Raw genomic sequence first — 72,089 nt, 5'->3', positions numbered from 1 at the left:
GGATCTTTACCTCACATCAGCCATTGCTGTCCACGGCATTGCCTCGCTCCTCAACTACACTGTCTACGGTGGTGACCCTGGCCTTGTTCATGGCCTTGCGCCAGCGCTTCCGCCGCCGCCGCCTCCACCAGCAATGTTTCAGCCGCTGGGGGACGCGATGGGTGATAGGCGGAGATCGGATGCTGGTTGCTTGTTTGGGGAGTTTGCATTTGTCTTGCTGCTGATTCCTTGGTTGGTTTGGTGCATCAAGATTTATGGGAATCCTCTTGGCCTCTGATGGGGTTCTTAACTCTTGTAATTGTGCTTTAATCACTGTGCTTTTGATATAACAAACAACAGTATTTTCCCTTTGTATTCTCTTAGATTGGGGTGCTTTATTTTTTTTTCTTTATGGTTTGTTTGTTTTCGTACATTCCTCGTGTAATGTGATTCGAGAGAAAATTGGATTCTGTTCTTTGTGTGATAATGAAATGAAGAATAATTCGAGATTTTGTTTAAAAATAAACGCTCTGCAAATGTTTCTCTGATCAGTCTCCTCCTTCATCAATGAATCATGATATCTTATATGATTGCAGTGCCAAAAAACCAAAACTGATGAGCTAATGATTTAGTGGAAAGAGTGAGCCTGACTGAAGAATCTGGAACTTAACTGTGGGAAAATGCATATGTGGCACACGCACGTTGCCAATGCTTGTGCCTGACTCAAGCATATTGATTATGGGGATTTTGATGAAAATATGATCCTGCCTGTGCCTGTTAATTGAAAATCAAGGCAAAAGAACTCACTTAGAATGAATTTTATCCTTGGCTTTCGAAAGCTGTTTATGCATGAACCATCTTGGAGTTGGATTAATCTACATGATTTTTTCTGGTAGAAAGTTGAGGTGAAAGTAATAAAATTAAGATGATTAATTTTCTTTGGCCATTAGATGATTAAAATTAGACTTGAGTCGTTACAACTTTTAAGTTTGCTTTTATCATGTAACAAGCCATAAACCACGAAATTATACTGGGAATGGTATAAATTAAGTTTTATAAACGCACTTAACAGTTTTACATCAAAATATGTATCTTTAGGTATATACATTCTTTCAGAAGGTATGTTTTCATAACAAAATACATTTTATAGAAATTTATGTTTCTTCATTTAGAATTTTTAGGAAAGTTATGCCAGATACAACTTTTAATAATATAAATTTTATATTTATTTTGAAAATAAAAATAAAAATTATAAAAATATTATTACACCACATTAAGCCTTGGTGTCTATCTTTTGTCTACATATACAAATTACTAATAAGCATCTAACTAAGTTACTTTAGCGATGTGAGATTACTAACATTGCAAATTACTAATATTTTCTCGTAACGTCCCAAAATCAATGAAAATTATTATGAATGTGAGAATGTAACAAAAAGACTAAATTACAAATTATAAAAAGTTGTAAGACTAAAATACAAATTTGACCAAAAGAGAAATATAAATTATTGTCATTTATTATTTTTCATCGAAACAATTTGTGTGATGAAAATCATGTGAGATTTGGTGCCCTAAGTGTAATATTTTTGTATATGTACACTTGTATTTTTTGAACAAATTGGTGTAATAATGTTATCCATAAAATACATTAATACCCTTTGTATATTGTTCTCAATGGTTTTTGCACGCAAAGCAAAATGGAAGTAAATATTGGCTCACTGGTTATCTAATGTTTAACTAATATTAAGCATATGAATATAAAAATGTCCTTAGACTAATTAGAAATGAGCAAACCGATTGAACGACTAGTATGTCGTCCATCAAGTCCAATTGCGGAGATGTTTTGTCTTAAGCATTGGAGTAGATGACTCCCAGAAGATAGAGATATAGATTTGATTAACTAGACTAATAATACATCGAACAAGACCCAAGTAAAATAGATCTTGAATTCATTTATAGATTTATTCACTTATGACATTCATAGTGTGACATACCTTAATCTTGAGTGGATGATGGACTATGTATGCATGACTTGTATACTTTGATGTAAGTAAAAGCCTAAGATCAAATAAATAAGGAACTAAAAGCTGGTATGTTGGACTATGGATGCAATATGTAGCATCATTCACAATAGTGGAATTCATAGCCTAAGAAAAGGGTAAATGATATGGGTAAATGATATCTTCTCATTAGCATTACATGATAGATGAAAAGTAACCGTGGTCATGGGTCATTTGTATTTGTGATAAATGACTTGATTACTATTAGATATATAAAATCAAATGAACATAAATAGATGAAAATGATAAAGTTAGAGACATGTGTTACATTAGGAAATCAATGTAACACCTTAAACTTGATCCAATCATCGGGTCCGAACTACAGTGTGTCACATTCAATACCGAAGCAACTATTATCAAATCACAATTTAAATATACAAGTTAATGATAAAATCAAACAAATATACATTTAACATGAAATACAATCATTTTTGGGCTTTATACGAGCTTACGAAAGCTCTACAGCCAAACTGAGGTCGAATTACGACTAAAATGAAAATTTTCAAAATTTAGGGTTGATGCCGAGACGTGAGGGGGTTCCCCGTCACGACGTGACATACTAACATGGAAAATGGCCTCCTCACTGTGGCAATAAAGTTCCTCATCACACAGTGATCTGGAGCTCAAATCTCGTTGTGACGACATACGTATGACGTCGCAACGTCACATACTTCCATTCAAACAACTTGCAGTTCAATAACACAACTATGCATACCTATTTCTTTCTTATTTTTGACCAAATGAACAAAGGATAGAGGTTTTAAAATATGTTATAACACTTTCAGTTCTTAAGAATATCATACACAAACCATCTACTACCTCTAAATTCTTCATCATTCACACCAACTTACCTATTACTCATGATATACAAGATGTAATCCTAAACATAGTCATTCATCACTTCATATTTATATTGGCCTTTGACAAAACATTCCTTAAACATACCAAAGTAAATCTAAGTTTCAACCATCTATTAGGGTCATATAAACATTTCAATTAAGGCACCATCACATATATCACACATTTATCAAACTATGAAAATTATAATTTGCAAATACTTTTATACATATACATATCAACCATATATATATTACTATTATAATGTAAAATGTAACATTTGATTATAACATCATTCAACTGCCACAAAACCTAACCTATTAGGTACATGCCAAATATAAACAAAAGTTGGAAACAAACAAACTTTGCTGAGTCTGGGAGAATTACTTGGATGCTGAAGTCAATTCACGAGACCTTTACTTGAAACCTAGCCTGCATACAAAAATAAATCATAGGCTAAGTAACATAACTCAATAGTCTATCTATAAAATAAAGTAACATAATAGAGATAATACAAACTAACATTTAAGTTGTAGCCTCATCATTTGGTATTCAATCCTTATCCATAAGCCCAAGTTCATGTTACCTTCTCAACACAATCTCATGCTTACAAGCTCATTCATATTTCGGGTAATGTTTAGCTTGTTATCAATTCAACTTAGGAAATTATGAAATAAAGATATAATGTATCTAGGAATACTTTTCGTGCAAGTAACACCTTTCCTGATTCAAGTAGGGTATCCTAAGAATTCTAGGACACTTAGGTCTATAAATATGACCCTTATTCCATGAGAATTCTCTAATAATATATTTTGTCATCAAGTCTCTGTTCTGAACTCAGTTCGTAGCACCAAGGGTAAGTCTCTATCCTGTTAGGTTTGATTGTCTAGAAAGTTCACTTACATATGTGAATTCTGTAAGTCCTGTCTATTTAAGTAATTTGTGTGTTTATGTATGTTGCGAACCAACCGGACCATCTACCAACAAGGGTTGAAGCAAAGCCAAGCTTGTTTAAGTTTTTTAATTTTTGGTGAGTGATCTGGATCGTCATAAGTGTAACACCACTAACCCATTTTTATCGTCAAATTAGGGTTACGGAGCATTACTGTACAATTGGGAAAATTTGAACATTATATCATTCAATAATTCAATCACATCATAAACCATTCATATACATGCACATTGTTCCTAAATCGAGCCCTTGAGGCCCTAAGAATAGCTTAGAAGCAATTCAGGACCAATTTGAAACAAATCAGAAAATTTAGGAAAAAATTACAAAAATTGGGAAACAAGGGTCACATGCCTATGTGGCCGGGTCGTGTGCCTCACATGGCTGAGACACAAGCCTGTGTCTCAGGCTATGTAACTTTTGAACTAGGGACACACGGGCGTGTCCTAGCCCGTGTAACTCTCCGAGTAGGGTCACACGACCGTGTGACACGCCCGTGTGCAAGGCTGTGTAACTCTCGAAGTTTCCCCACACGCCCGTGTGCCAGGTTGTGTGTTGGGACGTGTAACTTATTGACTTGGAACCTTAAGAAATTCGTAGATGACACACAGTCATGTCACCAAGTCGTGTGCCTTACACGGCTGAGTCACACGTCCGTGTCTCAAGCCGTGTGAACCTGAATTTCACCCAAATCAAGCCATTTCATAACCCAACCATGCATGAACATTTTACTCATTTGTGCACACTTTAAAGGAACCTAAACATCATCCAAACATACATGAAAATGTCATTTCAAGACCCTAGTTCAACTAACCAATATGTCATTCAAAGGCACCATAATTATATTCAAACACCATTTACCAAAACATACCACATTTATCAATTTCAAGCCATTACAAGTATACCATAACATCATACATTTCAACTGCCCTAATGTAGCCAACAAGACTTTACTTAACAAGCTTTGTAAGTTCATCAATTAACATCATCTTCAAATACCTAGGCATGCTAAATCAACCATTTTATATATCAATAAACCAATGACACAAAAGACTAATACATGTTAACATTGCCATTTCCATACATGATAACCTAGCTCAAATATGAACTAAATCATATCACAAGTACTCATTTTCAAGTCATCATCGAAAAGCCAAGAGAACTGTATAAACAAGAACTTTAAAGCTACCAAAATAACCTAACTTGGTAAGGCATCAAAGTGAATCAAATCAACATAGCTTTCCAAAGCTTATGCATGCCAAGACATAATTAACACATACACCATAATTCCATTACAAATCACCCTATACATGCCATTATAAACCTTAGCCAAATTACTTAAAAAACTACCGAATTGTCCATTGGATAGTGTGATAGATCTCTGACCAACTTCCAACCGATTGAGCTTTTGATAATCTATAAAACAAAGGAAAATAACTATGTAAGCAATGAATGCTTAGTAAGCTTATATAAACTTAAAACATAACCTACCATTTCCATGACAAAATTTATAGAATAAATACAAATTGTTATCAATGCCATAAGCTTAGTAGAAGCCTATATATAACACATTGAAACTCACAAGTTAGTATACTTGTTCATGATACATAAGTAATCAACCGTGTATAAACATAACAGTTAATTCAGCATCGTTACCATACAATCCTGATTCATTCCATTTGCTTACTTACTATTTCCAATACTTTGAGTTTAATATAAGCCTATTCAAGCATCATCAAGCTCACATGTTAGTAGATTTATTGACAATCATATAAACTCATTTATAACATAAATAAATTTCATAAGATTCATTACATAAGCATAAACCTTTTCATATAGTTATGAACCTTTCCATTAAGTCACTTACCGTTCCATTCCTTTTTTTACCCGTTGAACCATCTAGAATTACAACGAATACTCAAGAAAACTCACACCAAGTGTACCTTTACATATAACCGTAACCTTTCCTTTACATCAATGCTCGTACAAGCTGTGAAATGAACCTGCTGACATGAGTTGTGGGTCAGAATGTAGCTACACGATACTGCTTATACGAGCTGTGGAGAATTTGCAACAAATGCAGGACCTCAACCATCGGTAGGACATTCAAGACCAGCACCCAAAACATGAAATCCCTAATGACATGTCATTTGTATCCTAAGAATTCCTAAGGTTCAACCAGGACTTAATATTCATTATTTCGTCATAATGTGGATAGATTCACATATATATTGATTCATTTACACTAAAAATAACATGATAAACATTCAATTTAAACAACATTTAGGTGATTTACAGTTCATATGAACTTACCTCACTAAATTGCAGCAATGACTAGGTACAAGGGATATTTGGTAATTTTCTCTTCTCCTCGATTTTTCACTCGTTCTTGATCTAAAATAATAATTCCATTCAATTCACTAATTCAAAAAACAAAACCAATTCATTTTATGCAATTAAGTCCTTTTTGACATTTTTACAAAATTGCCCCTAATATTTTACTTGTATGCAATTTAGTCCCCAATCCCCAATCTTGTAATTTAACCAAATTTAACTAAAATCAAACTCAATCTAATAGTATAGCACTTCACTATAGCCCATATTTGTTGTTATTAACATCAAGTCCTTGTGCTTTTACTATTTCTCACATTTTAGTCCTTAAACATTAAAATTACCAAAATTATCTTACAAAATTGTCCTATTAAACTATCAAGAGTACTTAAGTGGTAATTAAACCAATACATAAAGAATAGTGGATGAAAATTTGATTGTTTTACTTATTTATGTAATAAAATGTTAATAAAATAATAATTAAAAAAATCTCATTAATATTAAAATGGGGTTTTAGTAAGAAAAAGAAGAATATTAAAAAAAAGAGAGTCTTCTTCAACCTGGATTTTTTTCGAAAGAGGGGACATTTAAAAAAAATTCAGCTTGTTTTTCTGGCTACAATTCAATTAGAGAGGGAGAAGAGAATTGTTGCATGTTAAATTTTGTGCTCGTTTAGGAGTTGATTTGTAATAGCCCATTTTCAGTGAAATCAAAACAGTGATTTTGGAACCACAAATCTGACAATTAAATTATTATTTTATTCTTATTTTAATGTCTATGGGATGTTAGTAAGGTCTTATTAAAATTTCGTTAATCAATTTTGACGTTTGCATGCTTAATTATGTAAAAAGGACTAAATCGTAAAAGGTGCAAAAGTAGAGTTTTATTAGTAAAAAGGGGAAAATGGCTATGAAACTTAAGTTTAAGTAGACTTAGATTATAATTATACCATTCATAATGTTAGTGGACAAATATGGGCATGAATTAGATGTTTTATTTAGTTAATTAATAAGGTTATTAAGGTAATTTAATAATTAAATAAAGAAAAATAACATAAAATAAAAGTATCATCTTCTTTAGTTCATGTTTCCACATAAAATAAAGAAGGAAAACCTCCATTTTTCACCCTGAAGGTTCGACTATGTTTAAGTATTGCATGTAAGTGATTTTTGAGCTTGTTTTTAATGATTTCTATGTTTTTGAAGTCGTTGTAGCTTAATTTAGCTTACCCGAGGATCAATTTGTAAAACTGTTAAAGATTTAGGGTTTTGAAATGAATGTTCTTGCATGATTCTTGATGTTTAATGAAAAATTATGAGGCCTTGTTGATAAATAAATAAGTTTTGTAAAGTGATTTTTGATGAAAATTGTATTTAGGGACTTATTTGTAAAAATGATAAAATTTCAAGTTAAATTTATGAAATGATGGTTTTTATGAGTTGATATAGGTCCCTAGAGAAATCGGTTAGCTTGAGAAAAGGATAAAAATGCTTAGATTTAAATTTATGAGCTTAAGGACTAAATTGTGAAAAGTTAAAATATTAGGGATAAATTTGTAATTTTGCAAAAATATATGGGCTGAATTGAATAATAGAAGTATTAAATGGATTGAATTTGTCTATTTAGATCAAGATAGACCTCGTACGAATTTAGATCGGGGAATAGCTAAAGCCTCAGACAAGTCGATCATGTTCCTACGCCCTATTTGTCGAGGTAAGTTCGTACGAATAAATATTGTTTTAATGTTATTATCAATTATATGTTAATATGTTAGTTTTTATGTAATTGAATGATGAATATCCGATAATACCATGACGGTTATCGAGTCTCGGTTGAACCTTAGGAATTCGTAAGATACAAATGACATGTCATTAGGATTTTCATGTTTCGAGTGCTGGTCTTGAATGTCCTATTGATGGCTGAGGTCTTGCACTTGTTGCGGATACTCCACAGCTCATGTGAGCAACAGCGTGTAGCTTACATTCTGACCCACAACTCGTGTGAACAATGATATAAAGGAAAGGTTACAATTATATGTTTAAGCACACTTCGTGTGAGCTTTCTCAAGTATCCGATGATATTCTAAATGGTTCAACGGGCATGAAAAAGAAAGGAATGGTAGGTGTTCAAGTGAATTCTATCATGTATTCATGGAAAGGAAATGATGATTTCAAATGAAGTATGTTCATGTAAAAATGGCTTACCTTATGTATAATTCAAGTGAATTATGTTTGAATGCACTAACATGTGTTGATGATGGTGTTTAGTCTTGTGCCAAGCTCGTGGTTGGATTACATTATGCTTATTCTTAATGTTTTGTATTGAAATGGTAAGTTATGTTCCTTGTTTTACGAACTTACTAAGCATTATGTGCTTACGTAGTTTTCTTTCCCAGGTTTTATAGATAATCAGAAGCTCGATCAGTTTGGAAGCTCATTGGAGATCTATCACACTATCCAACATAAATTTCGATAGTTTTTGATGTTTTGGCTAAGGTTATAATGGCATGTATAGGTGAACTTGTATTGGTATCTAGTTGCTGATTTTGGCATGTATAAGTTGTTTTGGTACCATTTGATGTTGGTTGAATTGTGTCATTTTGGTACTTGTGATGCATGAATGGTATGGCTTAAATGGTAAGTTTATGTTAAAGTACCAATGGTCAAGATATAGTATGTTTTGAGATGGTATTGAACTAGATGTGTATGAATGAAATGTGGTCAAGTATATATATATATGTTTAGGTAAGTTTGTATGTTTGTATTTGAGGTTCCTTGTATGGCATATTTGTTGAATGATCTTGGACTATTGAATTGGTCATTTCATGTAAGTTATGGTCAAGTTTTGATGCCTTGATTAGGTGTATTCAAGACCTTTAGGTGATTGCTTGATGTGGTGATGGAAATGGCTTGTTTTCGGGAAAATTCATGTCCACACGGCCTGAGACACGGGCATGTGACTTGGCGACACGACCGTGTGTCTCTTGTAGGTTTTAATGCATGAAGTCAGGCAGTTACACGGCCTAGCACACAGCCTGGCACACGAGCGTGTGACTTGCCGTGTGACCCTACTTAGAGAGTTACACTGGTGAGGACACGGGCTGAGACACGGGCATGTGTTCCTCTTTTGATTGTTACACAGCCAATAGCACAGACGTGTATCTCAGCCGTGTGAGGCACAGGGTCTGGCCACACAGTCGTGTGACCCTTATAGTTAGACTTTTCTAACTTTTTCTTGAACTTTCCAAATGCTTCCAATATAGCCTTGAATTGTTTCTAATGTATTTTTAAGGCCTCGGGGGCTCGATTTAGGGACGATATATTTGTGAATGAATGGTTTTTGTTATGTTTATATTAATGTATGAAGTGTATGTTGTAATGTTTTGTTTGTACGGTAATGCTCTGTAACCCTAATCCGGGGACAAATAAGGGTTAGAGGTGTTACATGATTTTCCTCAAGAAACTTTCAGAAAAGTGGGAAGGAGAAGGCACAACAATTGGGGAAGAGATCTTACTCAAGGTTATGCTCGACTTCGGGTTTCTGTGAGTGCTCTATACATTTTTCTTTCTTGATTGCTTTGTTACACTTTCATGCCGGTATGAATGTATAAATCCAAGGAAAATTTTGGTGGAATGCATGTTGTCGAGGGAGCTGTTTATGCATGCATTTGTTTAAGCAGGCTATTAAATTTCTTTGCCAGAAGAAGGTGGTTTGTTGGTGCTGATCTATGTTATCCCCAAGTTTTTTTTATGACTGTTGTTTAATTGAACATAAATAAATGAGGTCTGAATAATTGGAATTAAGTGGTTTAAATGTCAATTTATGATGTCCAGAAAGGATGTGAATTTATGATGTCTGGAATTTGCTATTTAAAGTCTCTAAATGCTGAAATTTACAAAGTCTGTAGGCCGTAATTTAGGACGGTTAAATGATGCCAATCATGATGTTGAGAGGTAAAGATTGAAGATGCCCAAAAGCCATAACTTTAGTTTGTCTAAATGAGCTTGAAATTTATTTAATACACAATATTATGAGTGTTTGTTGCTGTCTAGAGCAAGACAAAAATTAATAGTAAAATTGTTGATTAATGCCCTCTTTTGTGGACTCATTATTATTGTCCATGTAAGAGTAATTAAATATGGGTTCCAATTAAAATTAAAATGTAATGTTGCACTTGTGTACAATACTGACCAATTTAAAGAGAAATTAAAAGTGCTTGGCAAGTAAAAAGTTTAATTATGTTAGTTGCATGTTTGTTGCTCGAGCCAGACCTTTTATATGTGAGAATTGAAGTAAATTTAATAAAACTTCCCAAACTAGTGAAGGAGGACCAAATTTGAAGAGGTAGTGGAAATTGTGGAGAATTGAATATGTTTAAATTTGTTGAGTAGTTGAACTGCTACATGCTGAAATATGGAGAAATTATTGGAGGTTAAAGGCCAACTTTGGCCACTGTACCCAAATTCTAGACTTCAGTATTTAATTTCCATGTTTAAAGACTTGTAAACTTGCTGGAAATTTGGAGTGTTAGATGTTGTATTTTATGTTGCCGAGTGCTGAAATTTGAGGCATTTAAATGCTGCAAATTATGAGGTTTGGAAGTTGGAAATTGAGGCAATTAGATGCTGCAACTTACCATGTCTGAAAGCTGAAATTTGATGTGCTAATAATATGCTGTAAATATTAATGCTTTAGGTTGAAATTAAAAAAAATATAATAGCTACAACTATGATGTTCGAATGTTGTAATTAGACTAAATATTAATGTCGTAAGCTAAAATTAAAAGAGGTAGTAGCTATAATTGAGATGTTATGCTGTTTCATCTAAATTAAAATGTAAGTAATTAGGTTGTCTTAAACACTATCTCAAGGGGATTAATTATTTTATATTAAACTGTCTTTACAATGAAATTGTGATATCTTAACGACAAGTTGAAAGGAATTTATACCTATAATTTATTGTGCTTTGGTGTTGGGATTAAAATGTATAACTTTGGGATTGATATTGATTATGTGTCATTATTACGTAAATTGAGTTTAATTGTATGTCCGGTTGAATAATTCTATGTAATTTGGTTGGACTAACATTTATATCAGTTTAAATTTATGTCCCAAGCTAGTAAATTTCATTTTATATGGTTAGAATTAATATATGCTATAATCGAAGTTTAGTTGTGATCCAAAAATTGGACAATTTCATATTATTCGGTTGGACTAAATAAATGATTTGGTTTAAATTTAGTTGTTATTCAAGAGCTGGAGTATTTCATGTTATTCAATGGTGGCGAAGTACATTATAATGACCTGAATTTCTTGAAAAGAAAGGAAAGACAAAACTGTGGACGAATGGCTCGAAATGTTAGGTACTTAGCGATTCGATTATTGATTCAGCATCTAGAAGAAATCGCAAACTCAAGTGTTGAGATGATTTTTTTTGTCTCGACGTGTATTTAGGATGTCAAGTGGTTATGTTACGAATTGTGAGTATTTTGTTAGCATTTTGGAAATTATGAATATAAATATATACGTATGTGTTGGGGATAATCATGTTATTATTATCTTGTTAGGCAGCTTGGGTTATAAGCTTGATGATTTAATAGTTGGGAAAATGGTATGCTATGGAATATATTTTTGTATATGCTCTTATACACTTGAATTCTTAATAGGTTGGTTTGAAATTTTTGCAAGCTTAATAAAATCCCACAAAATTGATGAATTGCATGTTGTATTTGATTATATATGAATAAAGTGATATTTAATTGATATTTGGACTATGAAACGACATCGAATGTTTTGTAATTGCTTGTAGCACTTTATAGCTCGGGTTCGACGATCATACCGGGTATGTGTTACATTTAGTATATTTATGCAATTTAGTCCCTAAGCCCCAATCTTGCAATTTAACTAAATTTAACTAAAATCAAACTCAACCGAATAGTATAACACTTCACTACAGCCCATGTTTACTGTTATTTAACATCAAGTCCTTGTATTTTTACTATTTCTCATATTTTAGTCCTTAAACAATAAAATTACCAAAATTACCTTACAAAATTATCCTATTAAACTATCAAGCTTATAAATTTGTCATAAAACTTCAAAAACATCACCAAATCATTAATAGAAAAATTCAAAACATTTAACAATTTTACAAATTAGTTCATAAGTTAGCTAAATTAAGCTACAAGGATTTCAAAAACATAAAAAAAATACTAAAAATGGGCTAAATTAACATACCCATGCAAAGCTTGGAAGCTTGTCCAAATATCTCATTAGTTCATCCATGGTGAACTCGGTTGGGAAGAAGAAAATGATAAAAGATGATGGATTTTGTTTCATTTTTTTATAATTCTTTCATGTTTTATTTTTCTTTCGTGTTTTATTTATTAAATTCATATTATAATTAACAAACTTTCACTTAAAACCATGCTATCACCGCCTACTATAATTGAACATGGTATAATTGCCATTTAAATTCCTTCAATAATTCTATTTGACTCATTTAGATAATAAAATTCAACTTTTGCAACTTTTACAATTTAGTCCTTTTTAATTAATTAGGGTCTAAGTGCAATTTACCACAATTTAGATAATTCCACATCATTCCTACTATTAGGCCATTTAAGGAATGTTCAACTACACAATTGGTTCTTCAATTATATTAAATTCCAATTAAATAAACTTATTTACAATTTAACCTTAAACTAATTAGGACTTAATGGATAAATATCCCAAAGGTTAGTGGAATGATTGCCATCCACCACCGCTTGGACTTTTTGCAATGGTCTAATTCCAAATTAATCCCTTTGGTATTTTAAAATCTATAATGGGTAACTTCTACCTTTTTTACAATTTAATCCTTCTACCCTAATTAACCATTTAAATATCAAAATTTCTTAAAAAAACTTTAATACAACCTTAATAACACTCCATAAATAATTAATAAAATAATTTCAGCTCAATTTATAGAAACGAGATCCCGATACCTCGTTTTTTTAAAACTACTTAACTTTAGGGTCATAACACTTGAACCTAATTATTTTTTTCAAATAGCATAAATTGCCAAATCAAAATTTATTTTAATACTATATTTGACTCGTAAATATTAAATAGTAAATATTTACGAACTCACACGTCGAATTTGTGACCCCAAAATCACTATTTCCGACACCACTGATAAACGGTTTGTTACAATAAGTATGTTCACTAATATGTTTTTTAGTACAAAAGCTCAAGGTTCGTAACTTGTGTGCAAACTATTATAATTTCCAAGAACTTTGTTTTTAAAAATTAAGTAACAAGAGTAAGTTTTCTGCAAAACTCTGTTTTTAATACTCTATTTTCAAGACACGTTTTGAAGTTATGTTTTTAAGTATCTTTTTATGCAAGCTCCAAAGCGGGCCTATGTTTTAAAGTATGTTTTTAAGAGCTTTTGTGCGAGCTCTATACAAGTGTTTTCAAGTAAGCTCCCTGATCTATTGTAATTTGGTGTAGCAAATTAAACTAGTTTTCGTACTAGAGGAGCTTGAATACAAAGACTTTTATTATATTTTAGTTATGTTTTTATATTTTAGTTTAAATTCAATAAAAAGTATATTTTGAGTCTTTTATTATCTTAGGGGCCGAATGAAGCCTAAAGGCTAGCTAACGTATTTAGTGAGTGTGTTGGAGACCATATAAGGGCATAAGAACTCAATACTAATTGCTATGTTGCAACACGGAGAATTTAAGGTCCCAACATAAGGAGCAGAATACAAGAATTGCTATACTACCTTTGGTGTTGCGACACACCTAAAGCTAGGGGCAAGCAAAACTCGATTCGACTCGAAAAAATTGAAAAAAATTCGAATTTCGAGTTAAACGAATCGAGTTATTCGAGTTAATCGAGTTATTTGAATCAACTCGAATTTTTTTTGAATTTCGAGTTCGAATCGAGTTGAGTTTTCAAATTTGAATAACTCGAATAATTCGAATAATTCGAATATCAAACTATAATATTTTACATTTTTACCCCAAACTTCCAAATCTTTTTACTTTTTCCTCAAAACTTTTACTCCTTCCCACTTTCCCCCCAAAACTTTTACTCCCCTCCCCTCCCAACCCCCAAATCTACCCAAAATTCATTTCCCACCAAAATTTTACTCTCCCATTTATTTTTTCTCAAAATTTTACTCCCAAAAACCCTCAAAACCTTTTATTTTCCCCAAAATTTTACTCCTCCCACTTTTCCCTAAAACTTTTATTCCTTCCCATCCCACCTCCCATCTATCCCAAACCCTCCCTCTCCAATTTTTTTAATATTTTCCTCCAAAATTTTACCCCTATTTACTTTTCCTCAAACTTTTATTCCCCAAAACTTTTATTTTTCCCTAAACTTTTACTTCTCACCCTTTACTCTCAAATAAAAATCAAAATTATCCAAAAAATCACTAAACATAAATAGTAATAATTTTATTTATATCTACTATTTATATTATTAAATTAAATTTCACATTTTATATTATTTATATTATTGAATTGTTTAGTCATATTGAATATTTATATTAAAATTGAATTATTAATTATGCCATAAAATATTCATGTTAAAATTTTATATTGGTATCAATTTCACATTTTACTTTTAAAATAACTTTTATTAAAAAATCATATTTTTACATTTAATATATTTTTAATTCTAAAATACATAGTGACAAGAATCAAGATAATTGAAACAACTAAGCAAGCAAAGAAGCTAACCAAGATATAAAAATTAATAAATAAATTACGAAATGATGAAAGTTAATAAAAAATTTGATTAAGGTGGACAAATTTTATTACGATGGGTGACAATGGTTACAAGGACCCAAAATTATTTTTTAAAATTTAACTCGAACAAATATATCTGATTCGATTCGATTCGATTCGAATTCCATCTCACTCGACTCGATTCGAGAAAACTTCAAATAAAGTTAGGATGATAAAATGAGATTCGAAAACTCGATTAACTCAAAAAATTTTTATTCGATTCGATTCGATTCGATCAAATGCTCACCCCCTACCTAAAGCTACCCTAAACCTGAGCATACTTGACCACCTCCGGACATACTAATGTCCAGAGTGTGAATACTGCTACAAAATATATAGAATTCGGAGCAGTGTCCGCAAGTATATGGGTCAGGTTCTAATATAGTTTGTTTACAATGAAACACTTCGTAAGTATCCAAGGATCGTACCCAAGGGAGGGTAGTACTAAATTAATTCTAACTTATACACCAATAGATCTAATTAGTACTTTAAATAAAATATATTACGAATAAACATAAATAAAGGTTTTTTGGTTTTTATAATTAAAGAACTAAAAATAGCATAAATAAAAGGAGTCTACGAAAAACTAGATTATAAACTGGACTAAATGTAAACAAGGGAGATTAGCTCACTTTGGTAGTCATAATCGACTGTTGTCACGGGCTTTCTTGTGCAGTCAACTAGTTGCTATCCCAGCAGGATCTTCCAATCGTCTGCTCTCAAATAATGAGTTGGCAAGAACTACTTATCTTTCGACCTCACAGTCTAGACCGGTTCGGGGATAAGGTGTTCACGGATAAGCCATACCAATTTTGGATTAATTCCCACCTAAATGACTTCCTAGGGTTGTCAAGCCTAGAATTTAAGTTCTTCCTCTCCCAAACAGCTGATCCACTAAGAAAACCCTACATAACAATTAATTAATCATACCTCCACTCACTAATCCCCTATAAGAAAATCACCTCAATCAGAATCGGAAGAATCGAGAAAATCACCTCGTGACACAGAGGGCAGTTTACCTAGGTTTTCAGAATTTTTAAAGCATATCATGACATCGAGCCATGTTTTCACGACATCAACAACCTGCTAGTGGTGTCACGACACAAAACCCCTCTGTCACAATTTTACTATAAATATTTACAAGATCGACTCTACTCGATTGCGTAACCCAGTTAATTAAACCTTAAATTCACCCAATTTTAAACCCTTAACTTACCCTATTTAAATCCCAAAACACTTTTAATTAAAACCTAAAACCCTCTTAACCTTCAAACTATCCAAATTCTCTCAAACCCTTTCAAAACTACCCAAATCTCATAAACCAAAAATAAATTTTTTTATCAAAACCTTTCTTTTGTAATCTTCTTTTCTAGTTTGTGTAGGAATGAATGAGAAGCATCTGAGGAACTACAACAAAGAGCTTTTCATGGAATCCAAAGAAAGTAATCGTGGTTACGAGTTCTCAACTTATTTCTACTATCCCATTAGATATATTGCTTGAAATTTTGTTAGTTCCTAGATAGAAAATCTTTCGAAAATGCCTCCACAAAAATCTAAGAGAACTAATGATCTAGAATCATCAACGGTTTCAAATCCTTCAAATTTTTCGAATCAAAATATCAAAAAATACTTTTTAGAAATTCAAGGAAAGACGTTTATTCAAGAACAAGGGTTTGAACTGTCGATAACGCGATGTCAAAAAATTTGGCCCTTGGTCTGATACCATATATAAGAATGCTTTTGTGTGATCCTGAAAGACTCTACGGTATGATAACTCTTGAAAAGAGTTATATTTCAGGATTTTAGACCTGGTTAATTACTTGTATTTAGGTAAAGTTAGTGTATTTTAGGATATTATATTATTATATTTTTAAAACATTGAATCATGAAGCTTGGATTTTGCTTAAATGAATGAGTGAAGTTTTTCATGGCAAAAGGTTGGATGGATTGCCAACATTAATGCCATGGGAATTCCAAGAAGACACTGAGTCAACACTCAATTCGTGCCATTTTTAGTCAACTGTAATTGTACTAGAAAGATCTACTTAAAAAATAAGGAGAAAAAATTGTGTGCTTTGAGGGGGATCTACCCTACAAAAAGTGAGGAGAAGAGACAGAAGGGAGAGACTTTTCTTTCAAAGATTTTTTTGGGGGGAAAGATCCTGAGGAAAAGAATGAGGGTATTAGAAGAGGTTGAGCAGTAGAACAGAACTCGAGGGAGAAGAAAAAGGCAGTCAACCTAGTCTTTGCAAGACATTGCGCCACCAGAGTTGAGGGCTGGATCGGCAAAAGCTTCTTAAAGTTCTTCATTTATTTTCTTTAATTTCTTCTTTATGAAATTAATTGTTGAAGATGTTGAATGATATTTTGAATTATGATTAGATTAAACAACCTATGAGTTAAATCTCATCAGGTTGGGATTACTGGATGATACTTGAATTTTCCATTAATGTTGAAATTTAGATTTGACCTATTTTATGGTTTCATTCAATTTGTTCTTTCGAATTAAATGCATGCAATCTCTAGACATAGATGAATGCATAATATTCTTATAAACAGAACTCAATTCTGAAAAGGTTAGGTTAGTTGGATCACAATTGATTGATATGAATAGGTGTTCAATAGAATGCGCATAGCAGTCTCTAAATATAGAGCAACGTTCATACAGAGTGAAGAGTAATCAATACTGGGAATCACATCTAAGGTCTACAAACATATATTTCCTTAGGTAAGGTATCCTAAGGTCTTGCTCTCAAAAGAAGTAAACCATTTTAAATCCATTCTAAGCAGTAAGTTGATTAAGAATTTGTCGAGGCATTATTGGTTTATAAGGGTATATTCCTAGTAATCCCAGCCTTCCATTCAACAGCGTAGACCCTCTTACTTTTGTCTTGGTATCTTTATCATAATATATTTTTAAATATTTTTTTCTTTACATATTGCACACATCATCATTATTTTGATTACCTTTGCATTTCTGTCTTTGTTTTGCCTTTACATAATTCACATACTTCATAATAGCAACATAACCAAGTTAATCCTATCTAATCCTTGTGGAGATGATCTTACTTATCATTATATTACTTGATTTGACGTGTATACTTGCACATTTCACATACTATAATCACACATGACAAGTTTTTGGCATCGTTATCGGGGATCGACAATTTGGTGAAATTTGGTTTTGTTATTGCTTATTTAATTCCATTAGTTTTATCTAACTTAGTTGTCTTTAATATTTCTAAGTTTTCCATCATTGCATGAGAAGAGGCATTCCTGTTAATGAAAAATATCCTTTTGACCCAGAGATCAAAAGAACTTTGCGAAGAAAGAGCAGAGAACTGCAAGATATGGCTAGGATCGAAAATGATTCAGGTGTGGAAGATCTATTATATTTGAATGGTTAGGATGTTGACATTCCTCGTGTAATAGATGACTGAGATAGGCCTATTCGTGAGCATGTAGTACCAATTCTGGATGATTTGAACCCAGGGATAGTCAGACCACACATAAAAGCTTAACAATTTGAACTAAAACTGGTGATGTTTCAGATGTTGCAAATGGTAGGACAATTCAGTGGGTTGCCTACTGAAGATCCATGAATACATTTAAGACTTTTCCTAAAAGTCTGTGACTCGTTCAGGCATGGTTGAATTCTTTGCCGTCAAGGATGGTGGCATCTTGGAATAAACTTTGCCAAAAGTTTTTGCTACGGTATAATCCGCCTAATATGAATGCCAAGCTTAGAAATGATATCACGTATTTTTGACAAACAGAGGATGAGACGTTGTATGAAGCTTGGGAAAGATTCAAGGAATTGCTTTGGAAATGTCCAATGCATGGTTTCCAGTACTAAACACAGATGAAATTTTTTTATAATGGGTTGAATGCACATAGGAGGATGGTAGTTAGCACTTCTATGAATGGTACTTTGTTGGATAATCTTACAATGAAGCATATGAGATCTTGGAATTAATTGCCAATAATAATTATCAGTGTCCTACCACAAGAGTTGGGACTGGTAGAAGAGTTGTTGGTATAATGGAGCTTGATGCAATCACTTCATTGACTGCCCAAGTATCATCTTTAACTAATATGATCAAAACAATGAAGAGACCAACTATAGTTTAGGAGATGAAATCAACCAAACTATCTTGTATCTATTGTGGGGAAGATCATTGTTTGATGAATGTCCATCAAATCCAGCATCTGTGCATTACATGAGCAATTTCAACCGTAATAATAATCCCTACTCTAATACCTACAATCCAGGGTGAAAGCAACACCCAAACTTTAGCTGAAATAATTAAAGAGTGGGAAATTTCAACAATGTAATTAGACAGAATGCCACAAGTGCACTGCTTGGTTATAATCAGCTTATGCCGTGATAAAATGTTTGACAAAATTCAACATCATCTTCTTCATCTATTGAAACTTTACTGAAAGAATACTTGGCCAAAAATGATGTCGTGATCTAGAGTTAAGCTACATCCCTAAGAGCCTTAGAAAATCAAGTGGGACAGGTTACCAATGCTCTAAATTTGAGACCTCGGTGAGCATTGCCAAGTGATACTGAGAATGCAAGATCACAAGGAAAAGAAAATTGCAAGGCCATCACTTTCAGAAATGGTACTCAGTTGAATATAGTTGTTAGAGATTCCGCTACTGAAGAGGAAGATTCAAGTCTCAATCGATGACAGATTTTAAAACCATCTGAAAAGTAACCTACAATTGAAAAAGCCAAAGAAAAGAATGTTGTAGCAGAATTAGATCATATGGTCAAACTAAATGGCACAAAAAAATAATATCAACGGTCTGAAGGAAGGCCACTGCCACCTTTTCCTTAGTGATTCTAGAATTCCAAGTAAGATTTTTAGTTCAAGAGATTTTTGGATGTCCTGAAGCAACTCTATATCAACATACTGTAGATGGAAGCTTTGGAGCAAATACCCAATTACGTAAAATTCATGAAGGATATATTGTCAAAGAAGTGACGATTTTGCTGCAACATTATTGCCAGTAAGGTTGATTCTGAGTAATTCCAACTTTCCACATAAACATCGTAAACACTATACTTGATTCTCTGCCAAAATACCTTCGCCTTAGCATTCTTAGTTGATTATTTGTTCATTTACAATTTATCCTTGCAATAGTTCCCATATTTACATTTCTATTATCACCTTTTCCATAGTACTTCCAGTTATTTACCCATCATGACATATTTACCTTAGTCTTTTGCTATAACATTTCCTTCAATCATTTTTCCATAACATTAACCCAACTTTATTAAAATAACTTGACCAACTTTGTGCCTCAATCCGATCCTCATGGGAATGATACTCACTTACCTCTTTATTACTTGAACTGACATGTATGCTTGCCTAAATCGCATATCATTTTACACGCGACAAGTTTTTGGCGCTGTTGCTGGGGACCGACAATTTGGTGAATTTTGGTTTGGTTATTTTACTTAGTAGTTTTATTTAACTTATTGTTTTTACTTTTTACAGGTTTATCATCAGTGCGTGCGAAGAGATATTCTTGCTAGCACAAAATACCTTTTTGATCGAGAGAATGATAGAACCTTTCTGAGAAAGAGAAAAGAACTAAGAAAAATTGTTGAAAACATGAATGATCTTAACGGTAATCCAAATGATCGCAATGAAATTCCTCCCGTTGGACGTGTGGCGGGTGAACAAGATAGGCCAGTTAGAGAGCATGTGGTCCCAATAGTGGATGATCTAAATCCAAGAATAGTTAGACCAACTATACAAGCTCAGCAATTCAAGTTGAAACCGGTAATATTCCAGATGTAAGAAATAGTAGGATAGTTTGGTGGACTTCCAACTAAAGATTCGAGACTACACTTAAGACTTTTTCTAGATGTCTATGATTCATTCAAATAACTAGGTATTCCTAAAGACGCCTTCAGACTTAAGCTATTCTTATATTTTTAAGAGATCAGGCCAGGGCATGGTTAAATGCTTTACCGTCGGGAAAATCATGGAATGACCTTTGTTAGAGATTTTTTTAAGGTATAATCCTCCCATTATGAATGTCAAGTTGAGAAATGATATTACATCCTTTCGGCAGTTTGAAGATGAAACACTATATGAAGCGTGGGAGCGATTTAAGGAGTTAATTAAGAAATGTCCGATGCATGGATTCCAGCACTGGACTCAAATGGAGATATTTTACAATGGGCTAAATCCGCACACACAAATGGTAGTTGGTGCCTTAGCAAATTGTACTTTCTTGGATAAGACATATAATAAAGCATATGAAATTTTGGAAAAAATTATCGACAATGGTTACCAATATTCCACTACATGATTTGGGGCAGGTAAGAGAACTTCCGATACCATCGAGCTCGATTCAATCACTGTATTGATAACTCTGGTATCTTCTCTAGCTAATATAATGAAAACCATGAAACCTTCAACTACTGTGGAGGAAATAAAAGTAGCTGAATCATCATGTGTTTATTGTGGTGAAAGTCATATGTTTGATGAATGTCCACCCAATCTAGCGTTAGTATACTATATGGGAAATTTTGATCGAAATAGAAACCCATACTCCAACACCTACAATTCAGGGTGGAGACAACATCTGAATTTTAGTTGGAATAGTCAAAGTGTAGGAGATTTCAATACTGTCATAAGGTAGAATGCCAATAATGCAGCGTTAGGATACGTTTAACCAATGCCCCGAAAAAATAATTAGTATGGTCAGGCGTCATCATCTACTTCCATGGAAGCCTTGTTAAAGGATTATATGACCAAGAATGATGCTGTGATCCAGAGTCAGGCTGCATCCCTTTGAGCGCTTGATAATTAAGTGGGGCAAATAGCCAATGTTTTGAACACAAGACCACAAGGAGCATTACCCAGCGACACCAAAAATTCGATGACACAAGGCAAGGAGCAATACAAGGGTATACTCTAAGAAGCGAGACTCAACTAGATGATGTTGTTCAAAATGCAGCGGCAGAAGAGAATGACTCAAGATGTGATCAGGTAAAGATCCAAGAGCCATCTGAAAAATATATTACACTTGAAAAGGGTAAGTAGAAGAATGTCGTGGCAGAATTAGATCAGGCTGCCAATAAAAATGCCACATCAAAAAATTATTAGCAACATGAAGGACGACCATCTCTACCATTTGCTCAGTTTAAAATTTTTTTAGATGTCTTGGAACAACCCCATATCAGCATACTACTAGTTGGAGCATTAGAACAAATACCCAACTACATAAAATTCAAAAAGGACATATTGTCAAAGCGACACAGATTGGGAGAATTTGAGACTGTTGCTCTCACTGAAGGGTGCACAAAAATATTGATGAATAAGTTACCTCTGAAGTTAAAAGACTCAGGGAGTTTCACTATCCCAAGTTAAATTGGAAATCACTATGTAGGTAAGGCATTATTTGATTTAGGTATAAGTATAAATCTAATGCCTATGTCTATTTTCAGGAAGTTAGGAATTGGGAAGGCAATATGTACCACAATGACGTTGCAATTAGCTGACAAATCTTATGCCCATCCGAAAGGTAAAATTGAATATGTATTAGTAAGGGTAGATAAATTTATCTTTCGCTCAGATTTTCTATTTTAGAACATGAAGCTGACCATGATGTTCTAATTATTATTGAAATACCATTTCTTGCTACTAGAAGGACTCTAATTGATGTACAAAAAGGTGAGATAACTATCAGAGTGAATGATCAGTAGGTCACCTTCAATGTGTTTAATATGTTGAAGTGTGTGGATGAGAATGAGGAATGCCACACGGTTGATGTGATAGAAATAATAGTAGAAGAATTTGAAAAATTTTGCTACAACAGTGTTGACAGCGAAGATTACTTGATGGAGTAAGGTGAAGAATTAAGATATGAAGAGCTTAGTGAATTTAGGGAAGCTCAACAAATGGTGGACAGGCCAATAGAGATTTTTGAGACCTTAGATTTATCTAGAAAATCCTTTAAACCTCCTAAACCTTCTGTACAGAAATCACCTGTACTAGAGTTAAAGCCTTTGCCACAACATCTTAAATATACATACTTGGGGAATAACAATACTTTTCCAGTTGTAATTTCTATAAATTTAACACCAGAGCAAGAGAGGAGGTTGTTGGAAGTGTTACGACGATCTAAAAGGGCATTGGGATGGACCTTTGCTGATATAAAATTAATTATCCCAACATTGTGTATGCACAAAATTTTGTTGGAAGATTGCCACAACAATTCCATTGAACAGTAGAGACGACTAAATCCAATTATGAAAGAATTTGTTAAGAGGAAGATTATCAAGTGGCTTGACGCCGACATTATTTATTTGATTTCTAACAGCTTGTGGGTAAGCCCTGTGCAATGTGTACCCAAGAAAGGAGGTGTCATAGTGGTAAGTAACAACAATGATGAGCTCATACCCACTTGTACCATTACAAAATAGAGGGCGTGTATAGACTATCGCAAGTTTAACAAGGCAAAAATGAAGAACCATTTCCCTTTGTCGTTCATTGATCAGATGTTGGATAGATTAGCTGGTAAGGCTTTTTATTGTTTTCTAGATGGTTATTCTGGCTACAACCAAATTGCCATATCCCCGAAGACTAAGAAAAGACCACATTCACTTGTCTATATGGCACTTTTGTGTTTAGACGAATTTCAATTGGGTTATGTAATGCCCCGACAACTTTCTAACGTTGCATGATGGCTATATTTTTAGACATGGTAGAGAATTTCCTTGAAGCTTTTATAGATGACTTTTTCGTGTTTGGGAATGATTTTGAAGACTGTTTAAAGAATTTAGAGATGGTATTATGCCACTGTGAATAAACAGATCTTGTGCTAAATTGGGAAAAATTCCACTTTATGGTCTGTGAAGGCATTATCTTGGGACATAAGGTGCCACAGCGAGGAATTCAGGTGGATCGAGCAAAAATAGAAGTGATTGAAAATTGCCACCTCCTACCAATGTAAAGGGTATTCGAAGTTTCCTAGGACATGTAGGATTTTACAAAAGATTTATCAAGGACTTCTCGAAAATCTATAAACATTATGTACTCTACCTAAAATAAATAAACCTTTTAATTTTAATGATCAATGTTTGCATGCTTTCGAGGTACTCAAGGAGCGACTAGTACAAGTACTAATTGTAGTTGCTCTAGAATAGTTATTGTCCTTTGACCTCATGTGGGACGCCAGTGATTTTGCCATAGGAGTAGTGTTGGGGCAAAAGAAAGGATAAGGTATTACACATAATATACTATGCTAGAAGGACGTTGGTAAAAGCTCAGCTTAATTAGACCACCACAGAGAAAGAATTGCTTGTAGTAGTCATTGTGTTCAAAAAATTTCGATCTTACTTACTGGGAACAAAAGTTACGGTTTACACAGATCACTTGACTATTAAATATTTGATAAGCAAGAAGGATGCCAAGCAGAGATTAATTAGGTGGATACTTTTCCTGCTAGAGTTTGATTTGGAAATTAGAGGTAGGAAGGGAACCAAAAATCAAGTGGCTGACCATTTGTCAAGGATAGGATCTAGAAATGAAGATGGTCACACAAAATGTATTAAGAAGGATTTCCCAGATGAACAGTTACTCATTGTCAAGGCACTACCTTAGTATGCAGACATAGTAAACTTTTTGGCGAGTGGTGTAATGCCACCTGACTTTAATACGCACAAGAAACAAAAATTTCTTCATCATACAAAACAATACTACTGGGATGAACCTTTCTTATTTAAGTATTGTGCAGATCAGATGATTCGAAACTGTGTCCCTAACAAGGAAATGCTTAGCATTTTAATACATTGGTACTCAGATTCTTTTGAAGGACATTTTGGAGGAATGAAGACAATTGTGAAGGTACTCCAGTAAGGATTTTATTGGTCGACCCTATTTAAAGACACTCATGAATTTTATAAGTCATGTGACCATTGTCAGAGAACAGGGAATGTCTCAAGAAGACAGGAAATGCGTTGCATAGTATATTAGAGATTGAGTTATTTGATGTATGGGGAATAGACTTTATGTGTCCATTTCCACCATCCACAGGCAAGCTATACATACTTTTGGAAATAGACTATGTCTCTAAATGGGTAGAAACAATACTCTAGCTTCTAATGATGCTAAGCTGGCATTGAAATTTTTGCATAAGAATATTTTCACACAATTAGGCACGCTAAGAGCAATTGTCAGTGCCATGGGATCCTATTTTGATTACAAACTATTGGCCAATATTTTGTGCAGGTATGGGGTGAAACACAAAATTGCCATGGCATATCACCCTCAGACCAATGGCCAAGCCGAAATCTCTAATAGAGAAATTAAGCAAATTTTGGAAAAAGTAGTAAATCCTTCTCGAAAATACTGGTCCACCAGATTGGATGAAGCTCTATGGGCATACCAAACAACATTTGAAACACCATTAATGATGTCACCTTTCAAGCTTGTTTATGGTAAGCTATGTGATTTGCCTATTGAACTTGAGCATAAGGCATTTTGGGCAATTAAGAGGCTGAATATGGACTGGGTCACTGTTGGCAACAAAAGATTATTAGAGTTGAATGAGATGGAAGAATTTTGGGCTCAAGCATATGAATATTCTCGTTTACATAAGGAAAAGACCAAAAGATGGCATGATAGTAGAATTTTGCCTAGACAATTTGAACCAGGACAATAGGTGTTGTTGTTTAACTCTAGGCTCAAGTTATTCTCCGGTAAATTAAAATCTTGATGGTCAAAACCTTTTGGAGCTGTTACTGTAAAAAATTTGGAAACGGAGCAACATTCAAAGTTAACAGACAATGGCTGAAGCATTATTGGGGTCTTCCTATTGAACGTGACAAGCAAACCATTAATATTCTTAATATTTTATTTAGAAATTTTTCTTTTAATTTTTTATTTTAATTAATAATAAAATTTTTCATTATTTTCTTATTATTAATATTTTATTATTTACAGTTTAAATCAAAGCAGAATAAAAAGATCAAGATTTGCTAGTAAACGTTAAGCAATAATGTCGTAGCATTAGAGAGGATTATGATGCCACAACAAACTAGGTGATGAGGTCTCAGGACATGATTAGTTGGAAAACTCTAAAAGAAAGATTTGTTGGCAAACCCTTTTGGGAATCTCAATAGCTACCCTACATGGAGGGCCCGAATATTTCATTTTCCCCCAAAACTTAGTCTTTTTTATTTTTCTCCCCCACATCATAACCCTTTTCTTCACGTTTTCCATCCCCTAAAAATCGCCATCATTATCCCCTTTTAATTCCTCTTACTTCCAACTGCTCACATCTCTTACCTCCATAAAATTTTCATTTTTACACTAATTCCTTTTTTAATTCCTCTGTTATTCTCTTTACATTCAGGTACTTTTCCCAAATTTCTTTTCAAAATTCCTTTATGGCTCGTGCAAAGAGTACTCTAAAGATGGGAGAATCTTCTCGTGCAAGGGTTCTCAATGGAAGATATTCTTCAGTGCTGTCGCAGCTACGAGGTACACATCTTAGTAATTATTTTCAGTAATTGACTCACTACACCAAAACAGGCTTTTAGCGGCGTTTGGATAAAAAACGTCGCTAAATATCGAGAATTAGCGGCGCTTTTTGGAAAATGCCACTAAAGATCGAGAATTAGCGGCGCTTTCTCAAAAACGCCGCTAAAAATAAGCATTAGCGGCATTTTCCAGAAAGCGCCGCAAAAAACCTAAACCCAACGACGCCGTTCTCTGAGCTTTTGGGGCTTTAGCGGCATTTTTAAGAAAGCGCCGCTAATGCTCAGGGTTTTAGCGGCGTTTTTTAGAAAGCGCCGCTAATGCTCAGTGTTTTAGCGGCGTTTTTTGAGAAAGCGCCGCTAATGCTCTACTTTTAGCGGCGTTTTCTAAAAAGTGCCGCTAATGCTCAGGGATTTAAAATAATTTAAAATATTTGTTAAAAATGGAAAAATTAAAATACTATTATTTAAAATAATTTTAAAGTTTTTTGGATACATTATTGATTTTTTTAATTTATTTATTAAATAATTTCTTATATAATCGTAAAAGAGATAGTATTAATTTTAAAATATTGAATTAATTATCACTATAGTTTAAGGTTTTTGGTTTATGGTATATGGTTTAGAGTTTAAGGTTTAGGTGTTACCATTTTAAGGTTTATGGATTATGGGTTTAGGGGTTATGGTTTATGATTTATGGTTTAAAGGCTGGGGTTTAAGGTTTAGAGGTTATGTGTTAAGGGTTTATGGTTTTAGGGTTTTGGGGCTTAGGTTTATGGTTTAGGGTTTAGATTAACTAGTGTTTTCTAATTTATATATTAATTAATTTCTTATATAATTGTAAAAGAGATAATATTAATATGGTTCTTCAAAATTGTGTGAAGGTTTGGTTTTTCAAAATCGATATAAGCTATATCTAAGGATATTCCCATCTTATCCCATCCCGGTTCAGTTTTTTTATCCAGTTCAATGTTTTGCGTGTTTTGCCTTGTCCCCACCGTGATCAAATAAGAATTGATTGAATAGATTAAACTTTGCAAAGGTTTTAAAATACTGAATTAATTAGTGGGCCAAGCCAGACCAAGCTGTGCCAATGCCCAATTTTAAAAACTTTTCCAACTTCAAGCTCGTTTTACCCAAATCACCCATTTCATTGTTTATAAACAATAAAAAATATAAATCTAAGCCTAACCATATTTTGGACTAGGTGGGTTGTATGGGTAGTGAACATTTCTAATTATCATATAAAGAGTAAATAACATATATTTTCTAAATTTTGAAAGGTTTTATATTTTTCATGATTTAAAATTTTAAAATGAATTTTAAAAGATTTTAAAATTTTTTAAAATTTTAAAAAGATTTTAAACTTTTATTTTTATAATATTTATATACTTTTAAAGAAAAGACCCAACTTTCCCCTAAAACCCTAACCCTTAACCCTAATTTAAATCATAATGATAATTAATCAATATTGAATTAATTCAATATAAATCATAATATTAATTATATAAAGCTTTTAAAATTTTTAAAGATATTGATATGGATAGTTTTTAAAGATTTTTTTCTTCATATTTTAAAATTTTTGTTTTGTTTTTTGTTTTCTTACCTCAAAATTATATAAAATTTTAAAATTTATCTAATTCTTTAAAATATTACTTAAATTTTCAAAAATTATTTATTTAAAATTGATATGAATTATATAATAATTAAATACAAATTAAATTGTAAAAAAAGTCAACCATTAGCGGCGTTTATGAGAAAAACGCCGCAAAAGGTAAGCAATAGCGGCATTTAGACCAAAAACGCCGCAACTATGAGAATTTTTCAAAACGGCGTCGTTTGATACAGGAATTTAATTTTTAGTGACGTTTCTTATAAGTGCCGCAAATATTACAATACCAAAACGGCGTCGTTTTCTTCCCCAAATCAGATTTGACCCTAAAAAACTTAAAACTGAGCGATGGGTTTTATTACCAAATGCCGCCAACCCCCCCAGGTTCTGAAAACAAAATCCTTCACTTCAAAATTTCGCTTTCCCTCACTTCAAATGCCTCCAGTGATGCCTCCCCTCAAGCTCCCTTGCCTATGCTCAAGTCCACCATCACTGGCGCCGCTTCCACCTCTCTTTCTGCTCATAAGAAGACCAAGGATCGTGGCTTTCGTGAGGGCGATGCTGACCGCCACTCCCGTCTCGCCTCCCGTGACTTCGAGTCCCTCGGCACTGACGGCGGCCCCAGTCCCCAGAGATGTTAGTCCTTTCACTAAACCCTAATTTTTCTCTCCCTGTTCACTTATATTGTTTCATTTTGTTTGATTTTCTAGGGTTTTATTCTTATTTTTTTGCCCTACAAAACAAGATGATTACGAAATTGCTTTCATTTTTGTTGTATGGAAGTTGATCTTAATTTCATAACAAAATTGGGTTTGAAATTAGTTGAGAATTTGATAGTTTTCGCTTAATGCTGAACCTTGAGCGGTTTTCTGATTTTTTTTGGGTTATATGAAATATCTTCACTCTCGAAATATAATGTTAATTTTTATACTAATTATTTATTCACTACCGGTTTTATAGTTTGATAAAGTCCTAGATAAAAGACCCCGGTTTTATATTATAAAACTCTTGGTTCAATATATGTATATCTAGAATGCTGATACGGTAATTCATAAGCAATCAAAATTTAACATGATATTAGGTCTTTATGCTTTGAAGGAAGACAATAGCTTATAGTTTTGCGTTTTTTTCCTTATTTATAGTCTATGAAATTTAAGTGAATTTAATTGTTATTTCTTTGTTGCTTTTAATACCCTTTCACTGTTCATCGATCTTTCTTTCATTATTTGTTTTTTGGAATCAACTGTGCATTTTGTGATAAAACATAGAACTCGGCACATGATTCCAAATGCAGTTTTGTCAGTACCAGATAAAAATGTTACAATTGCTAGGAAATGTTCTGTCTTTCCTGTTGAATTTGTTGGTGAGTATCTTTGATATTCTTATCATTCATTTTTGTCACATGAAGGGCGGTTGATATTCTTATCTTATCTTTGATATTCTTATCTTCATGCAATGGATGATTTCTTTTTGAATGTCTCATAGCTTTTTCTCCTCATTAGTTGTGCTTTTTTTGATAACTACTATAATTGACACTTTTTAGATTACTGAAGAGTAAGGATTTTTTCTACCTTAAAGGCCTTTTACTTTATGCTGTACAGGTTCAAGTGGATTTTTATGATAAAACTAGTTGGGAGTATTTTTTTTTAGATGATATGTTGGGAGTATTTGTTTAAGGTGTACTGGGTTCTTTTGAAAGAGAAGCTAGCTTTAAGCTTAGATGAGCTTACTAACGCTAAAAATCCATGAAAGGAAACTGCTATCATGGGTCCCAAGGGAAATTCATCCGGTAAACTTAATAATTATAGTAATGCTAAAGGAACTAACATGGACCTTTAATTCCTTATAACTGTTGATTTTTATAGACTTGTCCAAGTCGTTGGTATTGACTTATATAACTGTTGCTCATTTAATTCCTTTTTAATTTGTTTATTGTAGACCTTCATCACTAATGCATTTGTTTGCGAGTACCGGAAGGTAGAACCATATAAAACCGATGAAAGGACAAGCGATATCATGCTTGAAATATTAAATTTGGACAAGAAAGAGGTCATCTCTTTTAATGGAATTTCAAATCGAAATTTCTTGAGGTGCCAATAGATTTCCTCGATCTTTGTTACAGAAAACATAAAATGCCATATTTGGTCCTGCATTTATTAACAAGAAGTCCATTTAGGGAAGTCTAACGTGCTGATTTTATAACCATTTCAAAGCAAAATAGAATGATTTTTGTTGTTGGTTAGATTTTATAAACATTCTTATCATTCACAGCATGTAAAATAGTGAAAATGATCCATGACTTTTTGTTTTAATATTTTTTTGGGAGATTGAATTGCCACAGGTTCAAAACAAGTTTTAAGTTATTGATTTCTGCAGTATTACTTCCATAGTTTCTCACTTGGTTTATTTTCTAGAAGCATTATGTTGCATTTCCATTTTGTGATGCTTTTATCTTATAGATAAGATTTGATGGTAACAAACCAATTTAACATTCAATATACCCGAGAATGAGTGATGCTATCTTGAAATTTGATGCTTTTACTTGTTCATTTTATGTAAATAATGTAGTATCCGTACTTGTTGTCTGTTCGTTTTATGTTTCTCACTCAGTCGAATGATAATATTAATAGACGGTGTAAACATGATCTAATGATCTTCATTTCAACTTTCATTTGTTTTCCCAGATTTTAAATATGTGAAACCGCATGTTGTGGAAGCGGCACATTGAATGCACAAGGCTCTTGTACTCCCATATCTGATCTTTGCTCAAATCGCAATGAATACTTGTTCTGGGATTCGTCCCATCTCGAAAAAAGCTTTTGTTTTTTTATTCTTTTAAATTTTGTTGTTTTAAAATTGCAGGAACTTAGAGAAGCTTCAACTAATATTGAACCAAAGCATCAAAATGATGTTGCAAATTTAATAAATAGTTACAAAAGTTTATACCCAAAATGGGTTTTTGATCTTAGGTAATTTAAAACTCTTATTTACTTAATGGTGTAATTTTGAATTTCATTGGAAACTTTAATTTGTTAGAATTTGATCATCTTAATTTGCAAAAATTGGAAATTTGATCCTATTTTTGGTGCATACATGCACTTGAACAGTTGGATTTTGCTAATTTGTTTTGATCTCCGATAGTTTAAAACTCTTATTTATTTAATAGTGTAAGTCTGAATTTAATTGGAAACTTTAATTTGTTAGACTTCAATCCTCTTATTTGTGTAAGTTTGAATTTAGTCCGGTTTTTGGTAAATACATGAACTTGAACCGTTGATTTATGCTAATTTATTGTATATAAATTGTTGAAATGATGATTTTTTATATCTCCTTACATATAGCTTATTGAAATGTTGATTTTCGTACTAGTAATTTAATAGTAAGGTTTACTAATGTTACCCAATATGGGTTCTTGATCTGAGGTAGTTTAAAACTCTTATTTTCTTAATGGTCTAATTCTCAATTTCGTCACTATGAAAAGTGCGGGAAGTTGGTCTCTTGCTTTAATTTGTTAGAATTTGATCCTTCTACTTTATAAAAGTTGAAAATTTGGTCTGGTTGTTGGTGAATGCATGAACTTGAACAGTTGATTTTTTCTAATTTGTTGCACATAAGTTGTTATAAAAATTGAAAATTTAGTCTGGTTGTTGGTAAATGCATGAACTTGAACCATTTATTTTTGCTAATTTGTTGCATATAAGTTGTTATAAATATTGAAAAATTAGTCTGATTTTTGGTAAATACATGAACTTGAACCATTGATTTTTGCTAATTTGTTGCATATAAATCGTTATAGAAATTGAAAATTTAGCCCTATTACCGGTAAATATATGAACTATGAATAGTTGATTTTTGCTAATTTGTTTCACATAAACTGTTGTAAGATTGATTTTGTTAATTTCTTTCATATAATTTATTGAAATGTTGATTTTGATAATTCCTTGCATATTAAATATTGATGTGTTGATATTCAAGCTAGTAATTTAACAGTGAGGTTTACTAATGTTATCCAATTGGACTAACTTATCAGGTTTTGCAAATTAAGGGGATAAAATTCATAATTAGACCTTTACTTATTTATTTTTATTCCAAAGTGTTACCTTGAAAGTTAGTATTGGCTTTATTTTCCAATACTTATTGTGTGTATGTTTTGCATTTATTTATTTGCAGATGTGGTTTTGGTCTTCTAATGTATGGATTTGGATCAAAGAAATCATTGATTGAAGATTTTGCTTCAACCACTTTGGTAGAGCATTCTGTTGTTGTAATTAATGGTTACCTTCAATCAATCAATATAAAACAGGTGTTGTTTTCATCACATAACATTAAAGGGACCAAGTTAGTTCCTATCGTATTAAAAAGAATCAAAATATGGCCAAATTGGAAAATGGACTATTTGATTCTTTTTATAGGATAGGGACTGAATTGATCATATCTCTACTATAATATAGGATTGCTTGTACTCCATCTCTCAAGAGCAGTTCCTCTTAAGCAGCCAGGTAACGCTAAACGCCCACTTGACTGAGTTCAAAGATCATGAGCTAGTTAAGATTTGAAACTAAAGACAAAGCAAGGAGACTTCTAAGTAATGTGTCATTTTTGTTGAAACCAGGGGGTTATTTTTTCGGTATTACTCTTGAAAAAGTGATTGCCAAAAACTGTTGTTTCTGGATTTCTGTATTTTCCTTTTTTTTTCTTGTGGTTACTGCTGCACCTGTTTCTGGGAGGTATTGTGCAAACATTTTAGTGTGCTTTAGTTATTGTAAGAATATTTTTAACATTGTTAATTTTAATATTATTGTAAGAGTATTTTGAATTATAATTTAGTTATCAATTTATATCATATATCTTTTATTGAATTTGAAGTATCATTTAAATTTGCCGTTTTTGGTTGGATACAAATTTGTCAAAATTAGCCGCGTTTTTTCATAAGCGCCGCTAAAGGTCATGTTCTTTAGCGGCGTTTGTGGCAAAGCGCCGCTAAAGGTCATGTTCTTTAGCGGCGTTTGTGGCAAAGCGCCACTAAAGGTCATATTTTTTAGCGGCGTTTTTGGGCAAAGCGCTGCTAAAGGTCATGTTCTTTAGCGGCGTTTTTTCTTATAAATGCTGCAAAAGTTAGCGACGTTGTCAATAGTGGCATTTTTTGAGGCGCTAGTGAAAGCGCCGCTGAAGGCCTAAAAAAATGCCTCTAAAAGCCTGTTTTGGTGTAGTGACTTAATAGTAGTTTTCCCTAAATTGCAATCCCTTGGGTACAATACTCAGAGTACTTACATACTTCGTTGTAAAACTATATTACAATTTGGCCCGTACACTTGTGAACACCGCTTAAATTCCTATATTTTGTAGCAGTATATACACTTTAGACGTTAATATGTCCAGAGGTGGTCAGATATATTGCCATGCCATAGGATTGTGAGTATTCACCCATAAGTTTTCTGTGATTTTGGGTGTTGAGACCTTGGGACATGTGGAGAGATAAGGGAATGTCAAGCTGAGCTCCATTCACTTGGACATGTTGGTGTACAGGAGAGTGCATAGCTTCGAGCTGCAGTTGTAGGACATGTTATAAGGACTCTTTCAGTCATTCTGAGGCGTTATAAGGAGATCCGTATATCCAACAGAAAAGTTAAGATAAGTGTGTTAAGATAAGTGTGAGAACATATCTTACGTTTCTCAGCCATTCTGATAAAACAAGTATGTGAGCATGTTTCATGTTGTATTAGATCCGTTTTCAAACAAGAACAAGTTAAGTTTTTAAGTACACTTTTCAAAAAGTAAATGCCAAACTGTTTTTACAAACTTATGTTTTTGACAAACAGGATTCGCAAACTAGGTCTCATAACATTCTCTGCGAACCCAGCATGCGATATGATTTTTCAAACTAAGTCTTCCTTCTGTTAAAAACTCTGTATTTTAAGCATACATTACTAATTCTTGATTATTCACTGAGTTCACAATGAACTCACCCACTTCTCTCTTACTTGCAGGTAAGTATGTCGCAAATGGTAGTGGCAAGGTAGATGACTTGGTGAGGCTCATCCCTAAACAGATGACACCAATCAAAATGTGCCACGTGGCACTTCCATCCAATCACAATGTATCACATGGCAATTAAGTTTATTTTAAATAAAAACATTAAAGTTAAATTAAGAAAAAGTACATTTGACTTTGAGTCACTGTTGATCAATTAGTAACTATCATTGATCATCAACGTGATGCTAGTAGAACGTACGACATGTCTTTCTTTCTTTATCTTTTACTATTATATATGTTATTTTGATTAAAAAATAGAAAATCATATATAATATATAATTAATTGAATTATTTTAAATTTTTATAAAATTCTAAAATATGTAAATATAAATTTTAAAAGTCAAAATAATATTTAAAAATTGAAAAAGATAAAATTTTTACAAAGGTATTTAAATTTTAAAGAATTCAAAATAAGAATAAAAATAAAAATTTGAAAAATATATATTCTAGAAAAAAACTTAAATTGTTTTGAATTTAGATATATTGTTTTAAATTTTAAAATTTAAATTTTTGAAAAAATTAAAATTTATGATAAATTTTCTAAAATATATATTTGAAAATTTATGTTTTTAATTTTTAAATTTAAATATATTTTAAATTTTATATATTATTTTGAATTTTAAAGTTTATATTTATATTTTTAGAATTTTAGAATTTTAGAATTTTTAAATTATTTATATGTTATATGATTTTTTAATCTTTATAATATATATAATATTGAAAATAAAAAAGGACACGTGACACATTCTAATAATGTTGCATGGATGGTCAATGTCAACATCGATCAATGTTTGGTTAACGATGATCAAGTTCGGTCAATGTTCAATCAACGGTGGATTAAAGTCAAAAGATTTTTTTAATTTAAATTTAATATTTTTATTTTGAATAAATTTAATTATCACGTAGTACATTGTTATCGGCTAGAAGTATCATGTGACACATTATAATTGATGTCATATGATAATTAAATTTTTAACATCATTAAAGAAAAAGCTAAGTTGAGTAAAAAATAATAGTTTAAGTATCTATTTGAAACCAAAAATAGTTAAATATTAAAGTAAGAAAATAAGTATACTTGAAACGTAAATTGCGTATCAAAAAGCTTGTTTTTAGTATATGATTTTTTAACTATAATTTTGATATTTTGAAAATTAGATAATGATAAGAAACACCGGATATGATATATGTATATCGGGGAGAAGCGGAAAGATAATTCCAAAAATTGTTCAACAGATCTGATAAGGCTAAATTGAAATAATAGGAAGGATAAATTTATTTATTTATTTTTCTTTTTGAAGTAGCTGACATGCTAATTATCTATCTAGATTGATTGTTGATTTTTGCCATAAAAATAAATCACAGCTTAGGAAGAGGAATCAGGAGCAAAGTTGCAGGGAAATGTCGGCGAATGGTTGTTTTCCAAATATTATTACAGCAACTGCTCCATTATTGGGATGGCATCGTAACCATACGGTGACGTCCCTGGAAGCACCGGCTAATTACTGCCAGTTCCACCTGCGTTGCTTCATTCGTTGTGCCGCTTCGACTCACCCCGTTACTGACCACCTATTACTATCTCATTCTGATTCTGATTCTGGCTCTGATTGGAGCCTCTCACCTAGTCCTAATACTAACCCTAACCCTAACCCTAATTCAGCAGGTTCGTTTTCGCTTTCTACTGTTCTCACTCACTTCTTCATCTGTTCTTCATTTTCTATTGTTATTACTGTCATTTCAGAATGCTAAACTTGTGAGTTGTGACTACTGCTAGCAACCAACAAAAACTGTTCTGCAGACTCAGGTTCAAAGGGATTGACGGCGGGTTTCACGAGACTTAAAGCAAAAAGAGTAAAAGCCCTTGTCAAGAGGATAAAACAAGAAGAAATAAGCATTGGTGATGATAATAATGATGATAATAGAGGAGTTTCAGAGGGAGGTAGTTACCCCAAAAATGCTGAACTAGAGGGTTCATTTGCAATTTCTCACTTTCGAGGTTGGGCTGATGGGGGATCCATCAGTAAGCCTAAATTGAACTCACCTCACCTTCCAAAGAAACATCTTACTCTATCTACTGGTGCTGGGAGTGACTTTTTTAGTCGAAAAACCTTTGCCAATTTGGGTTGCAGTGAATACATGATTAAATCTTTAAAACAACAGCTTTTCCTGCGCCCTTCACATATTCAGGTATATAGTATTACTAATTTCCCAGGAAATCTTGATCCAGAAAACATTGTGCCCACTTCCGAGTTTGTTTTGTTGGCTCAACTCTCAAGAGTTGATCTACTTTAAATGGATTGTCAGATAGACATTAATCAATGAAACTACTACTTGGTTTAATTTGTAAAAAAACATTTAGCATATAAAATAAAATAAAATCTTGGATTACTGCAGGCAAAGGCTTTTGGACCTGTTATTGAGGGACAGAGCTGTATTATAGCTGATCAAAGTGGCTCAGGGAAGACATTAGCATACCTTGCACCCTTGGTCCAGCGTCTTAGGGAAGAAGAACTCCAAGGAGTCAGCAAGTCATCCTCTGGTAGCCCTCGTGCAGTTATAATTGTACCAACGGCTGAATTGGCATCTCAGGTCAATATCTAGTCTCATTTTCCTTTTGATGTACTTCCCTGCTTGCTGCGTTAAGCAATAGGTATTTATGTAACCAATTAGCATTGTGTCCTCTCTCATCAGTGGTGTGTACTTTCTCAATCAATCTGTTCTGAGTATAGCTAAGAGTAATTTATTTGCTTGAAACTTGGGTTGCATTATCTTTCTAGCTGTAGAGTTGAAGATCACTAAATTCCTCCTTGAGCAATCTGCCTCCAGGTCCGGTATTGGAAGCTTTAAACTCTTAATCCTTCTCTATTAATCCCTTTAGCAGAGTCCATAATCAAGGTTTAAAGTTGCTTCCATTTATATTCCAACTGGAAATAGAAAAAAAAAATGGAAAAGAGTTGAAAATGCAGCTGAGATAAGGGAAAAACAAGAATTGACAGGTCTACATAATTCTTTTATTTCATTCTAGCAGAAGGTTTTGATCATATTGGTGTGCCAAAAATGGTTGATCAGATCACTGTATCGAGTTTTGAATGACAGGTTTATGATTAATGCTTTCTTTTACAGCGAAAGCATCTTGTAATTATTGACGATGATTGAGGAGTTTCTTCTATATGCCTTTGGTCTGTCTATTGGCTTGGCAATTGAAAATTACTTGTCAGGGCATGCTTTGCTTTTCTGAACAATAACTTTTTGTTGGATTTAGTTCATTCATGCACTAATTCTTCTTCACTCTACTGTTTTTTTAAAGACAAGTAGTTGAATGTCCACATAAAGGCAAAATGGTATAATTGTGCAAAACTATTGAATTAAATTTCACAATTGTTACTCCACAAGTATAGTGACTTCAAGTTATATGCTTAAGGAGTGTAAAGTTGCTTACTTGATATTTAAGAGAAATTCATAATGTTAGTTCACTTTGCTTACTTGTAAAATGAATACTTGTTGCAAAGTTGCATGCAATCTTGTAGGAATCCTCTCAATGGCGATGTAGTGGTTGCTTATTGCAAGTAAAACTTTTGCAGGTCTTGAATAATTGTCGGTCATTGTCAAAATTTGGGGTTCCGTTCAGATCTATGGTCGTGACAGGTGGTTTTCGACAAAAAACTCAATTGGAAAATCTAGAGCAAAGTGTTGATGTTTTAATAGCAACACCAGGTCGTTTCATGTTCCTAATTAAAGAAGGCTTCTTGCAGTTAGCAAATCTTAGGAGGTAAGTTAAATGTCCCTTCATATTGCTTAATTTATTTACCTTAATTATATTCAAGTGTCATGTGGTCTTGAAATTTCTAGGGCATTCTAAGTGGGACATTTTAATACTAATATCTCTATTATATCAATTGTATATTATTCCCTGCTCTCGATATCCTTGCTTTACCTTCCTTATTTTAATAAAAGTGCCAGTGCATACATGATAATTTTTATCGTTGCATAAAGTTTAGTTTAAGTTGTTTTAGTCTTCTTTGTCTTGGTGAGAGATTACATTTAAGCTCTGGGTGGGTGATACGACAGTGGAGTAGGATCGAAATTCAAGTTGTGGAAGAAATGAAAAATCGAGTTGGAATAGGAAAAACACTTTCTTGGTGACCAAGTAACCTGAAACGCACAGGAGCCAAGAGAGATTAGGATAATTTGGCAATACGCAAAACAAGCGAAAGAAGGAAATTCAATAACTAATAATTAAAGATCGAAAGGATTTAGAAGGTAGGAGGATTGGATCGTGAATGGAGAACATGTTATTGAAGAGATATTAATGGAAACAAGCTGCCAAAAATTCCAGATTTGAGTTAGCAACAAGGACCAACTCAAACAAAGCAAAAGAAAAATAAAATAATGGAGAAGGAAGAATGATTTGACAATCAATGAGAACGCAAGAATCGAAAGTAGGAAGCCTTTGAGGCCAAAGAATTGGTTCTTGGAGAGAAATAAGGTTGTTTAAACAGACTTGAAATAAAGAGACCAAAACAGATTAGTAAATCAACAAAAATAGATTAGAAAATCAATGAAAATAAGGAAAAAAAAAGGAAAACATAAAAAAGAGGGTTCGGCTGAAGAAGAAAGCCTAAGAACAGGTTGAGAACAAGTTCCTTGATGAGAAAGAAACCAATCTTGAGAAATAAAATTTGTTAAACCAGGTTTGAAAAATTGATCAAAAACTGATTAGAAAATGATTAAATTGTAAAAACACTCAGAGGAAAAATTCTGTTATATTGCTACTGCTTTAGTTTACAGCTTTATAAAGAAAAATAATCATTTTAAAGGAAATAAATCCTAATCCCTAAGAATCGAGAATTGATATCGTAATTTCCTAAGAATCGATGGCGAGATTAGTTTCTATTTACAAGAGATCACAATGATTTCTATCCTTAATTATAGGGATTCCAATACCATCGATTTCTATCCTTAATTATAGGATTCCAACACTCCCCTCAAGTTGGAGTGTAGATGTTAATCAAACCCGACTTGCCACTAAGTTCTTCAAACATGTTTCGTTCAAACTTTTGATTAACATGTCGCAACTTGTTGTCTAGTAGGTAGGTAGATGATGCATACTTCTCACGAGTGTACTTTTTCTTTTATAAAGTGACGATCTATTTCCACATGTTTGGTCCGATCATGATGCAGGATTATGTGCTATCTTGACAATGACTGGTTGTCACAAAGACATCTTCATAGGTCCAGTAAAAGGCACTTTTAGTTCTCCCATAAGTCTTTGTATCCAAACTCCATCGCATATACCATGAGATAGTGCTCGATACTCTGCCTCTGCCTGCTTCTGCGTGCTACCACAGATTGTTTTTGCTCCTCACGTCACGAGATTACCCCAAACATAACTACAATAGCAGCTTGTAGGCGTCTATCATTATGATCACCTTGATGCGCATCGCCTTACCTTCCGTTCTTTTAGGTTGATAGTCTTCTTGAAATAAAGGCCTTTACCGAACTCCTTTTAGGTATCTTAGTATTCAAGAAGACTATCAACCGAAGCGTAAGTCTACAATCGATGCGCATCAAGTGTTCTGTTAATGATAGACGCCTACAAGCGGCTATTGTAGTTATGTTTGGGGTAATCTCGTTTTGTTGAGGAGTGTCAGGACAAGAGCTTTGGTGTATAATGCCTTGGTCAGAAAGGTATGGACTTAAGGCAGAGTTGAAGTATTCTCTCCCATTGTCGATCGGAGGGTATGTATGGTAGAGTTGAATTGGGTTCGAACCATTGAGTGAAAATTTTGGAATACTTTGGGTGTTTGATTTTTCTTTGAGTAGATAGACCCAATGACCTAGTATGATCATCAATGAATGTTATAAACCATCTAGCCCCTGTAATATTTTTCACTCTATTGGCTCCCCATAGGTCACTATGGATTAACGAAAAAGGTTGGGACCGAATATGTGGTTTTAATGGGTATGGCACACGGGTATGTTTAGATAATTGGCAAATTTCACACTTCAAGGAATTAATACTTTTATTTGAAATAACAATGGAAGATGTTTTTCAAATACACAAAGTTTGGATGTCCTAACCTACGGTGCCATAACATAATAGTGTCCTCTTTGCGATGGATAGAGCCAATCCCCTTGTGTCTTGTTTTTATTCCAAATATATAGTCCATCATCAACTTTAGCAATGCCAATCATCCTCCCGATTTACATTCTGTATCACACAACCAATTGCGTAAAATTCAACAAGAACATTTTCATCCTTAGTAAGTTTACTAATTGAAAGTAAATTACAGGACAAGTTTGGGACATGTAGGACTTTATCGAGAGAAAACTCTCATCATTTGTACTTCTCCTATTCCGTACCACGGTGAGTAAGAACCGTCGACTATGCGGATTCGGATTTGTTATGACAAGGAGTGTAGGTTTGAAACAACGTGGAGTTACTCGTCATGTGATCGGGCGCTTGAATCGAGTATCCAAGGAGATTGATTATTAGATTCAAAAGCAATGTTGAGGGCGACCTTGAATGGCTAGAGATCCATGAGTGGTGGGAGTACCAAGTATCTTATGGAGAGTCTCAAGTCGTGTTTTGGTTAGCGAACATCAAAAACATCATCGGCAGTAGTGGAGGAATTAATTTCACCTTGAGTGATTCCCGATTGATATTCGAGTTATCTGTGATGTCTCGGTTTGAGAAAATTTCATTGATATCACCCATTGGAGGACTAAACCGAAGGAATTTTAAGAAGGAAATTAGAGAAAAAAATTAGGATCGAATGAATCCTAAAGCCACGATGCCATGTAAAAACACTCAAAGGAAAAATTACATTATATTACTACGCTTTAGTTTACTGACTTTATAAAGAGAAAATAATCATTTTAAAGGAAATAAATCCTAATCCCTAAGAATCGAGAATTGATATCGTAATTTCCTAAGAATCGATGGCGAGATTAGTTTCTATTTACAAGAGATCTGTGATTTCTATCCTTAATTATAGGGATTCCAATACCATCGATTTCTATCCTTAATTATAGGGATTCCAACATAAATAATTAGAGAAAAACAAATGAAAGATCATAGAAGAAGCAATTGGTTGAAAAGGGAAGAGAGATCTCATACAAAGATTTGATCTTGGGAGCAAATCAACAAGAATCGAAGTTGTTCTGATGGTTTCTTGATTTGAAAATTAACAAATAGCAAGGAACAAGTTAGATTTAATCCAATCGAATATTAAAGAAAAGCAAAGAAGAAAAAAACAATTAGTGAAGAGATGAAGAGAAAACCTTGGATCTTAAAACCTGAAATTGAAACACAAGAAATAGTATTAGAAAAAGATTTGGTTAAACCCAATCAAGATTGATAAAGATTGTGGAGAGGTGGGAAAAGATTCGAATGAAGATGGATAATAGGTGATGTCGTATGGAATCCTTTGAAGAAGAATCTTTAGCAAACATCACAAATGGCTTTAATCAACCCCTTAGGCCGACCACCTAGTAAATTGAAGGGTGGAAAATGATTTTCCACTACTTTTGGAAGAAACCGAGATAAATACATCTACAAATCACGAGAGAAAATTGTGCAAAGAGAGAAACTAGAGTTCTATTAATCAAAATATGAATGGTGTGTACAATGAGAGGGACGACAGCCTATATATAAGTAAAAATTAGGGTAAAACTAAGTGTGCTCTTACCCTAACAACAAGTAACAGGTAAAGAGTTAATGAAAAAATAAAGCCGAGTATAAACTACTTAGGTGAAATTCGAGCAACCAATTAATGCATGGTCATGGATTGAATTTTGACTAAATAAACATAATAATGAGCTTAAATAAAACCTGTTCGCAAACCCCAATTAAAAAATAAGCTTAAACTCTTGTAATTCTTTAGTCACATGTTGAGTTTAGACTTCAATTGTTTGGATTTGGATCTCGTGATTGAGCCTTATGGAAATTGAACTCATTTTCATTATGAACTTGAGATTAGGCTGTGGAGCTCACATCATTCCCCTTTTTCTCAAAAGGATTTGTCTTCGAATTTGCACAATCAATGAAAAATCAATCACATTAAAAGTAGCACTGACATTATACTCACAGGGTAGATTGATTTGATAGGCATAATCATTGATCTTTCTGAGTACTTGAGAAGGCCCATCCTCTTGTGGGTCTAATTTCGTATTTTGCTTGGCAAAATATCACTCCTTTCCAATATGAAGCCAAATCCAAACATCGGGTTTAAATACCACATGCTTCCGTCCTTTATTGGCCTTAATGACATTAGTTTGGTTTGTTTTATCAATTCGTTTCCTCGCTTTCTCATGTAAACCAATTTAGCTTTTGTTCATCATCCATGCTAGTAATTTTATCAAGAGGTAAAGGCATAAGATCAAATATAGTTAAAGAGTTAAAATCGTAAACGATTTTGCAATGGGAGTAATTGATAGAATGAATAGCTCAATTACATGCAAATTCTACAAATGGTATTCTTCCCAATTTTGAAGATTCTTACCTGCCACGGCTTAGTAAAGCCCTTAAAATACAATTTACATCTGTTTGTGAGTGGCAAGTTGTAGAAAAGAGTAGTTTAGTACCGATTTTGCCCCACAAAACTTTCCTAAAGTGACTTAATAATTTGACATCACGATCAGAAATAGTAGTGCGAGGAATGCCATGTAAATACACTACTTGAAAAAATAAGTCTCAACATGAATAGCGTCATCCGTCTTGTGGCATGGAATAGAGTGAGCAATTTTCGAGAACTTATTGACCACAATGAAAACACTATCTCTATTGCGGTTAGTTCGAGTTAAACCCAAAATAAAATCAATGGAAATATTAATCTAAAGAGAATTAGGAGTAGGAAGTGGCGTGTATAAACCGTGTGATGTTACCTTGGATTTAGCCATTTTACATGCAATGCACTTAGAACAAACTTTTTCGACGTCTTTGTGCATATGAGGGGCAAAAAGAAGTTGGTGTTGTAGCATATCAAGTGTTTTAGCTACAACAAAATGTCTCATAAATCCCCCTCTATGTGCCTTTTGAACTAGTAATTCCCTTGGCGAGCAATGAGGCACGCATAACTAATTTTGCCTAAATAGAAACATATTTGTAAGATAAAACTTATCAAAGGCATCTTTGCCGCAAGAATTAAAAATGGATGCAAAATGAAAATCATTAGTGTACAATTCCTTAATGTTTCAGACCTTAATGTTCAAGCATTCAAAGTAGTGATTAAGGAGTACCTTCGTGATAATGCATCTGCAACAATATTGTTCTTATTGACTTTATATTTTATCACATATGAGAAGAATTTGATGAATTCAACCTATTGTGCATGTCTTTTACTCAACTTACCTTGTCCTTTTAGCCATTTTAAGAACTCGTGATACGTATGAATGATGAACTCTTTAGGTAGCATAGTGTTGCCAAATCTCAAGAGCTCGAACTAATGCCAAAAGTTTTTTTTCGTATGTCAAGTAATTTAGTTGTGCGCCATTGAGTTTTTCATTGAAGTAAGCAGTTGGGCGTTTATCTTGCATTAGAACTGCTCTTATGCTACGTGATGCATCATATTCCAATTTGGAAGTATTATAAAAATTAGATAATTTTAAAATCGGAGCTGAAAATAACTTGATCTTTAAAGGCTTGAAAAACCTTCTCTTGTGCAACACCTCATTGAGAAACCCAACATATTTCTTAATTATTTCAGTCAAAGTTGCGGCTAAGGTGGAAAAATTTTCACAAATTGTCTGTAAAAACTTGCTAAACCGTGGAAAGATCACACTTCGGTAATCTATTTCAGAGTAGGCCACTTACGAATTGCTTTTACCTTATCTTCATCTACATGTATACCCTCTGCACTTACAATAAAGCTTAATAAAATAAGCTTGTCACCGTAAAAAGTGCACTTTTCAAGGTTAGCAAACAATTGTTTAGTTCGTAAAACATCCAACACAAATTTAACTTGAGAAACATGCAGTTCTAATGAAGTAGAATAAATTAAAATATCGTCGAAAGAATCAGCTATGAACTTACCCAAATAAGGGCATAAAACATGATTCATTAAGCCAATGAACGTACTAGAGTCACGGGGTTAGAACTTTAGTCTAGCAATCTCTGCGAGTTTAGCTGATTCCTTCATTCCAAACACGCCTAAGTCAACTTAACTCCCAACAATTAAAGATTCTCGCAGAATTTCTCTAATACACCAATTTATATAGCAGAAGCAACACAAAACAAAAAAAATGTTTAAAAAACAAAATAGCCACAAAAGAACAATGCACAAGAGGTGTTTGAGTAAATGCTTTCAAAGAATCCTTTTACTCTTGAGAATTTAGGCTACAGTGGATCAATGGATGACTTAAAATTGAGGGGAGACTCTTTATTTATAGTTCAGTTCCCCCAAATCTAATGGTTTAGCTAAATTTACATTGATGGACGAGATAAAGTCTATCCCTACAATCGAGGGGTTTGCAATATTTATACAATCAAATCTAATCTTATCAGATATTATTTTCCTCAATTTTCTAAAATTAATTTTTCTATTTACCAAGGTACTCTAATTTTCTATATCTGCTTCATTAGACCACCTAGGCTTCAAATGGATAGACTTTTCTATCAGTTCTTTCAATCGGGTCAGTTCTCATGGGTCAAATGATTCTCATCTAACTAATAAACATTTATGGGATGCATTTTGTGCGATGATCACGGGCTTTACACTTTGGCTCGTAACATTTTTCCCCACTCATTCTCGCAATGCCCTTATTGCGCCTTTAGAATGACACTGACTTGATTCGCCTCAAAACTTTCTCAACGTCTTAGTTTTTTCTTAACTAGTCACACTATCGGGTTGTCCCACCCATCAGAGCTTTCACCTCGGCTTCCTTCACCTCTTAGTTCGACCCGTTCCACTTGTTGGTACATCTCGCTTGCAAGAGTCCACAACTCTTACTTGCCCACGTTCTGACTTGCTTCGATCTAAATCCTTTTAATTCACACGACATGCCTACAATTCCTCGACTTCCTCGCTTTAGAACTTTGAAAGGGCCCCTACGTTTTTGCCAAGCCAACAAGTTCAAATGTGAAACACTACCAAAGTATTCAAAATGTACCTTACTCGCCACATTTACTCGACTTGACTTTCCAGTTTGCATCACCAGTTTTCCAAATTCTAATGCACAACTCACATCTCCCTTGGGTGGTAGCTCCTCTAAAGATTCAACAGAAATAAGTCTCATTGATCTTAGCTTCAAAGTTTATATAACAATTTCTTTCTCTAAGTTCGATGCACAACTCACCTTTTCCTTGGGTGGAAGCCTCTTCGACGACATAACAAACTCCATCGTTTTCCCCGAATTGAGCCTCAGTTGTCCTAACTTTAATATTTGCCTTACCAATTATTTCTTCAAGTTAGGTGCACGATTCACCTCTTCCTTGGGTGGAAGCCCCTCCGACTACTCAACAAGTTTCGTTGACCATGACTAACTTGGACTTTTCTGGATAGTTTCACAACTTATGTGGACCACAACATAAGAAGCATTTCATTCACTTGCTTGTTCCTATTTGCCTTCTTGGCTTCAACACTTCCCACGATCGAACCAATTCTCATTGGTGCTTTGTCTGACCCATCGTCCCCTTCGACGATTAATTTCTTTGGACAGTTTTGCTACTTATGTGGACCACGACATAAGAAACACTCCACTGGCTTCTTTTCGCTCCCTTTGACTCTCTTGGTTTTGACACCCCTTGCGCTCGAACAAAGTTTTCCGGCCTTACCTTTCGGCTTGTCATATTTCGAAAGGTCTAATCTCTTTAACATATGAACCGTTGCAAAGAAAACATATTGCCTTACCCTTTTTTTTTTCTTCAGGTTGGGGTTTCTCTTCCCAACTCGTGGTTTCACCCACATACGCCCTTTTCCTCAGACTCGAAAGACTTAAGCTTGATTATAGACTCCGTTAACGTCATGGCTTTCGATAGCTCTTGGATGCGTTTTAATTTTTGTCTAGCCCACGACTTTAACCCATTCTTGAATGCAAGAAATGCCTCATTGTCGTTCATATTTAAAATTTGGAGCATAAGTTCTTTAAACTCTCGAACATACTCCCCAGCAGTGCCTCTTGAAGCATAAGTTCTTTAAACTCTCTAACACACTTCTTAGCAGTGCCTCGTGCAAATCGTCACAACTTTTATCTAATCTTTCAACTCATGCTGGAACTCTTTTAAATACAATGGAACAATGGATGCAAAATACAATGGAACAATGGATGATTTACAACTGAGGGGGAGGCTCACTATTTATAGTTGAGCTCTCTCGAATCCAACAGTCTAGTTAAATTTACATCGATGGACGAGGTGAAGTCTATATTTAAAATTAAGGGATTTATAAGATTTATACAATCAAATCTAATCTTATTAGATTTTCTTCTCAATTTTCTAAGGTTAGTTTCTCTATTTACTAAGGTAGTCTAATTTTTCATATCTGTTTCATTAGGTCACCCATATTTCAAATGGACAGGCTTTTCAATAGTTCTTTGAGTCAGGTTAGTTCTCGTGGGTCAAATGATTCCATGTAACTGATAAACTTACATGAGATGCATTTTGTGCGATGGTCACAGGCTTTGCACTTCAACCCGTGACACTAAGGGCGTTTGTCAAACTAAAGGGCATGATAAGCCATTCATACAAACCAAATATAGTTTTGAAGGTCGTTTTTCGTTCGTCTCCATTTGAATTTGATGATAATCACTTTTTAAATCAATCTTTGTGAAAATACAAGAACCATAAAGTTTATCAAACATATCAGCAAGATGTGGAATTGGATGCCTATACATGGCAGTAATTCAATTGATTAGTTTACAATCAACACATGCGATACGTATCATCTTGTTTAGGTACCAAAAATACTGGGATGACACAAGGACTTAGGCTTTAAAAAATGTGTCAGTTTTCAAAAAAATTCCTCATTTTTTTTATTCCTTTGTCTCTTCAAGGTTGCTATGATAGTTGATCTATTTGGAATTGTTGATCCTGGGACCTCCATTGCTTGCTAAAGATGCATTAGTGGATTGCTAGGGAAAAACATTATATGCAAAACAAAGAAAGAAAAGAAAAAATAAGCTCTAAAATTGTGGTGTTTTTCAAATTGGATGGTGGATCTTAGGATTTGCTATTAACAGTTACCTTTAAACTATGTGTAATTGTCATGGGTCTCAGCTCAAAGCCCGTAACCATCGCACCAAATGTATCTGATGGAGGCCTATTGTGTAGATGGGGATCATTTGGCCCGCAAGAATCGACCCGATTTGGTAAACTGTTGGAGAAGCCTGTCAGATTGAAGCCTGGTTAGCTCGATAATGAAGATATGACAACTTAGGCTACTTTGGTAACTAATCTTAGAAGATTGATAGAATCATGTCTTGTAAAGATTAGATTAGATTAGATTAGATATATCTTGTAAATCACATGATTTAAGGGACAGAATGAATCTTGTCCGTCGATGTATAGTAAGTAATTTTGATCGTCGGTTTTGGGGGAACTCAACTATAAATAGAGAGCCTCCCCGTCATTTGTAGACACTCCATTCATTGTTTCATTATTCTTTGTGAATAAGAGAATATTGAGAGCATTTACTCAAACACATTGTGTGAGCTCTTTTTGTTATTCTTTTGTTTATTTTGGCATGAAACGCTTTCGCTATACAAATTGGTGCCTTGGAGGACTTTTAAAGGAATCCTCATTTAAGTAAAAGCTGATTTAGGCGAGTTTGGACGAGCGAATTGTGAGACGAAAGATCCAGCCTTGTGACAAGTGGCAATAGAGCTATTGATTCGAAGGTACTGTTAGGATATCGAAAGAAGAGTTCGAACAAAGGTGGGCCAGAAAGTTTTTGAGGGAGATACTGTCGGCTGTTCAGGAACGCGTGGGTAAACTTGAGGAGTCCATGGAGGATGCGAAAGAGTCAGACAATGCGCTTGGGGAAAGCATAGGTGACTCGAGGGATAACATGCAAGAGTTGCTAGATTTCTAAAGGAAGAAGCTAATGGAGAGAAATAATGCTCTCGAAGCCATGATGATAGCATTAAATGAAGAAACAATGGTCACGACGATTGTTTTGAGCACAAGAGTAGAGGAGCTCGAAGGAGAGCTGGCCTTGTGCTGAGCAATCGTGGGGAAGGAGTGTCAAGTGCAGCATTTAGTACCGAGGATGTCCCGAAGTTGAAAGAGTTTGTGGGGACAAGGTCTGCATGCGATGTGGACAATTTCTTTTGGAGGATGGAAAACTACTTTCGTGCCAAAGGCATCGTGGATGATGCGGTTAAGGTAAACACTACTTCAATATTTCTTATTGACATTGCGCTTTTATGGTGGCGAGGCAGAACCACAGATAAAAGGTAAGGTGAGATTGAGACAAGGCAAGAGTTCCAATGTGAGTTGAAAGGACAATTTTACCCAGAATTTGTCGAGGAAAAAGTTCGGGCAAAGTTGCAAGTGATAACGCAATGGGACACAGCGGGGAGTATGTTCGAGAGTTCAAGGAATTCATGCTCCAAGTTTTAGATGTGATCGAGAAAGAAGTATTGCTTGCTTTTCAGAATGAATTGAAACCATGAGTTAGACAGGAGATAGAACAAAGAGGTGTCCAAAAGCTATCAGAAGCCAAGATAGTAGCGGAATCCGTGCTCAAGCTTTGTTTAGGAAAAGACAAGCTTAGGATTTCTAAGTCCGAGGAAAGGGGTGTATGTGAAAAGGATCAAAAGGAAGATAATGATGGCAATGGTATCGGCGACAATGTTGGTAATGGGAAACCACGAGTTGGAAAGAAGAAATCCAATAGGAAAATGGGCAAGTTGAAATGCTTTCTTTGTGATGGTCCACACATGTTGAAGAAATGTCTGAAGAAATCGCGCTTAAGGAGAAGCCTGTAGGTAAGGCCTTGGTACTTGGTTCAAGTGCAAGGGGTGTCGAAGCCAAGGAAGCCGAAAGCGAGAAGAAGCCAGTGCAGTGCTTCTTATGTCATGGTTCGCATAAGTTGCGGAATTATTCAAAGAAGTCTGTCATCGAAGGGGACAATGGAGCAGAAAAGGAGCCCAAGAAGCTTGGTTTGAGTAAGGGAAAAGTCAAAGCTAAGAGGACAAAGAGGAGCAAAAAAAAAGCGAGTAAAGTGCTTTTTATGCCGTGGTCCGCATAAGTTGCGTAACTATCCAAAGCAAACCGTAGTCAAAGGAAATGTAACGTCTGAGCTTGGTGAGTAATCGGAGGGGCTTCCACCCAAGGAAGAGGTGAGTTTGTCATCGAACTTAGGGGAAAAAGTTGCAATGAAAATAGTGAAGTTGGGACTAATGAGGCTTAATTCGAGTGAAGCGTCGAAGTTGGTCGAGTCATCGACAAGGCTTCTACCTATAGGAGAGGTAGGTGGTACATCAGACTTCAAGAAAAAATAAGTGATGCAAGTGGGACAGTTGGTCAGAGTAAATGCAACGAGTAGGATAGTTCACGTAAGCCGAGGCAAAAGTCCCAAAGGAAGGGAAAAGTTAAGGCGTCAAGACGAGACCGAGGCAAACAGTGCTATTCGGAAGTCGCAACGAGGGCATTGCGAGAATGGGTGGGGGAGAATGTCACGGGCTGCCGTTCAAAGCCCGTGACCATCGCACCAAATGCATTCGATAGAGGTGTATTGTGTAGATAGGGATCATTTGGCCTATAAAAATTGGTCCGATTCGGTAAGCTATTGGAGAAGCCTGTGACATAATGAGATTAAACCGATAGCATTAGAATGATGCAAGATGTGATGTTCTTTTGCATCCATATCAATGTGGTGCCTTTATGATGGAAACTATTTTGATGGTTATTAGAGACCAATTTCAAAATGCACCTTGGTTAGTAATTCCTAGCATGGGTTCATATATTGGATGGCTTTGCTTGACATGAAGAATGAAAAGAAGCAAGGATGAAAAATATGTTACTTAAATGGTTAAGCTTTTAACCACTGTTCTTACCTTGTAATTTAAACATTAAATTAACTAGTGTTTCATCCTCTCTCCTTTCTGTCCTTTGTACCAAAGTAGAGCTAAAAGAGAGACTGTAGACTAATAATCTATTAAGCCATAAAGCTACAATAGTGGAATTCTAATGTGTTGTTTTTGCTTCTAGAAATACTTCACCCTTAACTTTTTGGTAATACTCTGCAAAGTTCTGAAGATCTCAAAAAGAAAATTCCAAGAACACTCAAGAAACATTATCTTAAGGAAGATTGTTACTTATGCTAACACTTAACTTTTGGGAAACATTATCTTTAGGATGATTGCTACTTTGTCTGATAAAACACGTTGCATGCTTTAAAATGTGAGGCAAAAGATGTTGGTGTTCAAAAAATTTCTTTTGCAACCACCATCTATTTCATTTGGATTGAAACAAACAAGTCTTCCTATGGGGAAGTTGAGGTTATGGTTGTGAAAAAGAATAAGGTTTATGTCATCAAATTATTTGAAATGTCTTCTTACATATATATTAAAAGATATTGCTTGTAATCTTGCCACTAATAATCAAGGAATTTGTAGATGTCTACATTTAGAGATCTTACTTATCCAAAGTGAAGGAAAAAAAGGAAAAGAAAAAAAAGAGACATGGGTTCCAAATTTACCAATTTGTTCAGTTTGGTAGTTCAAAGTTATTGCCTATATTTGAATGAGTGATAATTTTGCATAGTATTGGTTCTAAATGGTCCAATTAAAGGGTCAAATACAATGTTATCAAAGTGGACTTAGTTGTTAAGTTCAGGGCCAAAAATTATATTATTTTAGTTTATAATATAGAAACTGAAGGAATAAATGGTTGAAAGGAAAGGATCTAAGATTAATGTAATAAAGTAACCTTTTTCTTTAAATAATTTCATTTAAATGCATATACTAAGTAGCTTTTCAGCACATTTTCATTGTAAGTTCCATTTTCTTAATTGAATTATCAAACATGTTAAAAATATCAAACCATTGAAAATTTAAATTCTCAATGATTCTTGGTTTTTCTTGTTGCATAAATTCATTCATTCATTCATCCAAAACAAAAGCAGAGATTTTTCGTGCATAGCATCATAATGCAGAGGGTACCAATTCTTATTAGTTTTGTCCACAGAGGTGGCAAGGATCTAATTTTAACAGTTTTTGCCTAGAATAATGGTGTTATCAATTGTCTGTATTGCAGTGTGGTTTTTGATGAAGTGGATATACTTTTTAATGACGAGGATTTTAAGGTTGCATTGCAAAGTTTGATAGACTCTTCACCTGTTATAACACAATATCTATTCGTCACTGCAACTTTGCCCGTAGAAATATACAACAGGCTGATTGAAGTTTTTCCTGATACTAAAGTGATAATGGGACCTGGCATGCATCATATAAGCTCTGGTCTTGAGGAGGTTGGCTTCTTTCTTTGCTTTTACCAAGTTTGTGTCTTTAACTATTTTGTTTTTTGACTTGCTCCTTTGATGCCTCTGATATTGGAATCAGAATTTCCAATTTGATCTATGTTATGAGCTTGGTCTTTTTTGTATTAATCTTCATTATTGAATAACATTTTATGTTCACTCCAAACTAAGAACTCTTATTTCTTTTGAAACAATTCCTAGCCTGAACCAGTATCACCCACTTTCTTATTTTGTCCATGGATAGAGATGCTGCTCAGCTGCTACCTGCTAGATGTAGGGACCATAATTGTTGATGTGCTTGACTATATGAATTTTTTCTCAAAACAGTGAGTAGTTTTCAAAACCATAACTAATGGGATTTGTCATGATTTTAACATGTAAAAGTACACTTATGACAGATTGAGTTCATTATTAAGTACTTTTAATGAGTGTTCGTGATGATGAAGTATAAGAAGAGTGCCTTTCAGCAAGTATTTATAGGGATCTGGTGAACCAGAAGTACTTATCTGGTCAATAAAGCCACTAGGCAATAGTTACCTAAATACTCCCTCAACTTTTCAAAATTTAGAATAACTTATAACAAGCAGTTTGTTTACTTACTTTTCAAAGCTAAGTCCTCTTAACATATGAGAAATGAGAACTGGTTTCGTCTTGTGTGGGGTTGAAGAGTTTCATCTTATAAAATTTTGAAGGTCGATTTACCTCATTTCTGCTTAGCTTAATAGCACTTGACTAGTAAGTGCAGAGGAATATATGTTTCATGCATGTTGGGTTTAACTGGCTTCCACTTAAGGAGGAAATTTTGGAATTCTTATCGTCATGTGTAGATACAAATCCCATGTCTATAATATCTACGATAGCTTGAACATATCGTTTGATATGAAAGTGTGCAGCTTTCTGCAATCTGTTATGGCATTTCTAGGTCTGCAATAATGAATAAGATCTACCCAGTTAAAGATAGGGCTGATCTGTGTGCCTCTAGAATCATTAATATGTATTCTTAATTTAATGAATACTAAAATCCAGGGTGCACCTGCAGGTTCTTGTGGATTGCAGTGGAGAAGGGACTTTAAAAACTCCTGATACAGCTTTCCTTAATAAGAAGACTGCCCTTCTGAAGCTTGTGGAAGAAAGCCCAGTTTCCAAAACAATTGTTTTCTGCAACAAGGTATGCATGCGTGAACCGTGAAGGATAGCTTTCCTACTTGTAATTTCATGATGAGATCATTGCAGATTTATCCTATCTTGACATTTTTCTTCTCCATCATCAGATTGAAACATGCAGAAAAGTTGAGAATGTACTAAAACGTTTTGATAGGAAAGGAACTCATGTGCGAATCCTACCTTTTCATGCTGCTCTGGCACAAGAAACACGGCTTATAAACTTGAAGGAATTTACTCATTCTCAACCTGGAGGAGATTCTTTGATTTTGGTTTGCACTGATAGGTAGTGTTTCCCAGTTTTTCCAGTATTATCTTCTTCTGCTTCATTTGCTCCACTACTTGTTCATGAAGATATAGCCTGTGTCTCTCCTATGTGCTGGGTTAAAAGATGTCCTATTTCATTAAATAATATGCTTCTAAAATTGATGGCAGAGCATCGCGTGGAATAGACTTTGCTGGTGTGGATCATGTTGTACTTTTCGACTTCCCTCGTGATCCTAGTGAATATGTGCGCCGTGTTGGACGAACTGCCAGAGGAGCTGGGGGAAAGGGTAAGGCATTCATTTTTGTTGTTGGCAAACAAGTTCCTCTTGCACGGAAGATCATTGAAAGAAACCAAAAGGGTCATCCATTACATGAGGTGCCAGCTGCCTTTTGAAATGATGAAATGAGTTGGGGTTAATACGGTTGGATTGTTCAGTGGGTGCTTGGCATTTCCGTGCTAAATTTACATCAGCTTAGGGTTTAGTTCGGGAAGAATTTTCCTTTTCCTAATAGTAAGGGGTTAGGACCATGGGGCTTGGTTTTCCTTTTCTCCCCCTATATTGTTATTTCTATTATTATACCTAACAAGTGAAGGGGATTGTTATTAGACCTCGTTGAGGACAATTTACAGTTTATATATATACACGTGTATTGCTCTTGAAGGATACACTGTACATGTTATATCTTAGTAGAATAAAACATTTAAATTGGCATAATGATAAGTTTAGTATATTTTTATTCATTTGATTAATTTTTGAGTTCAATTTAGTTATTGACTTTTAAGTTGTTTTTTAAATAAAAATGTTGATTAAAATATTTATTTTTTAACGATGTTGTGACAATTTATGTATTAGTTTACATGCATTTTATGCTAACGTTACATTTTGTTTTTGTTTTATATATCACGACAACATATAGTTTAAGATTTATAAAACTATTCAAAAATAAGAAAATTTAAAATTTAAAACATATATATAAAATTTCATAAAATTTTAAAAATGGAATGAAGCATGTCATGTTTCAAAATTTAACATTTTAGTCACTAGGATGAACATTATTTCGTCTCTTTTTAAATAGTTGGTCAAATTTATCTTTGTTTAAAAGATTGAAGGCTATTAGCTAAAGAAAATTGACAAAAGATATAAACATTATGCGCTAAATTTGAGATTATGTCTTTTAAATTTATTAGTAACAATTGTAGAATAAAAGAGAATAAATAATTTTTAATTATTACTTTACTTAAATAATATATAATAATTAAGATAAATTAAAAATTAGAATAAAATAATGTTCTTCCTAAATAATAATTACAAGTGTTAAAAAATTAATTTATTTAAAAAATAGTCCTTAAAATTCAAACATATAGAAAATTGTTAAACTTTTACCCCGACCTAGACACATGGCATCATGAGAAGCATCGTGGAAGCACCTACGGATGACCCTTTGATTTACACCACTCAACTGGTCACTGAATGAAAAGCCATGTATGTATGTATGTATGTATGTATGTATGTATGTATGTATGTATGTATGTATGTATATATGCATGCATAAACTAAGGACTCTCTAGTATAGGCGTGAGTATTCGATCGAGTCGAGTCGAATCGAGTAAAAAATTTTCGAGTTAGTTGAGTTAAAAAAAATTCTATTTTAGCAACCAAACTCAAATTGATTTTTTTTCAAATCGAATCGAATCAAGTAAAAAAAAATTCGAGTCAAATCGAGTCAAGTTAACGAATCCTATTATTTATACTTAATGTTGCGTTTACATGGACCGATTATTTAACTAGTAGACGAAGTACAAGATTATTTAATTACATGAACAATATAATGATTTTGCCTTTTAACTTAATGGGTAAACATTTATCAAAACGACGTAGTTTTGCATTTAACTTAATTATTTTGAATTTTAACTTTTAAAAAAGTAAACATTTATCACAACGACGTAGTTTTGTCTTTTCTTATTTGAAATTTCGGATAACTCGAATTGTGTAATTCATATTCAAGTTAAACCGAAAAACTTAATTTTTTATTCGAGTTGATCCGAATAACTTGATTAACTCAAATAACGCGATATTTAATTCAAAATTTAAAATTTTTATCGAGTTTTTCGAATCGAATCGGATTTTGCTCACCCCTACTCTAGTACACGCCACTAGTATCCAAATACACAAATACATGAATTTCATACTCTTGCTAAATAGTAATGGTGTGAAGTTGTTAACTGCAAAATGAGCTGAGCGACTGATTTCAAGTTAATCTATGCACAAAAACAATGACATATTAAGCATAAAGCTCAGCAAGAACTAATGAGAAAAAAAAAACATGAAACTTACGTTGTTCAAAATAAAGAATAGCTATAAAGAAATAAAATGAAGTTACAAAGCTATTTATCAACCAAAGCACAAATCACTTGAATGAATCACTATAATGAACATAAACATAACAATATGGAGAAAAACATTTAAATGATTAAGATACATATTTATTAACACTTCATCATTTTTATTATTGAAATTTAATTAGTTCGCCCTTGGTAATCTCAATGAAATATGTTTTGGACACTTGGGTTCAACCAAACACCAATACATTGTGTTGCACTGAAGTGCACCAAATTGAACACCAAATCCCTTAGGGATTTCACTAAGCACATAAGTGCCATGCCATAAGGCAAGTTTCATTGTCTTCTCACTAAACGATGTCTTCACAACTAAGTGCATTCAGTAACACTATTGGCACCAATCGTATCCTAACCCTTTCTTAAACTTACAAGGGCAAGTGTTTTATGTACTTTAAATTATATATATAGTAAAATCCTCTTTTAAGTAGGATTGATAATGTCATACACAAATTAACACTTGTAACTCGTTATATTATTCATAAAGATTCACATCAATAATTCACTTCCATGAAGTAATATTCAATATCACTCTTCGTTATAAATATACATGCATATATCACTTTTTCATAAGGGTACATTCTAACATCCTCTTATGCTCACTTTCTTTATGAATATGACAATAACATTACTTACACACCTTAATTTAAGACTTTTGAACATTGCATAATTCTCAACACAAACATTTGTTTACTTTAAATAAAATAAATGCAATTAACACACAATACTCACTATTATTATTATACATATAGTTAAAATATCATAATAAAGGTAAATCATAATTTTTTCAAAAGATCTTACCAATCAAATTAAACAAAAAGAGATGAATTTCTTCTTCCTCCTCCAATCAACAAGCCTCCCAATGCTTTTATTTGTAGCTCTCTTTCTATCTCTTCTATTTTAATAATAAAGAAAAATACCTATATTAATGGTATCATTGAATGGTCATATTAGCCGATCATCAAATAACTAGAAGCTCCTAAATATAAAACGAGATAAAAAGAATGAAGAAAACATAGACTCTTACCATTAACCCCACTTTCTCACACTAACTTAGTGTACGCTCACTTGATTACAAACCTTAGATGAGTGGGTGACTATGTATGGATGTGTACAATAAGCAAGCAAAAATATTTAACAATTCAATGTGGTTTTATTGCAAGTATACGATGTCAACTTGTAATATAAAATATTGTTTACGACGAAACATTAAAGTATTTCGAGGATCAGAACTTAGAGAGATTTACGAATAACTTAGCTGCTAAATGTTTTCCATGCTAAGGAAAATCTATTGGCTTACTAGGTTTTTGAGTTATTAAGGGAATTTGTAACATCCAGAGATAGGGCTTAAGAGTTTGGATTGAGCAAGTAGGAGTTCACCAGTGGTTTGGTGAACAGGTGTCCGCTAGAAGACTTTCAACAAAGTTCACCAATAGATTTGGTGAGAAGTGTATGCCTAAAGACATGGTAAGGAGGGTTAACCAGTGTTAAGTGAGCTGAGTTTGCTAGTTGGATCACAAACTAGGGGTTTGCCAGTTAGTTTGGTGAGATGGGGGTTCGCCAGTTGGTTTGCGAACTGTTGTTCGCCAGTTTAAGTAGAGTTATACTTGAATTAGGAGGTTGACTTGTATTCATGTAACATTTTTCCTAAGTCAAGTAGGGTATCATAAGAGTACTAAAACACTTACTGCCTATAAATTAAGCCCTTTCAATGGAAAATTCTCTTATCGATTATTTTATTGTCACTAGGTTTCTATTTAGAACCTAACTCTTAGAAATCAAGGTAAGTCCCTGCTCTGTTAGGGTTAATTGTCTAGGAAACTAGGTTCACTTGTATGTGTGAATTTAATATGCTTTGTTTGTTAAATAATATATGAATGTTTATGTATGTTGAAAACCAGGCGAACCATCTACTAGCAAGGAAAAGGGAAAAGCAGAACTAGTTAAAATTCATGGCAAATCGGTGAATGTTCAGGGATCATCACTTGTGTGTGTGAACCATTATGATATTTAGGAGCTTAGGGGTTTGAAATTAAGTTCAAGAGTAAGCTTTTCTAAAACTCTATTTTATGATTATGATTTTAAAATATGTTTTATGCATGCTCTCTTGTGAGCTTTATATTTTAAATGTTTTAAGATATGTTTTTAAGCTATGTTTTTATGAACCATATTATGTGAGGTCTATGTGAACAACTATTTTTGTGAGCTCTTCATATTGGCGAGATCTATGTTTTATAAATGTTTTTGACACGATATCTTTTTGTATATGTTGTATAATGGCATGCCATAGGATTGTGAGTACTTACCTTCAAGTTTTGTGATTTGGGTGTTGAGGCATTGGGACATTTTTGGAGAGATAAGGGAATGTCGAGCTATGCTTCATTCAAAGGGACATGTTTGTAGTTTTTGAGAGTGTTTAGCTTTATGCTATACTTATGGGACATGTTAAGGACTCTTTAAGTCACAAGTGAGGTGTTATAAGGAGGTCTGCTTATCCAATAGAGCAGACAAGACAAGATAAGACAAACACATGAATATGTTTTAAGTTTTCCAACAAGAACAAGTCAAGTATAAGAATATACTTTATGAACATGAATGTGTTTTCCAACAAGTACATGTCAGTTTGTTTTGAAGGTTTTTATGTTTCTCTACTTAATTGACAAGCAGGTAACCGAGAACTAGGTCTCGCATATTTATGGCGAGCCTAACTTGCAGAACAATACTTCTGTTTAATTTTTTATATGTTGTGTTGTTTCTTGTATATTCATTGAGTTCTTAAAGAACTCACCCACTCCTCTTTTACTTCGCAAATAGCTAGATAGCAATAAAGGCAGTGGCGAGGTGAGTGATCCAAGGGGGTCTAAAACCAAGATAGGTACCAGCGAACCCTGGACAAAAGACAATATGGAATCTGCTTGGGTTTAAAATTATTATGCTTAATGACTTTGCCATAGTTATAAGACTTAATTTACCTTATGTTTATTTTATTTTCAATTTTTCAAACCATTAAAGCTATATAGAAAAAAAATTATTTTATTATTATGTTAATTTCTCTTTTAGCATAAATAAAATACTATGCTATCTTATTCTTCCTTTTATGTGTGCCCATGTTCATGTTCCAAAATTTTATCTGAATTATGCTTTAACCGTAAAAGTTTGTAATGCATAGACCTGATGTCACACCCTAAATCTGACTGATCCAAATAAAAAGAGTGTAGACATAGTTGTTTGTTCTTGCGGACTCGGATAGTGAGTTCAAAAGTTATTAGCTTTTGGCAAACTCATACTTTGGCGTATAGAGTATCCACCAATTGAAGAACATTAGAATTTAGATCTTATGGCAGGCTTCAATTAGAGAAAGAATTCAATAGAAGAAGAGTAAGCCTTATGTGTAACACATTAAAATAGGGCATAAGAGTTTTAGGGGTATTTTAGGAATTTTAGCCTTAGAGTGTTTAAAATTTTGTGACATAGTATGCCAGTGATGTTTTCGACTATGATTTTTAGAAAATCAAATCAATTTTCGAAAATGAGTTTTAAAGACCTATAATTTAAAAAAAGGGCCGATTTGTAACAGGGTCAAAACTGTGAGCATTTATGTTGCAGTTTTATCAAATTTTAAAAACCAACTTAAAAACCCCATTCCCAGTTTTATTTTCATGATAGGTTTTCCGCAACACAAAGCTTTCTCGTCCCTTGCTCTCCCTTACTTTTCCAATTGATTTTTTATTCTCAAACTATATTACTTTGATTTCCATCATTCCCCAATAATTAAACCTCCATAAATTTTCAAGAAAACATCCTAAAATACCCTTAATTTCTTCATCTTCTTTACTTGTGGGTATTTTGAATTTGCATCAAAAACTAATTTATTCTTCCGTCAAAGGTAACCATTCACTTTCTTATTAATTTTTAATGTTATTAGGTCTTTGAAACTGAATTTTTAACCGTTAAATCACATGTTTTGATTAAAAGTCAAAAATAGAGTCGTTAATAGTGAATTTTATATTTTTGAGTAAAAATGTGATTTCAAAGTGTTAATCAATAGGTTTTAACTTGATTAAGTTGTTTCTAAACTTTTTTTGAAGTTTTGTTAAAGAATCCCTGAGTTTTAATGAATTTTTGAAAAATAGCCATAAAACATGTCAAAAAAGTCAAAACCATGAATTGAGATGTTCTTTGTAGTTTAAAGGTTGGGAAGTAGTCGTAGGTGAATTATAAGATGAATGAAATTGGTTTTAGGTAAAAGAATGAGTACAGACCGAGATATTCGAGTTTAAAGTTTGCTATGTTTAATGGTTTTAATTATATGGGAACATAGTTTATGCTTACTTTTTTATTGCTTGTGGTGAGTTCTTAGCTAATTTTTGAATATATTGTTGTGTGAATTGTTCTGTTGAAGTTTTTAATTCGCTAGGACCATCTACGAGCTAGGAAAGGCTAGTTTGAGCTTTCGGCATTTCGGCGCAAGCGTAGTGGTGAGTGTTTAGATTAACTACTTGTGGACACGATTCAATGCGCTATTTAGGTATTTAGTGGTAGCTTAAAATGCTACTCTAAATTTTGAGTGTAAAATATCTTGTAGCCACGATTATCTTATGAGATATGTGCTTGTGTTATTGTGAAATTGTGAACAGAAATGAGATGCTATATATGTGTTATATGTTCATGATTACTGTTGTGAAAGTGTATATGTGTAAGCATGTCATACATGCTAAGTGATATTGTGCAAATGATACAAATGTGCAATGAAAGTAATCGAAAATTGGTAAGTAATATGTGTGTTTAAATACAGATATTTTGGACTTATGATACTTGAGACCATTGGATATAGTTGCCATGCCATAGGATTGTGAGTACTCACCTATCTGTTATATGTGATATGGGCGTTGAAGCCTTAGGATGTGTTTGGAGAGATAAGGGAATGTGAGCTAAGATCCATTCAACGGGACATGTTTGGTGTGCTGCAGATGTAAGCTTAATACTTCACTTACGGGACATGTTTGACTCTATGAGTCTATGTGGTGTGTTGGAGATTTGTGTATCTAATGAGTGGTGATAATGCCTACATTTACATTTCATAACTCAAGTGCCAAATTAGCTCCAGTTATCTTCAAATATGAATATGTATGTATTGTGATATGAGTTTATATGATATGTGACCATTATGGAAACTGTCTATTAATGTGATTGTGTGTATTGTGATGTTTTCATGAACATGTATGTATTGAATCTGTAAATAAACTACCGAATATGCATGTGAAGTAAAATATGTCAACTAAGTTAAGGCGGCTATAATTATGCCATATATATGTTTCACTAATGCTTGAAGAATTGTTTGCATGGCCATTATTCTAAGGATTCACTGAGCTTGTTAAGCATTGTAGTTTAGTATTGTCTCAGGGTTAGCAGTGTGGTTTTGAGGGGCGATCCAAGCAAGTCTTTGTGTTATTCAGTAGGTTTTTATTATCTATTCGTTTATGTTTTGGGAACAAAGCAATGTGGTAGACTATATGTTGGTTTTTGGTATGAATTTTAAGTTGTTTGCATGGTTATTTTTGGTTAGGATTTATGGACTTTCAGTTTGAATTGTTTGGTTTCTTACTCGGTAATGATTATGAAGTTTTGGATTGTTACTTCGGACATTATAGTGACCATTTGATGAAGTGAATGATATATGATGTTTAGACATTAGTTGGTTGAATTATATGCTTGTAATTGCTATATCTTTTATGTTTGGAGTAGAGGTATCGATATTCGAGTTTTAATATCGATACCTTCATGTTTTTGAAAGTATAAGAAGTTAGTAATGTAATTTGGTATTGATACCTTATCATGAGTATCGATTCTCAGGGGTAAAATAATATATACTTTTGAAAGGTACTGATAATTTTTGAGACCTTGGATTTTAGACGAGAAACAAAATACTAATTTGGTACCAATTTTCCAAGCGGTGTCGATACCACTTGAGAGAAATATCGATACCTATGTGTCAATATTGATAGCTACATAGTTTCTAAATTTTTCTAAGTGGCCTTTATGTATGTACAAATGTTATTATATCGTGCTTAAGGTGTGTTTAGTAAGACTTAATTGTAATTAGGAGCTTGTTGTGTATGACATGAGATGGTGGTGCGACATCCTGATATGCGGGCTCGACGATCGGGCCAGATATAGGGTGTTACATTTGGTGGTATTAGAGCTCTAGGTTCTTTAACTCTCGGACCTAGGTGATTGTTGTGTGTTTGGAGTTTCGAAACTCATGAGTCTAAATTTCTCTATTTTCTTGAAATCATTGATATAAACCTGATTGAATGGCATGAGATTGTTTGAAATATTTCTGATTTGGTTGCATGTGGGGTAGGAACGAGAACACATTGCCTTTAATCCTAAAGTTTGCTTGCAGGAATGAGACTTGGATCATCTCCTCGAAACTCACACCGTTTATTTGTTTATTTGTATCCTAGATAATTTGATATGCCTTCTAGACGTGTTAATGTGAGAGCTAGCTCTTAAGAGGATGGTACATCCTTTGCACCTCCTGTGCTGCCACGTAGAGTGAACATACCTGATGAAGGTGTACGCCCTCTGATGGAGGCTATGATAGGAGCATTTTAGCAGATTATTGGTGCTAATTCTACTCCTGCACCTACCAATCCCAAACCTGTTAACCGTGGGTTACCGCTTGAACGTCTTTGAGCGTTGGGTAGTAAGGAATCTTGCAGAGTGAAAGGTGCTGATCTGACCGTTGCTAAGTATTGGTTAGAAGGAGTTGAAAAGATCTTCGAGAAGATGTCCTATTCTGACGAGGAGAACTTTAATTGTGCTATGTCTTTACTCGACGATGAGGCTTATCGTTGGTGGAATACGGTTAGGAGAGGTACTACTACTGATCATTTGACCTGGGGATATTTTATTTAGGTTTTTAAGAGGAAGTTTATGGGCGAGCAGGATATGGAGGCTCGTAAGTGGGAATCTTTAGATTTGGTTCAAGGTGGTTTATCTATGGTTGACTATGAAGTGGAGTTTGTGAGACTTAGTTAGTGTGCTCCTGAGATGATACTTTCTGAGATGGACCATTGTAAGAGGTTCTGATTTGCTCTTAATCGTGAGATTTGAGTTTACTCAGTAGCTCAAAATGTAGAGATGTTTGATGAGTTAGTGGAGAGAGCTAAGGTAGTTGAGAAGACTATAGCTAAGGTGCCTCATTCTATGGTTACTGAATCTGGTAAGAGAGCTTCTGATGGTGCATTTGGTCGACCGCCTAAGAGAAGACGTGATAGTCATAGTTTTGGTAGAGGTGTAATACGTGGGTCTGGACCGAGTCAGTCTAGACAGCAGAGTAGTACTATGGTTAGTGCTGGTGGTTCGATGGGTGGTTTTAGATGGCCGCTTTGTACATATTATGAGCATAGGCATTCTAGTGAGTGTCGTAAGTTGATGGGTGGCTGTTTTAAATGTGGTCTGTAGGAACATTTTCTTAGGGACTGTCTGAATAGAGTTGAGGTATCATAGACTTAGAGTTCAACACCTGCTTCTATCCTACCAGAGGCAATGGTTGCGGTAGAAGTAATGTGAGACTGGTTGGGCAGCGGATTGTTTCTCATACTATTGCTTTACAAGTTGAGTATGGAGGTCCAGCTCGAGTTTATGCTATTAGGGAGCTAGAGTATTATCTTGGCAAAGCGAATCTTGTTGCTGACGTTTTGAGTAGAAAGTTAATGATGGAATTGAGAGCTATGATTACACGGTTGAGTTTAGTTAGTGATGGTGGGTTGTTAGCTGAACTTCAAGTGAGGCCGACTTTGTTACAACAGATTAAGGAGAAGCAACCTTTAGATGGAGAATTATTAAAAAGGATTCGATAGGTTGAGCAAGGTATTAAGGGGGATTTTGATGTTGATAGTTATGGTATCTTGAATTTTTTAGGTAGGTTGTGTGTGCCACATGATGTAGATTTGAGGCAAACGATTCTTACCGAGGTGCGTAGTAGCCCTTACACTATGTATCCCGATAGTGGCAAGATTTATCATGATCTTAGAGAGATTTATTTTTGGCTTAGGTTGAACCATGATGTTACGGATTTTGTGACTTGGTATTTGGTTTGTAGAAAGTTAAGGCAGAGCATCAATTTCATTCAGGTTTGTTGCAACCGGTTGGGCTTCCTGAATGGAAGTGGGAAAGGATCACGATGGATTTTATTTTGGGTTTTCCTTTAACTCTGATGAAGAAGGATTCGATGTGGGTTATAGTTGACTGGTTTTCAAAGAGTGCGCATTTCTTGACAGTACGCACGAACTTTTCTTTGTAGAAGTTGGCAAAGTTGTATATTGCTGAAATTTTATGTCTTTATGGAGTTCCAGTTTCAATTATTTTAGATAGGGATCCATGTTTTACTTCGAGGTTTTTAAAGAGTTTGCGAGAGGCTTTGGGGTTGAAGCTTAGTTTCAGAATGGCTTATCATCCTCAAATTGATGGTTAGTCTGAAGGGTAATTCAAGTGTTAAAGGATATGTTGCGTAGCTGTGTGATTGAGTTTAGTGGTAGTTAGGAGCAATATTTTTCATTGGCAAAGTTAGCTTACAATAATAGTTATTAAGCGAGTATTCGTATGGCACTGTTTGAGGCATTGTATGGTAGGAGGTGTAGAACTGCTTTGTATTGGACAAAATTAGATGAAAGGCGAGTTGCTAGACTAGATTTGGTTCATAAGACTGAAGAGAAAGTGAAGTTGATTTCCAATCGTTTGGAAGCAGTGTCTAATAAGTAGAAATCTTATTCAAATTTGAAACGTTGAGATATCGAGCTTCAAGTTAGTGATAAGGTATTCTTGAAAATTTTGCTTTGGAAGAAAGTTTTGAGGTTTGGAAGAAGGGGTAAATTGAGTCCAAGGCATATTAGACCTTATGAAGTTGTCGAGAGGATTGGTTCGGTAGCTAATCGTCTCAAGTTATTGCTGGAACTTGAGCGAATTCTTGATGTTTTCCATGTGTCTATGTTTGGAAGTATTGTTCAGATCCGTCGCATATGATGCCAATTGAGGAAATTGAAGTTCGAGATGATGTTAGTTATGAGGAAGAACTAGTTGAAATTGTAGCTCATGAAGAGCATATTTACGTAATAAGAGAGTTCTGTTGGTTAAGGTTTTGTGGTGCAACCACAAGACAGAAGAGGCTACTTAGGAAGCTGAACAGGCAATGAGACTGATAAGTGATAAAAGTAACATTTTTTAATCCCGTTCTTAATGCGTTTTTGGATGATTATTCATACTAATTGGTGAATTTTATGCTCCTAATCCTTTGAATTCATGTTTCTATACTTAGGTGAGCATTTGGGAGCGAAATGAGTGAAAAATGAGTGAGACGAAAAGAATAGTTTTTAAGAGTCACACGGGCTGGACACACGGCCGTGTGAGCCACACCTGGTGGACACATGGCCATGTGCCAGACTATGTCAATTTTGCAATTCGCATCCCAAACACATAGAAAAACACAATTTTGAAACTTTATGAGCATTCTAAAGTCCATAAATACCAAATAAAAAAGGAGATATGAGGGCTATCAGAGAATATTGAAGAAAACAACTCAAAAAACACCGTTGAAGCCAACTCTGAAGTAGTTTTCCGCCAAGATCGAAGACCTCCTTTTAATTTCTTTTAAAGTTTTTATGAGTTTCTTTATTTCTTATGGTTATTCTGACTTTGAAATGTTTTTATTTAGAATTATGAACTAATTTCTTAGATACCTAGGGAAGATGAACCCTATAATGAATTCTATTATTTGATTTCCATTTTACATGATAAATACTTGATTCTTATTCTCAGTTATGTGTTCTTATCTCTTGTTTTAATATTTCTAGGATATTAATTCATTTTTAATGTACTTAAATGAGAGAAGGAAAAGTCCATGTTTAAAAGTAGATCTAGCATAATTGAGTGGAGTTGCATGCAATCTTAGAAATAAGATGACATAAATCTACCGGATTAGAGTCAAATCTAATAAGGGGATCCATAGATCTAGTTAATAGGACGATATGAGTTTTAATTAGAAAGATATTTCAATTAATCAACCTAGAGTCGGTTGCTCTTACTCTTGAAAGAGATTAAGGATTTCTACGGATCAAGATACCAAGTGAATAAATTGTTTAATACAGATTGATAATAATAGATAAATTCTAGGTGGATTCTTTCTAGGGTATGGTCTCTCTCATTGGTTATAATTCAATTATTTTCCTGATTTATTATCTGTTGAGTTCTTAGTTAGATTAATTTAGTAATTTTAGTTTAAAAACAATCACTCCAATTTTTCAACTAAATAATAAGAAAACGATAATTGCTAGTACTTTTAGTCCTCGTGGATAGGATACGATATCTCTACTCACCATAGCTATACTATTTATCAATAGGTGCACTTGCCTTTGTCGTACTTTTAGTTAGTCACGTGAAAACACATCAGAGACAATATACTTATTTGTTTAGTTCAGGTAATTTTGAGGACGAAATTCTTTTTAAAGGAGGAAAATTGTAACACCTTAAAATAGGGCTTAGGAGTTTTTGTGGTATTTTAGAAATTTTAGCCTTAGAGTATTTGGAATTTTGCGACATAGTGTGTCGGTAATGTTTTCGACTATGGTCTTTTGAAAATCAAATCAATTTTTGAAAATGAGTTTTGAAGGCCTTTAATTTTAGAAAAAGGATTGATTTGTAATAGGGTCAAAATTGTAAGCATTTATGTTGTAGTTTTACCAATTTTTAAAAACCAACTTAAAAACCCCATTCCCAGATTTTTTTTCACGATAGGTTTTCCACCAACACAAAGCTTTGTCGTACTTTGCTCTCCCTTACCCTTCCAATTGATTTTTTATTCCCAAACTATATTACTTTTATTTCCATCATTCCCCAAGTATTAAACATCCATAAATCTTCAAGAAAACATTCTAAAATACCATTAATTTCTTCATCTTCTTAACTTGTGGGTTTTTCAAATTTGCATCAAAAACTCGTTTATTCTTCCATCAAAGGTCACCATTAACTTTCTTATTAGTTTTTAATGTTATTAGGCCTTTGAAACTGAACTTTTAGCAGTTAAATTTCATGTTTTGATTAGAAGTCGAAAATAGAGTCGTTATTGGTGAATTTCAGATTTTCGAGTAAAAATGTGATTTCAAAGTGTTAATCATTACGTTTTGACCTGAGTAAGAGGTTTCTAAAATTTTTTTTGCATTTTCGTTAAAGAATCCTTGAGTTTTAATGATTTTTCAAAAAATAGCCATAAAACATGTCAAAATGGTCGAAACCATGAATTGAGTTGTTCTGTGTAGTTTAGTGGTTGGGAACTAATCGTAGGAAAATTATAAGATGAATGGAATTCGTTTTAGGTAAAAATAATGAGTATAGACCAATATATCCAAATTTAAAGTTTGCTATGTTTAAAGGTTTCAGTTATACGGGAACATAGCTTAGGCTTACTTTTTTATTGCTTGTGGTGAGTTCTTAGCTGATTTTTGAATATATTGTTGTGTGAATTGTTATGTTGAAGTTTCGAATTTGCTAGGACCATTTACAAGCTAGGAAATGCTAGTTTGAGCTTTAGACATTTCGACGAAAGCTTAGTGGTGAGTGTTTAGATTAATTGCTTGTGAACACGATTCACTGCGTTATTTGGGAATTTAGTTGTAGCATAAACCCTTACTTTAAAACCCAATTGTAAGATTTCTTGTACCCATGTTTATCTTGTGAGATATGTGTTTTTGTTACTGTGAAATTGTAAACTGAAATGAAATATTATATATGTGTTATTTGTTCATGATTGTTGTTGTGAAAGGGTACATGTGTATGCATGTCATACATGCTAAGTGACAGTGATAATATTGTGCAAATGATACAAATGTGTAGTGAAAGTAATCATAAATCAATAAGTAATATGTGTGTTTAAATCCAAATATTTTGGCCTTATGATACTTGAGACCATTGGATATAGTTGGCATGCCATAAGATTCTAAGTACTCACCTATATATTATATCTGATTTGGGCGTTGAGGCCCTGGGACATGTTTGGAGAGATAAGGGAATGTGAGTTAAGATCCATTCAACGGGACATGTTTGTTGTGTTTGAGAGTTTTAGCTTAATGCTTCACTTACAGGACATGTTTGACTCTATGAGTCTATGTGGTGTGTTGGAGATCCATGTATTCGATGAGTGGTGATAGTGCCCACTTTTACGTTTCATAACTCAAGTGCCAAATTATTTCTAGTTATCTTCAAATATGAATATGTGTGTATTGTGATATGAGTTTATATGATATGTGACTAGTTTGGAAATTGTCTATTAATGTGATTGTGTGTATTGTGACGTTTACATGAATATATATGTATTGACTGTGTAAAAAAACTATCGAATATGCATACGAAGTAAAATATATCAACTAAGTTAAGGTTGCTATAATTATGCCACATATATGTTTCACTAATTCTTGATGAATTGTTTGCATGGTAGTTACCGAGTATAGGGTGTTACATTACGTAGGTTATCGCTAAAGAGATAGTAGGTCCAATTTGTTCACACACTGTTTTGAGCATGTTTTAGTAATGGGATCTTCTTAGGAACCAATTGTATTGAGTGGTCAAATAGTATATGGACAAGACTCTCATTTATAGTTCTCTCGAAAATTTTAAGCCATTTATTGGGACAAATTCTAGATGTATATATATTGTGAGAAGGATATATCTGGATTACTTTTATTCTTTTAACACTACTCTTTGGTTCTACTTTATTTAGCTGGAAGCTAAGGTTCTAGATAAATGAGTGGATATTCTATCTCTTAGTAAGTTTGATAGGTTTGTATGTTAAGTTTTTGGAAGAATAAGAATGTTAAGAAGTCTATGAATAATGAGTTGTGAATAAGAAACACTACATGGGGGTAATCTATAATGGAAATTTTAGTCATCTTTCTATAAATGGGTTTTAATGGTGGTTTTATGTTCTTTGTGCAGTTGTTGCTGTTGGTTTAAGAGGGATGTGAAAGTTTAGAACTCCAGTCTGCAATAGGGGTGAGTGTAACAGCCCGATTTCGACCCTAATCGGACATAGTGCTTTTGGGGCCACAAATCCGAGTCCAAAAAATATTTTAATATTATTTTCTGTGTTAATTATATGTGAAATTATATGTGTGAAAGTTTCGTGAAATAATTTTATTGTTTATGTGCTTAATTTGAGAAAATGGCTTAATCGCGTAAAATAAAAATTTAGGGGTTAAATTTTAAAGTACTTAATTGTTGTTGTTTTTGTAAAATGAGGGATTTATAAGGCAATAATGCCAATATACATATAGTGGTGACAAAGGACTAATATGTCCTTATTATATATGTTATTTATATTATTAAGTAAAGGTTATTAAAGTAAAATAATAATTAATGTAATTATATGATTAATATAAAAAAAAGCCATATTCTCTCCATCTTTTTGAACGAAACTGGAAATGAAATAGAAAGGTTTTTAAGCTTTGATAATTTCAGCATTTGCAAGCTTGATTAAGGTATGAATTTTGTTCAGTTTTTGATGATTTTTATGTTTTTGAGATCGTTGCTTCGAATGTTTCAAAACCCATGTCTTAATTTTGTGAATTGTTGATGATTTTGAAATGTGCCATTGATGAATGTTTGAGTTTTGTGATATTAGTTGATGAAATATGAAATATATGTGTTAGATTAACATGTTTTGTCTTTAAATTTTTGGTGAATTTGAGTAAATAGGGCAAACTTGTAAAAATAAATTTTTGAGGGACTAAAATGTGAAATAAATGAAATATATGGATTTTTATGGACTAGGGTGATATTCGGCCTAAGCATAGTATGTGTAAATTTTGTGTATTTTGTGTTTTATGCAATAAAGACTAAATTGCGAAAAGTGTAAAATGTTAGGGGCAAAATAGTAATTTTTCCATTTATGTATTTTTGGACTAAATTGAATGATTTGATAAATAAAAGGGATAAATTTGAATATGTTTAGATTAAGAACCGAAGAAAACGAAATTAGATCGGGGGAAGTCGAAAGTAATCGAGTAGTCAACTGTGTCCGTCAATATCCGAGGTAAGTCGATAAGCACTTAAATTTTGTTAAATTCATTAGTATATAGTAAATAGGTGATAAATGGAATTATTGAATGTATTAATGGTCTTAGCCAATTATATTTGTTGAAATAGGTAAGTTATTTGAGTTCGATTCAATTAATAATTAATGTCTGTAAGCCCGTACGAACCCTAGAAATACATGGGATTTTTTGATAAGTGATTTCGTGTAAGACCACGTCTGGGAAATTGGCATCGACTTGTGTTTTCGTGTAAGACCACGTCTGAGTCGTTGGCATTGACTTGTGTTTTCGTGTAAGACCCTGTCCAGGACAGCGACATCGATTTGTGATTACATGTAAGACCACTTCTGGGACGTTGGCGTTGTACAAACCTTTTGACTATTCGTGTATCCTATTTAATTTCGATTAGTTCAACGGGAAATGTTAAACGAAGACGGGTATGTAATTGAAATATATGTGCAGGTATGTATTAGTTAAAGAAATATATGGAAATAAGGTACGTTATTTATTTGGAATTATATATCTTATGTGAATATAAGTTTTGAATTATTATGTTGGTATGTATAGATGTAATTCGGATTTTGGTTGATAATTATGTTGTTAAAGGTAAAAGTTTTATAAGCATTTATACAAGGACACAATCAGTTTTATAAATTATATATGTGATTAAAGTGTGGTTTTGTAATATATAATATTCTTGTGTAATAAATTATGTGCCTTTAATCTTTACTAGTTAAAATATTTCTTATGCTGTTGACTTACTGAGCTTTAAATAGCTTACTGTGTGTGTTTGTATTTGTTTATCTTTGTCTTATAGATTTTGAAGTCATTACGAGCTTGGGGATCGTCAGTAAAGCCTATCACACTACCGACTAATTACAGTATTCTATAAGCTGAAATTTATTTTGGGACTATGGCATGTATAGACTAGATTAGAAGTTGTTTAATTCTAATGTGTATATATTAAAGCCATGCGAAAATGGCTTAATAAGCTTGTTATGTTCGGTTTTGAGTGAATTATGGTGTAGGCATATTTTGATTATGGTTTAGTATTTTATGGATAGAACTATATATGTGAATGTCATGTGTGGTTTGTTTGGATTAGTAGTAAAGTTGATAAAATAAAGGAAGGTTTATATGGTCAAGTGTGTATTGTGTTGGGATTTGTGGTTGGATATGAAATTGAAAATGGTATGTTTAATTATTGGGAGTTTGTTTTAAATGATAGTATATGTATATGTTTGTTAGAATAATGGGATTTTGATAATTATAAATTTGATTTTTGTTTAATGGCTTATAATAACATGGTGTGAATTGAATGGTCTATATATATATATATATAAAATGGCTTAATTTTCTTGTCTAGGTTTGGTTTTGTTGAATTATGACTTAAGTATATTTTAAACTTCATTTAATTCTAACTGACAAGACTTATAAGTTAATATATATAGATGCATTCGATGATGCCTTGTTTATGATTTTCGGCGATAAAACATATGGTGTAAGTATGCTTGATAAATGTATTATAACAAATAATGATAAGTTGAGTATTATTAGATTAAGTAATTGGCACATATGTATAAGTGATATATGTATTGGGTTATGATTAGTCTTGGTTGGAAGATAAGCTAAATATTGAGTATAATTAATTATGATTATATTAAGTTGAATGTGGATGCATGTATTGGTTGCTTGAAGTGTGCATTATTTGTATAGTGTGAATTTTTTTATATGGTATATATGTTAGGTTTTGGTATATAGGTAAAAGATTTGTTTAGTTTTAAAGTTTGTGATTAAAATAATCATAATGAAGTAGTTAATTATATACATTCGACAATGGCATGAATAATTGATTATGTGCATGTTGAACTTTGTTTTTTTAAATGACTGTAGTTTGATTACCAATGAGTTAGAAATTATTAAGTCACTAATTAAGAAATTCGGTTGGTAATAGAAGGTTTATATCATATATATATTTACATGTATATTCGCCCCTTTAAGTAGTCATTAAATTCGGCTATTATATGTTTGTGTTTTAATTATATGAACTATTAAAGTTGTTAAATCATGACTTGGTTAAATAGCATATTTGATTATATTACTTAAGTAAAATAGATTTAGTCATATCATTATGCAAATTTGGTAAGGAGCCAATTAATTCATAAGTGATGACCGAATAAGCTCATGTTAACCTTATATAATTTTGAAATAAGGTTGGTTAATCATGCCTAGGATATTTGAATTTGGTTGTGATTTTAAATGCTGATTAGTAACCTTAGTACTTGGCTCATGATGTATTGATAATAAAATAATTATTTTCGGCCATGTTATAAAAATAAACTTTTATATTTTTGTTTTTATTTTATTTTGGTGTTAAAGAGTTGTAATGATTGTTTAAAATTCTAGTACGTTTTGAAATGACTTGTAATCCTAATCCGGCGATGGGTATGGGTTAAGGTGTTAAACTTTTATTGGTATCAGAGCTACGGTTTAGTTGGTTCTAGGACTAACGTAGTGCGTGTGAGTCTAGCTATACATGCCATATTTTATGTTGCAATAGTGTGATGACTTTTGACATCTGAAAATGTGTTTTCGTATAGTAATGGATCCCGATCAAGCCGTAGTCGATGATGTTGAGAGTATAGCGCCTGTTCCCGCACAAGGGA

The 72,089-nt window shown here is 33.4% G+C and overlaps 2 protein-coding genes and 3 non-coding genes across 6 annotated transcripts in view; 3 read left to right on the top strand and 2 right to left on the bottom strand.

The window, feature by feature from the left end:
• LOC105796154 (fasciclin-like arabinogalactan protein 21) overlaps positions 1-445 on the top strand; it is a 936-nt gene extending 491 nt beyond the window's left edge. The window contains exon 1 of the mRNA XM_012625756.2: positions 1-445. This exon is cut by the window's left edge and continues 491 nt beyond it. Within this exon, the coding sequence (XP_012481210.1) occupies positions 1-277 (277 nt within the window). The 3' untranslated portion in view covers positions 278-445.
• An 18,233-nt stretch (positions 446-18,678) lies between these two features.
• LOC128040016 (small nucleolar RNA R71) lies at positions 18,679-18,785 on the bottom strand. The gene has a single exon (XR_008194676.1). It is a non-coding gene; the product is annotated as a small nucleolar RNA R71 (small nucleolar RNA).
• A 2,214-nt stretch (positions 18,786-20,999) lies between these two features.
• On the bottom strand, positions 21,000-21,106 carry LOC128040039 (small nucleolar RNA R71). Its single transcript, XR_008194699.1, has one exon. It is a non-coding gene; the product is annotated as a small nucleolar RNA R71 (small nucleolar RNA).
• An 11,010-nt stretch (positions 21,107-32,116) lies between these two features.
• LOC105793907 (uncharacterized) lies at positions 32,117-32,853 on the top strand. Its single transcript, XR_008194062.1, has 2 exons — positions 32,117-32,363; positions 32,512-32,853. It is a non-coding gene; the product is annotated as an uncharacterized LOC105793907 (transcript).
• Positions 32,854-35,269: 2,416 nt separating this feature from the next.
• On the top strand, positions 35,270-53,654 carry LOC105793906 (DEAD-box ATP-dependent RNA helicase 50). 2 transcript variants are annotated; one of them, XM_012622808.2, is made up of 8 exons: positions 35,270-35,753; positions 35,865-36,277; positions 36,485-36,679; positions 37,672-37,859; positions 51,288-51,501; positions 52,550-52,678; positions 52,782-52,957; positions 53,107-53,654. In XM_012622808.2, the coding sequence occupies exons 1-8, from the start codon at positions 35,492-35,494 to the stop codon at positions 53,330-53,332; spliced, it is 1,803 nt and encodes a 600-aa protein (XP_012478262.1). In that variant the 5' UTR covers positions 35,270-35,491; the 3' UTR covers positions 53,333-53,654. The 2 variants fall into 2 exon arrangements, with proteins under 2 accessions (XP_012478262.1, XP_012478263.1); XM_012622809.2 differs by having other exon boundaries at positions 35,271-35,753; positions 35,889-36,277.
• The last annotated feature ends 18,435 nt before the right edge of the window (positions 53,655-72,089 follow it).

This window comes from Gossypium raimondii, chromosome 3, assembly GCF_025698545.1.
Source record: "Gossypium raimondii isolate GPD5lz chromosome 3, ASM2569854v1, whole genome shotgun sequence".
Taxonomy (NCBI): Eukaryota; Viridiplantae; Streptophyta; class Magnoliopsida; order Malvales; family Malvaceae; genus Gossypium; species Gossypium raimondii.
The sequence above is the reverse complement of the archived record's forward strand: the minus strand, read 5'-3'. Positions and strand labels throughout refer to the sequence as shown.

Excerpts from the sequence above, each read along its gene's own strand:
- LOC105793906 (XM_012622808.2), top strand. The coding sequence starts at position 35,492 with ATGTCGGCGAATGGTTGTTTTCCAAATATTATTACAGCAACTGCTCCA. Across the intron at positions 36,278-36,484 it reads TGCGCCCTTCACATATTCAG|GCAAAGGCTTTTGGACCTGT; the intron begins GTATATAGTATT and ends GGATTACTGCAG. Across the intron at positions 51,502-52,549 it reads TAAGCTCTGGTCTTGAGGAG|GTTCTTGTGGATTGCAGTGG; the intron begins GTTGGCTTCTTT and ends GTGCACCTGCAG.